At 38.7% G+C, this 71338-nt stretch overlaps 5 protein-coding genes, 1 long non-coding RNA gene and 1 pseudogene across 10 annotated transcripts; 5 read left to right on the top strand and 2 right to left on the bottom strand.

The window, feature by feature from the left end:
* The first annotated feature begins 23461 nt into the window (after positions 1–23461).
* Positions 23462–24765, top strand: LOC148868829 (Adenine nucleotide alpha hydrolases-like superfamily protein). The gene is made up of 4 exons (XM_088972456.1): positions 23462–23713; positions 23872–23981; positions 24111–24229; positions 24383–24765. Exons 1-4 carry the CDS (start codon positions 23539–23541, stop codon positions 24471–24473), a joined length of 495 nt encoding a protein of 164 aa, XP_088828582.1. The 5' UTR covers positions 23462–23538; the 3' UTR covers positions 24474–24765.
* A 3408-nt stretch (positions 24766–28173) lies between these two features.
* Positions 28174–29072, bottom strand: LOC148868828 (uncharacterized). The gene is made up of 3 exons (XR_016106552.1): positions 28837–29072; positions 28659–28726; positions 28174–28533 (listed from the first exon to the last, which is right to left on the bottom strand). It is a non-coding gene; the product is annotated as an uncharacterized LOC148868828 (long non-coding RNA).
* A 7871-nt stretch (positions 29073–36943) lies between these two features.
* LOC148868827 (rop guanine nucleotide exchange factor 7-like) lies at positions 36944–40467 on the top strand. 4 transcript variants are annotated; one of them, XM_088972453.1, is made up of 7 exons: positions 36944–37779; positions 37886–38002; positions 38138–38292; positions 38565–38639; positions 38730–39020; positions 39111–39464; positions 39575–40467. In XM_088972453.1, the coding sequence occupies exons 1-7, from the start codon at positions 37461–37463 to the stop codon at positions 39995–39997; spliced, it is 1734 nt and encodes a 577-aa protein (XP_088828579.1). In that variant the 5' UTR covers positions 36944–37460; the 3' UTR covers positions 39998–40467. The 4 variants fall into 4 exon arrangements, with proteins under 4 accessions (XP_088828579.1, XP_088828581.1, XP_088828580.1 ...); XM_088972455.1 differs by having other exon boundaries at positions 37186–37779; positions 39405–39464; XM_088972454.1 differs by having other exon boundaries at positions 37190–37779; positions 39405–39464; positions 39566–40467.
* A 1179-nt stretch (positions 40468–41646) lies between these two features.
* LOC148868826 (glycosyltransferase BC10-like) lies at positions 41647–43206 on the top strand (annotated as a pseudogene).
* A 6420-nt stretch (positions 43207–49626) lies between these two features.
* Positions 49627–53834, top strand: LOC148868825 (UDP-Glycosyltransferase superfamily protein). The gene is made up of 2 exons (XM_088969574.1): positions 49627–50264; positions 52437–53834. The coding sequence occupies exons 1-2, from the start codon at positions 49779–49781 to the stop codon at positions 53697–53699; spliced, it is 1749 nt and encodes a 582-aa protein (XP_088825700.1). The 5' UTR covers positions 49627–49778; the 3' UTR covers positions 53700–53834.
* A 16-nt stretch (positions 53835–53850) lies between these two features.
* On the top strand, positions 53851–54545 carry LOC148868824 (uncharacterized). The gene is made up of 2 exons (XM_088969573.1): positions 53851–54230; positions 54346–54545. The coding sequence occupies exons 1-2, from the start codon at positions 53891–53893 to the stop codon at positions 54360–54362; spliced, it is 357 nt and encodes a 118-aa protein (XP_088825699.1). The 5' UTR covers positions 53851–53890; the 3' UTR covers positions 54363–54545.
* Positions 54546–56253: 1708 nt separating this feature from the next.
* LOC148868823 (uncharacterized) lies at positions 56254–60148 on the bottom strand. Of its 2 annotated transcripts, none has more exons than XM_088969571.1 (6): positions 59370–60148; positions 58692–58788; positions 57822–57997; positions 57140–57212; positions 56990–57052; positions 56254–56696 (listed from the first exon to the last, which is right to left on the bottom strand). In XM_088969571.1, exons 1-5 carry the CDS (start codon positions 59493–59495, stop codon positions 57036–57038), a joined length of 489 nt encoding a protein of 162 aa, XP_088825697.1. In that variant the 5' UTR covers positions 59496–60148; the 3' UTR covers positions 56254–56696; positions 56990–57035. The 2 variants fall into 2 exon arrangements, with proteins under 2 accessions (XP_088825697.1, XP_088825696.1); XM_088969570.1 differs by having other exon boundaries at positions 59797–60040.
* Positions 60149–71338: the final 11190 nt, after the last annotated feature.

The raw sequence follows: 71338 nt of genomic DNA, 5'->3' as shown, positions 1-71338 counted from the left end.
AACCACTATCAAATGAAAATAAATTAATGATAGAAGATGATTTAATTTAACCCACCTTATCCACACTTAGGGGTATTCATGGTTCAGTTAATCGAACAGTGGGCCTAATTCTCAAACCGAAGCAGTATTATCGATTTTTGGAAAATTGTAAATCGAAACCGAACCAAATCCAATCGGTTACCGGTTGATCAGTTTGGTTTTCCACCGGTTTGGTCCGTTAGTTTTTTTGGTTTTTTGATATATATATATATATATATATATATATATATATATAAACACTAGAAATACATATAATATATTATATTGTAAATAATAAGTAATATATAATGCATATATAATCATTATAATATATAGATAATAGAATATATATATATATATATATATATATATATATATATATATAATTTACATAAATATATACAATATATATCTACCTCTATATATATAGCAAGATTGTACATCACCTTGCTTCTCCTTACTCCATTACCCCAACCCTTCATTCTCCTTTTCTTTCTCTCCTCTCTCCTTCTCACCATTCCCAATCTACCATCTCAACACCCAATCTAGTTTCTTTGAAATCAATAATTATAATTAACAATTATCAAATAATTTAGGGAAATTCTTTAACTAATAATCCATAATTATTATTTTTAAATAAGTGATAAAAAATAAGAAATTAATCTATGAAAAAATTCTCCTAAACTAATTAAATAATAATCTATTATTATTATTATTCAACTAAATAATTATTAAAATGTTAGGATAATTAAATTGGGAAATTAATCTATTAGAAATTGTTTCATAATTATTTAAATAACAATCCAGTATTATTATTTCAACAAATAATTTAAGAAAACTATTAAGTCTATCCACACCGATGTAGACCACTTAGTTGACTTTGATCATACTTAGTTTTACATTAGGTTTTACTGAATGCAGTAACTATTCAGTAAAGTAAGCTGTAGAATTAATAATAACGTTCTACATCAGTCACAAAATACATGGGATCAACGTTCAATCTTTTACTGTGATCCGATCCCCATGTGGTTCATCGCTGGGGCATTATCATTGGTCCCAGTGTTCCACAGCCCGTAATACAGTTAATATGTTACACAGCATCTGAACGAACACCCATGGACTTACATCAGTACTTGGGCTTTTAACATGGGCTGAGCCTACCCAAAGGACACTATCAAATCAACCAGATAAAAAGTAGATGGATATCAGGTTTCACTTTGATCTTTGAAGAACAAGGACAAGACTCAGCCCTATCTTTTAGGGCCCATTAGTAGAATGGATCCAGTTCAATCAAGGCTAATGGATTGAATAGGCCGTGATTTTTGGCTTAGTTTTCTCAAAAAATTAACGCCTCAAATAGTTAAACCCCTCTTCAAAGGACGACTGGACAAGCATTTTTAGGTGCATTGATTGATGGTTTTGACTTTTGATGGATTGGGTGGTCATGTAAAATGTACGAAGTACGCTTGTTGGTTTTCTGATTTCTGGATGATGCATGTGGGAGCTTATTGGTACACTTGGCCTTGGATATGAGGTCTTTGTATTTTAAAATTGGGTAATTTTAGCTTAATTGAGGATATGAGGGTAATTTAATAATTACAGCACCTTTTCATCTATTATCTTTTATCTATAAAGCGGATACATTGCCTTGGTAGAATAATATATATAAAATCTTATTATTATTTGATTTATTTCTGCAAACGACCAGCAGATCTGGAAGATGACCCTTTATTTCTAAATTCAAAGTAACATGCTCTTTCTCCTTTCTGTGTGTGTGTGGTTGTTTATTTCTTTAGTCATATTTGGCAATTATATTGTATTCCACCTTAGAATTCTAAATTCCACTACTAATTTATAACAATTCAAAATTTAAAATTCTTTTACCTATAACACTAGCACCTGTTCATGTATTACCATTAATTCCGAAATGACACCTATTCCAACTGTACCATAAAATTAAGATTTATTGAAGTGAACTGAACAATAAAAACCCTAATAATTTATCAAATCAGGTTGAACAAAACAATATGAGAATTTGGCAGACCCAGGCACAGCCAAGCCCAATTTTCATATCTGGGCCGACTAACAAGGTGTATCAGGTTTGGCCAAGAAATGCACATGAATCCAATGTCTAAGACTTAAGTCACTAGCATAAACTTAAAGTTTAAACCACCAAACCCCATTAATAGTCTTGTTTGACATTCAAATTGTTAATATATGGTACGATTCATGTTGTAGCCATATATTTTAAGAGAGTGGTTAAATACTTTTGTACGTCTAAGTTCTATTAAATAATGGATATTTTCAGAACTTAATAATATTCCTACAAGTATCTTTTATTATTTGGTCATTTACTTAAGACACCTCTTATAGTTTGTGGATTTAAGCATCATATGCTAGCCTAGACTGCTAGTTATATAGTTTGTTGATATAACTAAGCATAAAAAAAATATTGGTCATAAATACTCTTTTACCCCACACTTATATATCGCAACGTTTTTTAACCCCAAAATCTACTTTTAGGTTTTTTACCAAAAACATTACTCAAGTGGAGGGGTGGCCACTTCAAGATTTTATTTAGTCTATTATCAGCAAAACATTGGAGGCTGCCTTGTCCCAAACCTAAAACAATAGACTCTCAACAAAACTCACTCACTGTCAATCCCAAAACAAATAAAAGAAATACATTAACCAATACACAAAATGGAAATATCAAATCTATACAGGTTTGGTTTGTAACTTTGTATTGGTTTCGCTAGCTTTCTCTTCAAATCAAACACAGCCTTACAATCTACATCTAAATTACCTAGGCAGTATGCACACCTGTTACCTTCTCTCAACTAGTGAGAAATGGAACATCTCAAATGGCTAAGAGCACATTTCAAGGATTTTACCTTCTTACAAGTATAAGCACATTTCACGGATATTACGGGCTATTGCAGACGTACATCAGGAACATCTTCCCATGAGTGACAAGAGAGATGTTCCCAACCTGACCAGTGTATATCGTATCTCATCTAAATATGGGAGGTGGGTGTGAATGAGGTGCTCAGCCAACTAGGATGGTCAACTTGGAAGTCCTGTTTTCACTGTTGACACCAACTCCACACCCTATCAACAATATATTGATTTGGATGCCTACTAAATGAGAAAAATAGCTCCGGTTTTGTTTGAGCCAAATTTGGGTTTGCTCCTCACAAGCACTTGAGCTGTGTGTTGGAAATTAGGGGTGTAAAAAAAAATATTGAAAAGAATCGATTGAAACTGAATAAAAAAATTGGTAAATTGAACTAGTCGATTCGGTGTTTTAAAAAACCGAAAATACTGGTTCGGTTTCGATTAACCAATATAAAAAATCAGCAGTTAACCAAACCGACCAGTATACATATATTCCTATATACTCTATATATATTTATGTATATTATTTATTATATATATTTTTATATTTTTTATATATTATAAATTAATAAATATGCATTATATATAAATATATATTTATAATATATGATATATTATTTATTATTTAAAATATAATATTATATATATATATATATATATATTTATTTATTTATAATATATTATAAAAGTTAAAAAACTGAAAAACCGATGGTTAAACGAACCAATCAACCCGTTAACCGATTGGCTTTGGTTCAATTTCAATTACCAGTTTTTCAAAAACCGATAATACCGATTCGGTTAACTGAATCGTGAATCCTATTGAAAATGATAATTTCTTAAATTATCTTTTAGGAAATTGACTAGTTCCACGCCATTGTTTATTCTTAAATTTTATCACAATTGACTAACTATACGCACCTATTAATGTTCCGTCACACATGTGACATAATTTTTTTGAATTATGTCTGAGCACCTCCATTCACACCCATTCACACCCATCTCTCAGTCTACATCGTATTGCTACCTGTAGATATGTTCTTGCTTTTGGATCAGAAAACTAAGCAGACAGCATCTTATTTGATTGAAACGGTGGCCAGATGGTGGAGTTGGGATGGCCGGCTGTAGAACGACGCTGGTGGAAGATTCAACGTCAGAGGCAGACATTCACGGTTGTAGAAATCTGAGAGGTAGATAGGTAGAGGTGGGATTTTCTAAGACGAAGAGCAACCCCAGTTTCGTTTAAAAATTCCTCCCTTGCTGTTAAATTGCCAATATAATCAGGTTTATATTCTCCCTTGTACACTAAAATTCACAACCCCTAGTCTCGTTTCTATAGAAGAAGTAAAACTTAGAGCCAAGAAAATCAGACCGTTCGATGTAGTCTGTACTAACCAAAGACTAGACTAGGACTGGGCCACTTGGGAGGTGGCTGTAGGGGATGAGAGCAGAGATTGAACTAGGATTGTGTGGTGGGTTTTGGAAGGATGAGCCACCACCGTACGAAAATCAAAGATTAAAATATCATATGCTTGATACGGTGTGTATCCATCCATAAGATAAAAGTTAATATCGATGCCTATCGTCTTTGTATGGGCTCATACAGTATATGTCAATACACACTGATACACACATCCATATTTAAAAAAACACGTTTGGTAAGATTCAAACTAACTGCTAATACTTGCGCCACTATGCGATTAAAGTTTTGAGCCACCACGCCATCATGCAATTAGTGATATTAAGTAAAACAAAATAACTGTTATTAGTTTTGAGCCACCACGCCACTATACGAAATTTGATTGGATGCCAACTCATAAGATTTTAACAAGGTTGAATCTTCGGTATGTCTCAATGTCCAAAACTATCATTGGATGGGATTCATTAAGGGAAGACAGATATGCATGCCATGACTGATCACACAAGGATATCTGGATATGTACTACTTAATTTGCAGATCCAAGAACATGGCCGATTTCGGTGTTGGCTAGGACTTTGATGATAGTTGGGTCGGTGGGAAGGTTGTTGGTGACATGCCCATAAGACTGTTAAACGACTGAGAGTCTGCATCCGGGAACCCAGTGCGGTGATGGTTCATAATCAAATGCGCCTGAGAACCCAATACAGTGACGGTGAAGTTTCTATAAACAAATTTCCATAATCAAGCGTAACCGAGAACCCAGTGTGGTGATGGTGAAGTTTCCGTAATTAAGTCTCCATGCCCCAGTAACCTGGTGCGGTGATGTGAGAGAGTGCTGAGTAAATTAGAATTTCCATTAATTGGATTTTATTTTAAAAATTTAAGAGATAAAAAAGGGTAAATTAGATATTTAGTTTTTTCCATTAGTTCTTCACATCGATGTGAATTGTCAGAAAATTTTGGGTGTTTTAAGATAATATATAAATAATAAGGCAAATTTTCCCTAATGGCTCAGATTTGTAGAAGTATAAATATAAATTTATAAAATACAAAATCTTGTATTTTGTATTATTTTGCATGTATTTATATTATATATATATATATATATATATATATATATATATATATATATATATATATATATATTTTATACTCTTTCAAAATTAAGTCAATATAAAAAAATATTTATAAGGTTTGGTATAAAGTGCCCTATGTGTGAAACAAATCCCAACTCATTTGAGCCATGACTCCAACGCAAATCGTTTTCTTTTTTATTTATTTATTTTTTTCAAATGGCCGAAGTTTCTATCCAATGTAGCCCCATAATAATTTTCTACTAAACAATGATTGTACCATAAAAAATAAATTAGTCAAAAGTGAAAACAATTACTAATCACGCGGCCATACTTGGCGCACTGTTAGAAAATATGGGATACATGTGATGTAGGTGTGGAAAGAGCATTCTCGAACTAAGAAATCCGAACTACTACAGAGTGACATGAAATTCATGTGCACTAACATGTCACGTAAGGAATGCCTTATAACTAAAGTTTTTATCATTTCTTTTCAAAAAACTAAACCACGAACAGAATAATATCTTTTTGGGGATGTTTGGTATCATTTACTTTGTTCAGTAAATGTTTATTGCCACCTCAGCATTTTTTCTCTCTTGTTATTTTGCATATATTGAAAATGTAAAAATCGAACTTTGATTTATGTGTATGCCAGTTATTTATAGAAGTTATTTTTTTTATTATTCCACAATCAGCTTATGCTGAAGTGGCACTTAGTGACGTCTATTTGTCATAAACGTTTGCAATTATTATATTTCTCGATTTTACCAACAAATAAAATACAAAAATTTATTCAATAAACATAAATTGTACCAAATACATACTTTGTGTTATATGATTGAAAATAAAATAATTGGTACTGATGGAGGACGATTTGACTCAACCCCATGAACCCAGGACACGTGCGTGTGACCTGGCTTGGTGAACAGTCCAGCCTAGTAGCACGATCCCAACTCGGTACGGAGGAAACGCCAAGTCAAAGACAGTCAACTCATCGAGGGCTAACACCCCAACGAGTCAATCCCCCGCCCAGCTCGGAGAGCTCAGGCTCCCCCCTAAGGGACACCAAGCTTTTTACCTACCTGGGAAGGAGCACCTCGGTGCTTCTCAGCAGGGACCCATCTTCCCTAAAGCACCCCAGTTTGTGGCAGCTCGGCGAGCCGCATGAGGGAAGGCAGGAAGATCTCCTGCCCGACCGCTGTGCCAGACAAATCTGATGGCAGCAACCATGCCCCTCGTCAGGCAGCATCGTGCCTGCCACCTTTAGAAGGTGCCCTACACCTGACAGACACGTACCCAGCGGTGGCGGCCCCGCGCGTGCCACCTCAGCCTACCAATAACGGCTGCGGTAGGTTGGCAATGATGGTTATACCCACCCTGTCAGAGAACGACAGAGAGAGGTAACAGATTTCTGCCATAAGGAGTTTAGCATCAAGGTGGGAGGGGGGTACGCGCGCTATCTCCACTCTTAGTCTTCATCTTCCTCATTGCTTCTCCTACCAAGTACTAACTTAATCATCGGAGTGTTCCCGCTGGGTAACTCCCTCCGGGAATTCTCTTCTTCTCAGGTATCTTCCAAGAGACACGTGAGCGCCAGCTAAGAGTGACCAGATCGCGCTACATCATTTGGCGTCGTCTGTGGGAAACGCTTTGGAAAGCCTTTCTCTAAACTTTCACATCTTTTTACTCTCCAAAAACTCAACGCTCATGGCGTCCTCAAGCAATATCGGACAAAGCACGGAGATGAATAACTCCAGGGAACAGCCCAAGCTTCCTACTGTCTACATCGGACAGTTCACCGTCCCCCTCTCAGCGAACGGGATCCCTAGTTTGAACGTGCCTCTTGCAGGGGCACCCGTCGTTGCTCCACTCCCTACCACAATCGGAACAACCTTCACTGAACCCTCGATTGTGCCCCCAGCGGCCAGCCCGAACCAGCTGGAAGATTTGGTGCAGTGCATGCGAACCATGCAGGCTCAAATGTAGCAGTTTCAACAGTTTCAGATCTATCAACAGCACGTGCTACACCAGGTCTCCCAGTACCAGTATCAACATCAATTCCCTCAGCTGCCCCAACCTCAGCATCAGCAGCCGCAGCTCCCTCCTCGGCACTCGGCCTCGCAGCAAGCCAGGTCTTGCCGCCAGGAGGAGCACCTTTCTCACCAAGGAGAGGCCCCTCAGAACCCTCCTAGGAGCTAGGCCTCCTCCCGCAGCAGACGCAGAAGAACAGCCACTCCGGCCTCACCACGGGCAATCTGGTCGGGAGGACCCCAGCTCGCCAGGTCCATGTCTCCTAATCCCTCGAAGCCTAACACCCCGTTCCTAGAGAACCGGTTTGAGATTCTGGCCACAGGCTCCAAGCAGGATTCCTCAGTCCACAGCCAACACCAGCGGCCTGAGCTACTTCCGACACACACCATTCCTGACAGCACGGAGGTGAGCAGCACCAACGCCGAGCCCACCAAGAAGCAGAGACGCCGCCGCTGAACTCGTCGATTTGCCACCCACGACCTGCCCGAGCTCAGGGGCAAAGAAGAGGTAAGCTCGAGCGAAACCAAGGCATTCGTCCTTTCAGTCCAGTCTCCCCTATCTCCCGAGCTCCTGGTAGTCCCAATGCCTAAAGACTTCAAGCTCCCCCCTCTTGATAAGTACGACGAGTCGTTTGACCCAAATGATCATGTGGACACTTTTTAATCGCAGATGCACCTGGCGAGAGCTAGTGATTCGTGCATTTGCGTGGCCTTCTCCACCACTTTTAGAGGAGCAGTCCACACAAGGTACCGGAACTTGGCACCAGGATCGATAAGAAGTTGGGCGCAGTTCACGCAAGCCTTCGCATCCCACTTCGTTACTAGCAAGCGGTGTCCGCGAACTGAAGAAAGTCTCCTCTGCATAGTACAGAGAGAGGGAGAATCCATCCGAAGTTACATCAAGTAGTTCAACGATAGTTGTATGCAAATACCGCACCTAGACCCTACCGTACGCCTTGCAACAACGAAGAAGGGCGTAACACACAAAGAGTTTAAGCGGCACATGGGCGTCAATCAACCAGCGACCATAACCGAGTTCCTGAAGCTTGCGGACAGGTTCATAGCCACCGAAGAGGAGATCAACCAAAAGGGCAAGGGCGTGCCCGAAAAAAGGAAGAGGGAAGGAGAGCTTTCTAGCCAAGGGAACAACCGAAAGAAAACGGACACAACTCGGGGGCCAAAGCTGGGTCAGTTTTCCCGACCTCCTATAGCAGACCGAGCTGATTACACCCCACCGAACGCGAAGCGGGCTGAAATCTTGATGGTGATCAAGGACGCCCCGTACGTGAAGTGGCCACCCCGTCTAAGGGGGAATCCCAATGAAAGAAATAAGAATCGTATTGCAGTTTCCACAAAGATCACAGTCACAGTACCAAGAGTTGTAAAAACCTCCGTGACGAGATAGAGGAGCTCATCCATCGCGGATATCTAAGAAACATTGTACAGAATAATAATAATAATAGTAATAAAATAGGTCAACAAGAGGAGCACGGTAGGGATGCCCCCGAGTTCAACAGCAGGTCGGTCGAGCAACTGCAGAGGTAGCCTCCGGAGGAGAGGCCAATTCGGGGAACCATCCACATGATAGTGGGAGGTTCGATCGTTGCAGGTTGCACTTCCGCGGCAGCTCGGACTTTGGTTTGTGAGGCCACCCAGGAGGAGCAGAACCCCCCAAAGCGACCGAGAACAGAAGAGCCAATTTTCTTCACAGAAGATGATGCGCAAGGAGTCCACTACCCCCACAATGACGCGGTCGTAATAAAGATAAGAATCAACGGCTTTGAGGTCAGGCGCGTACTCGTCGACTCAGGTAGCTCAGCCAACACCCTCTTCAAAGCTGCCTTTGACTAGCTCCAGTTGTAGAGAGGCGACCTGAAGCCCGTAGACACTCCTTTGGTAAGCTTCAGCGGAGAAGAAGTCCAGCCCCTTGGGAAAATAACAGTACTTGTGGAAGTCGGCACATGACCTTGTGTGGTCAGATTCAAGCACGACTTCCTGGTGGTCGCGACCCCCTCCCCCTACAATGCCATAATAGGTCGACCAATCACCCATGTCCTACGGGCGGTGGTCTCCACTTACCATTTGGCTATGAAGTTTCCAACAGACTTCGATGTGGGGGTAGCGTGGGGTGACCAGCTCGAATCCCGTAAGTGCTACGTCGCCGCCCTGAAGGGAAAAACCAAGGTAGCCGATGACATTGAGTTGGAGCGACCTATGGAGCAAGGCGAAGAACGAGCCGCGCCCATAGAAGAAACAGTCGCAATTCTGACCTCAGCAGCAGACCCAGCTCGGATGCTTCAGATCGGAGCTTCCGTCTAGGAACCTCTACGATCCGAACTGGTAAGCTTCTTACTTCAAAATTTAGATATTTTTGCATGGCCCGCGGTAGAGATGCCCGGTATAGACCCCAAACTCATAACTCACAAGTTGAATACTGACCCTGTAGTTAGGCCCGTTAGACAGAAGAAACGCAACCTAGCCCCGAAGCGATGGAAAGCGGTCGGCGAGGAGGTCGAAAAGCTCCTCGCAGCTGACTTCATAAGTGAAGTCTACTACCCGAGCTAGGTAGCCAACGCCGTCCTAGTAAAGAAGGCCAATGGCAAGTGGCGCATGTGCGTCGACTACACTGACCTGAATCGGGCTTGACCGAAAGACTGCTTCCCACTCCCCAGAATCGACCGCTTGGTGGACGTGACTTCAAGGCACGAGTTGCTAAGTTTCTTGGATGCCTATTCGGGCTATAACCGAATCAAGATGGACCTGGCGGACGAAGAAAGACTGCCTTCATCACGGAATTCGGCCTATACTGTTACAAGGTTATGCCCTTCGAGTTGAAAAACGCAGGGTAAACCTTTCAAAGGCTTGTAAATAAATTGCTTGTGCCGTTAATCGGTAGAAAAGTAGAATGCTATGTAGACATGGTCGTCAAAACTCAATTCCCACATGAATTAATACAAGATTTGCATTATGTTTTTGAAATTTTGCGTAAGTTTAATATGAGACTGAACTCAAGCAAGTGTGTGACCTCGGGCAAGTTCCTAAGATACATCATTAACCAACGCGGCATCGAAGCCAACTCGGATAAGATTAAGGCCATTTTAGATTTGAGACCACCCTGGAAGCTGAAGGAGGTTCAGAGGTTGAATGGGCGCATAGCCGCCCTAAGCTGCTTCATGTCTAAATTGGCGGACCGCTGTCTGTCATTCTTTAGGGCAATTAAGAGCAAAGGGTTCGAATGGACCTAAGACTGCCAACTCGCGTTCGACGAGCTCAAGAAATACCTCGCTAGTGTGCCGACCTTAACCCGGCCCGAGGAGGGCGATGTTTTAGAACTATACCTCTCGGCGAGCGACGAAGTGGTCAATTCGATACAAATAAAAGAAGTAAATCGGGTCCAACGACCCATCTATTATGTTAGTAAAGTATTGCAGGGAGCAGAAATGAGATACACAGAGATGGAAAAGCTAGCATACGCACTAATAATTGCAGCTCGAAAGCTCCGCCCATACTTCCAGGCTCATACCTTACCGACAAACCTCTGAGGCAAGTATTGCTTAAGCTCGAGGTCTCTGGTCAATTGACGAAGTGGGCCGTTGAGCTCAATGAGTATGACCTCCAGTACAAGCCGCGAACTGCCATTAAGGCCCAAGTATTAGCAGATTTTATAGCCGAATGCACATTCAGGTCTGAAGTCCTCAGCCCAGTGAAGCACAAGGCTCCCAGTTCGGGTGAGCCCGAAGCTCCCAGGTCGGTCGAGTCCGAACCCCATGAGATAGCAGCCAGTGTGGCATCTCTCCTAGCTCGGCCAACCGTAAGCTAGGATGAGGAGCCCTGGATCCTTCACATAGATGGCTCCTCGAACCAATAGGGCAGCGGAGTCGGAATAGTTCTACATGGCCCAAGCGGCATGAAACTGGAATACGTGCTACACTTCGAGTTCGTGGCGTCTAACAATGAAGCAGAGTACGAGGCGTTGATAGCTAGACTAGCCTTAGCCAGAGAAGTAAAAGCAAAGCACATTGCTATCTGCAGCGACTCCCAGCTCGTGGTTAACCAGGTCACCGATGAGTATGAAGCTCGCGATCCAACCATGATTGCCTACTTGACAAAAGTTAGAGAGGCCCTGTTCTACTTCCTGTCACACTACATCAGACAGATCCCCAGGTCGGAGAATGCTGAGGCTGACGCCCTGTCCAAGTTAGCCAGCACTAGCGACATCACCATGAGAACCGTGTACATAGAGAACCTCTCTCGGCCTAGCATTCTCAAGGGGGGCAGAGGAGGTCGCTCCCGTCGTTCAAGCAAAGCCGAGCTGGATTGACCCACTCGCAAGCTTCTTGCTACATGGGACCCTCCTTGCAGATCGCAATGCAGCCAGAAGGATGTAGCGCCAGGCAACCAAATACGTCATCATAGACGAACGGCTGTACAAGAGATCCTACACGCTCCCCTATCTGCGTTGCTTGCGGCCTACGGAAGCCAAACTCGTACTCCGCGACACTCATGAGGGGTTGTGCGGCGGGCACTTGGGGGGTAGGGCCCTTGCCCAAAAAGTGCTTCGACAAGGGTATTATTGGCCAACAATGAGGGCAGATGCCATTGAACTCGTTAGAAAATAAAATAAATGCCAGAGACATGCCAATATTCATCAGTCTATGGCCCTTTGCACAGTGGGGCATCAATCTACTCGGGCCATTCCTGCCAGCAATGGGTGGAAGGAAGTTCTTAGTGGTAGCAGTGGACTATTTTACCAAGTGGGTAGAAGCCGAACCCCTCGTAACGATCGCAACCCGAAATGTCCAAAACTTCTTTTGGAAAATCATCATATGCTGCTTTGGATTACCTCGGATATTGATTTCCGACAATGGCAAACAGTTCGAAGACATCAATTTCCAAGACTAGTGCCAAGACATAGGAATCCAACAGAATTTTACTTTAGTCGCACACCCTCAAGCAAACGGTTAGGCAGAATTAACGAACAGAGTCATCCTTCGTGGATTAAAGGCACGGTTGGACCGAGCTAAAGGATTGTGGGAAGATGAACTACCCAGTGTACTATGGGCATACCGGACCATGGAGAAGACCACTATGGGAGAAGCACCCTTCAATCTCACCTACGACACCGAAGCAGTAATCCCTATAGAGATCAAAGTACCTACGCTACGACTAGAAGCATATAGTGATCAAACAAACGAAGATGAGCTACGCACCAACCTCGATCTACTTGACGAAGTAAGGGACCTCGCGTACATCAGGACCGCAGCCTACCAATAGAGAGTAGCTCGGAACTATAACGCCAGGGTTAAGAGGCAGAACCTCCGCGTTGGTGACCCGGTTCTTCGTAAAGTTATGGTACCTGAGCTTGGCGTTGGCAAACTTGGGTCCAACTGGGAAGGTCCCTACCGAGTGAAGCGAGTGCTCGGGGAAGGAATGTACAAGCTTGAGACCCATGTAGGGAAACAAGTACCTCGGACATGGAATATTGTCAACTTAAGACAATACTATCTGTACCAACCAAGTAGGCCACGAGCCGCTCCCAAAGCCCAAGGGCAAAAATGCCGAGCTAACGTGACCTCGACACAATAAGACCCGACCGCCTTTGAGGCACGGGCAAACCTCAAAAATAAACTATAAGTCACCCCCGGAGCCTAAGGGTAAAGAACACCGAGTTGACATGACCTCGGCACAATAGGACCCAGCCGCCTCTATGGCATGGGCAGACTCAAAGAGTGGGCCACGATCCACTCCTCCAGCCTAAGGGCTAGAACGCTGAGATAATGAAAAGACCTTGGCGGCATACAATGTCTAGCTGTCTCATCGGCATATGCTAAATGCTTGCAATACCTAAGGCACATGCACTTTGCCTAGGAACCCTGTGACGGATAGCCCACCTTGGCATGCAACAAGTTAAACCCGTAAGAGACAACCAATGCCAACTTAACTTGAGTCCAGACAGGTCGGGCATGTACCCTACTATGTCACTCACCTCGGTGTACACGAGGCTACCCCTACTAAGTGTCGGAATACAGTTCAGGACCATGATGGTTGAGGAACCCACACTCCGGGTAATCAGCCTTGTAGCCTAATAGTTCAGAGTAAGACAATCACTTTGGCAAGTAAAAGAAAATTGCGCAAGTATTTGGCAAAAAATTTCTTCATTATATAGGCTCCACTACATAAATACATTCAATACAAAAGAGAGGGAAATCGAGCTTGCAGGCCCAGAATACAAGGAGCGCTTGACTACTTGGGAGGCTCATCGGCCTTACTCGGGGTTTCTTTAGGGGTTTCCTCAGAAGAATCAGTCAGATTGGTGGCGCCAGCCTCCCCGTTGCTGCCATCGTCTTCAGAGTCTGGGTCATCCGCGGCCTGGCGTGCCATGTCATCTGTGATATTGAAAGAAGTAAAGGCACTTATATCTAGGTCGGGGTAGGTATGCCTTTTCCACCATCGGCCGAGCTTGAACCCCTTGCGGTAGGCCTTTGACATTACGTTGTCGAACCTCGAGGACTTGACGTAGTCGATGACAGACTGAACCTTGGTCTCTTCAGAGCATTGTGAAAGATTTTCGTCTTCTCCTCAATATCGGTCTTGAGAGACTCTACCTCGCGCTCTAGGGCCTCCTTGGTTCCCTTGAGGGCCTACATCTCGAGTTGCGAAGCCTTCTGGGCCATTTTAAGGCTTTCCACCTTGAGCTTTCACCTCTGCCTTTAGTTTGTCTCGTTCCCGGGCTAGCTCGTCCCTCTCCAGTGCCAAGGTGTCGTTCAGACCTTTCTGGGCGGCGGCAGCACTCTCCAATTGATGGACCTTGTCCTGTGTTGCCTTCAGCTCAGCATGGGCCACATGGGATGACTCCTCAGCAGCCAAAGCGCACCTCAGGTGTTTATCGGATTGGAAAGTTAAGGCGTGCACGACAGTGTTCGCCTAATAGAAGGAAACTAGTCAGCCAAAAAAAAAAAAGAGGAGAAAGCAGAGAAGTAAGATAAAGTGTTTGCTCACAAAAAACGAACTTACCACCATGATGTGGGTTGCAGCGTGACCTCCGAGCTGACCTGGGGAGAGTTCGGCCCAGCTCATGACTTTTGCATTGATGACGCCCCTCTTGCTTCGGTCGAGGCTGACCTCGGTATCCAAGATGGACTCCTTCTCTTTGGTCCCCGATTTGGACGCTACCGTGTTTGCAATATTCTGAGCTGACCCCTCTGTAGCCTCAGCGGCTGCCCCAGTTGAGTTCAGGGCCTCAGCAGTAACCCCGACTGGCTTGTTCTCCAAGCCCCTCGTAGCCTCAGGTCTTTGGGGTGGAAAGTCACCCTCCAGATCTATCATCGGAGGGGCACTGTTGAGCCCAGTCTCAGGGGCAGGAGCCCTGGAATGAACGGGTTCGGGGGAGGGAGCCCTCGGTGACTCCACACGAGCCCTTTTGGCGGCCTTCTTGGCGGTTCGTTTCTTCCTCCTCTTCATTTGGTTAAGGAGCCAGGTAGTCGTGATTCTCTCTTCTTCGCCCATGGGACCTACATCAAAATTGGCGTCAGTAAATCCAAAAACGACAAGCAGATATAAACAAAGCGTCAAAAGACAGAAATAGACCTACCCGAGCTCAAACCGGCCTGAGCGAGCTTCTCTTCAGTGATGTATTCCCGATGATCGAGCTCAGCCTGAGCCCACGAGTGGAAGGCCTCCCATGTCTACTGGTTGAGGGCGATGCTGGTCGCCTGGGTAGCCACCCTCCAGCTGGTAAGGAAGGGCCATCTTGTGCTAGCCCGGACCACAAAGTAGTCCCGCTTCCAAGCCCGAACCTTGCTCGGGAACTTATACTGTAGCTTAAAACCCGAGCGAGGAGATAAATAGTAGACTTGCTCATGCTCAGGGGGAGCGCTAGAAGCGCTCTTTTTTATTAGCAGGATGGAGAAGAGTATGTCCGCGTCCAAAACGAACCGCTTTTCATGGCAGAGGGAAATGGTCCCACCAAATTCCGAATGGAGTTGGGGTGGAGCTGGTCCAGCGTGATATTGAAACGCCTTAACACCTCGGGGATAAGGGAGTGAAGAGGGAGACGAAGCCCACTGACGAGTTGTTCCCTGAAAATCACGACCTCATCCGGACCATGCTCCCAGGGGAAATTACTGGTGGGAAGACTGTAGTTGTACTCAGAAGGAAGGTTGAATTGTTGGATGAGGTCTCGAAGCCTCTCCGGCGTCAAAGTAGAGGGACCGAATTGGTCCGGCATCCGACCTCAATGGGAGGTGGACGCCAACCTACCCGAAGCTGCCCGTGCTTCGCGGGCAGGTCGGGCCGGGGAAGGGTCACCATGACCTGAAGTGCCCACCCCGGGCTCATCCAAGAAGCTACTCTCGCTAGACATGAGGAGGACGGGCTAAGAAAAGAAGAAAGAAAGAAAAGGAAAGGAAAGACTCAGAGACTCACCTGAAATAGGCGAAATCGAATTGAAAAGACCCGAGCTGGAGACTTCAGATGCGAGCTCAAAGCGAAAGCTACTTAGCATCGAAAAGAATGCCGGAACCCCACTATTTATAGATGCGGGGCCCGATGACCAACAGTTAGGATTGGATCAATCCAACGGACCTCAAAGAAACCAGCAACGGGGCTCTCGACGCAAATTTAATTTAGCGCATTTTTTGGCGTCCACTCAGCATGAAATGCCTGACGTTCGCATGTAAGTTGCACGAGACGTGGGTTTTTTCCGTGAAGAACCAAATGCCTAGTCGGTCCAGCCACTGAACCACCTAACACGATAGTGTGAGCAACTAAGCCAAATCCGCCCGGCGAACCATGAACTCCATGCACTGAGGCCCCCCGCCCCCAGCACGAGGAGTGGGGGGCAATTGATGGAGGACGATTTGGCTCAACCCCATGAGCCCAGGACACGTGCGCGTGACTTGGCTTGGTGAACAATCCATCCTAGCAGCACGATCCCGACTCGGTATGGAGGAAACACCAAGTCAAAGACAGTCAACTTGCCGAGGGCTAACACCCTGGCGAGTCAGTCCCCCGCCCAGCTCGAAGAGCCCGAGCTCCCCCCTAAGGGACACCAAGCTTTTACCTACCTGGGAAGGAGCACCTCGGTGCTTCTCAACAGGGACCCATCTGCCCTGAAGCACCCCAGTTTGTGGCAGCTCGGCGAGCCGCATGAGGGAAGGCAGGAAGATCTCCTGCCCGACCGCTGTACCAGACAAATTTGATGGCAGCAACCATCTCCCTCGTCAGGCAGCATCGTGCCTGCCACCTTTAGAAGGTGGCCTACACCTGACAGACACGTACCCAGCAGTGGCGGCCCCGCGCGTGCCACCTCAGCCCTGCCAATAACGGATGCGGCAGGTTGGCAGTGATGGTTATACCCGCCCTGTCAGAAAACGGTGGAGAGAGGTAACAAATTTCTGTTATAAGGAGTTTAGCATCAAGGTGGGTGGGGGATTGATCTGCGGTACGCGCGCTATCTCCACTCTTGGTCTTCATCTTCCTCCTTACTTCTCTTACCAAGTACTAACTTAATCATCGGAGTATTCCCGCCAGATAACTCCCTCTGAGAATTCTCTTATTCTTAGGTATCTTCCAGGAGCCACGTAAGCGCCAGCTAAGAGTGACTGGATCACACTACATTAGATATGTTTTTTATGACCACCTAATTAATCATATTTGGAATCATTAGTGTGTGGAACAAATTCTGAAAATATGATTCGTTTATTAGATTGATTGAATTATATATATATATATATATATATATATATATATATATATATATATATATATATTCCAATTTGATTATATCTTTTCAGAATTTACCATTAAATGTGATCTGAAATTTAGAAATATCTATAATTATATATTTTTCTGTTTGTCATATATAATTTCTGTTTTATATTTGGTTTTTTAGCTAACTGTTGATAATCTGGTTTAATCCAATTTGAATCTATGCTTTGCATGTCTATCAATTATTTAATCAAATTGGAATATGCCTCTAATTAATTTAAATCGATCAGTTTTCAATTATAAAAATTTAAAAGAATGTGATTGACTAATTTTGCAAATGCGATGAAGTGGTTGGTGGTTATCTGACTCGACAGCCCTACCCGGGGCCTAGTTCTGAAATGATGCTGTTCCTTCTTTAATTCGTGAAGTGTGATGGGATTTGTCAATTGGTCCGGTCTAAGTTTCTGTGTACTGGTCCCATCTTGTTTTCATAGCACTGAAAATTATAATTCAAGAAAAGAAAACTTTATTAATGTAAAAGAAGAATAAGGGATAAGTACACTGCAACCACCTCAAATATTTGAAATTACTGCTCTTTTATAAATTGCATTCTGTCCGTGGATTTGGTATTAATCCACTGTTAGGATTCTTCCTACAACAAAGTTAATTTATAAAAGAAATTGAGGAAGTATATCAACATTGACAACCCTTCTTCTTTCCCTGTTGATCTTCAAACTTCGATCGTTTCCTATACATTTTTTATATTTACCATTTTTTTTTCTACTATCATCCACTCTTTACTTGGGTCGTTGTTTTCTTTTAGAATATCTCTTTACAGTTAGTGACTACAACTTTCATATTTAATGTCTGATTGGTTTTGGGGAACTTTGCACTCTAAGTTGTCTTGAATAACTAAAGAGATCTTTTAATCGTTTATTAATTCCAACCTCCATGTCATCCCAATTTCATTGATTTACTATAATAATAAAGAAATTTTGCCTTTCATCACCATTATTCCATATTGGAATTTTGTCGATGCCTTTCATCACCATTTTCAAATTACATATTGGAATTTCGTCGAACATTATTCCCACTATCTTTGTGTGTCATATCTAGATCTTGTACAAACAAGTTCATTGGCAATAGAATGAGTCATCACATGCTCCTTTTCATCTAAATCTACAACTGCTTGTACAAACTCTATAGATTCTTGGGCTTCCTCGTCAACCCTAAGATCAACTAGCTCTTGATGCAAAACAAGAATAAGATTATTGTCCATTTCTGTGGGATATTTTGCAGTTGGACTTCGATTGGAGTCTTCCTGATCACTATTGGGTGTTGCTATTGGCCTCATCAGAGATATCTAGGATTGTCCCACCGATTAGAACCCCGCCCCCATCACAAATCTTTACATCTAGATCAGATGCACTATTATCAACATTAGTAATCTCATCTCGAGTCTTCTCATCATCATTAATGTTAGGCTTAGCAATGGGAACATATTTTTCCACCGTAGGTTTGGTAGAAGGCTTGCCCTTCTTCAAAATTCAAAAAATCATCAATAGGTTTTTTCTCATCAGTTCTACGTCTGGCTTTGCCATGTTTGCATTCCTTAATCGAATGCCCTATCTTATAGCAGTTTATACTTTATGCAATTGGAAGGGAAGTTTTCATAAATAATCTCCTAGCAGAAATCCTTACAACCAGTACCAATCGAAACCCTATAAGGGTGGTGTCTCAAAAAATCAAATTCGACATAGACTCAAGCCGTAGATGTTCTAGAGAGCGTAATTGTAGCATAATCGAACTTGAGAACATGACTAATAGCTTAAGCAATAGATGTAAGCATGTTTTCAACAAAAATATTTACCGAGAGAAGAGGCAAAGATATCCAGATTGGCACCACTGGAGGCTCCCAGCTAGGTTCAAAGTCTAGCATCCATTTGAAGAGATGAAAAGACGAAGGATTTGATTTTGGAAAACTCATGCATTCATAACTTTAAAAGATCAATTTCTTTTGCAAATCTAATTGAGTACATGCTTCGAATTGAAAGCAGTAACCCATACCTCATTTTTCTGGCTAAAGGATTTATATAGAAACTCCTTCATCTTTGAAAGGGGAGGGCGACCATGCAAGCATTTCCCCCCATGACTGCCTAGTTCAATGGAACAACAATGATTGGCTTGCTTTGAGAGATGAGAAAGTAGAGATATGACCATGGTAAAAGATGACTTAAGGAACTGAGGACTACACAATGAGAGAAGGGGTCTAGGGTTTCATGCCCATCTTTTGTTGATAGAACACTCTTGCGCCTAAGGTTTCACCGGTGGCAAGCCTTCTTCATCTAGTTCCGATTGAGAATTATAAAAAAAAATCCTAAAACCAAAACAATTATTTATCATCGGAATAGTCAAATCTCATGCCGTTAGACTCAATTATATTTGGCATATATAATTACTAATGATGATAACAATTTATAGCTTCATTTTGATAATGTAACTTTAATAAAATATTATAACATATGTTTTAACCATAATTATCTTTATATATGTTAAAATTTACCTTTTAAAGCCTAAAATATAAAAAATTATATATAACCTAAAAGCAAAGGCTGTGCATTTTTCGATTGGAATATTTTTTTTGTATAACCTAAATGAAATCTTATATCGTATAATCTTTCCCTTTTCATGCTTTTGACCATTACCATTAGGGGTGTTTACCGTTTGGTAAACCGTATTGTTCAGTTTCTTAGTTTTTCGATTTTTCATGGACATCCCTAATTACTATTACAGATTTAATTAAGGGGTAATAGCATAAAAGGGCAACTTTTTAGGTTTAATATCAATAAAAGTAGTATATTTAAAAAAATAAAAAATGGAGTAACTTTTTAAAAATAATATCAATAAAGGCCAAAAACACTATTCATCTTCTTATTCTTGTCATTTGTTCACCAGAGCCACCATCCGCCCACCTCCGTCTCCCCCTCTGACAACGTTGCCAGAGGTAGCTGGAGGCAGAGGTGGCGGCGGCGGCGCTGGTGGTTTCTTTGTCCAACACCACCACCTTCAACTCCGCCTTCGACAACGTTGCCGAAGATGGGTGGAGACTGAGGTGGCGGTGGCGGCGGGCAGAGGAATGACCACTAGTGCCACCACCGCCACCTTTACCTCCAGCCATCTCTGGCTACATTGCTGGAGGCGGAGGCGGCAGGCAGAGGAATGACCACCAGCGCCACTGCCGCCACCTTTACCTTCAGCCACCTCCGGCTACATTGCCGGAGGCGGAGGCGGCGGCGGGTGGCATTGGATAGAGGTGGCAGTGGCGGTGGGTAGAGGAATGACCACCACCGCCACCACCCCCACCTTTGCCTCCGGCCACCTCTGACTATGTTGTCGGAGGCGGTGGCGGAGGTGGGCGGCAACTCTAGTGAACAAATGGCAAGAAGAAGAAGATGGACAATGTTTTTGCCCTTTATTGATATTATTTTTAAAAAGTTAACCTATTTTGTATTTTTTTAAATATATTACTTTTATTGATATTAAACTCCAAAAGTTGCCCTTATATGGTAGAAACCCTTTAAATAATTGCAATGATGTCATTGAATAAAAGAAAAAACAATCATAACTTCTCCTTTCTCCTTTTCCCCTTTCATATGTAATTATTTACAATGGTGGCACTATTAAATATTTACAATGATGCCACCAAGTTTCTACCTTTTTAATATTTGATAAAAATTGTCTTTATCTCTCATTTTATTTACAACCGGACCGTATTGGGTTGTGCCATGTAGGCCGTACTTCCCTCCCTTGGGATACTTAAGGGGTCTGCCTGGCACAACTCTTGGCCTGAGTTCGTGTAGGTTTGTGTCGTGCTGCGAGCCAAGTCTTAGGCCAGGTCGGGCCATGAATCAAACTAATATATGTTTTTTAAAAGTTTTGAAAAAAATAATGAAAAAGTTAACATGAATTAAAAAATAGATAAAAAATAAAAAGATCTTAATTTTTTATATGAATTTTGATGTATACAATTGTTTATATATGCAATAATAAAAAGAAATAATATAATGAAAATGAAAATAAAGTTATATATTATATAATTAGTGTATATAATATACGTCTCAAGCCCACACGGGCCCATGCCATGCAACGGGCCAAGTCTTAGGCTAGGCCAGGCCACGAGTCGGGCTAAGCCATGTTTTTTAAAAATTTTGAAAAAAATGAAAAAAACTAAAATAAATTAAAATAAATAGAAAAAAATAAAAAATATCTTGAACTTTTATTTTATATGAATTTTGATGTATACAATTGAAAATAAAATTATATATATTATAATTATTACCAGGCCACAAACCAAGCTAAGCCATGTTTTTATAAATTAAAAAATAGATGAAAAAATTAAAAAATATCTTAAAATTTTATTTTATATGAATTTTGATGTGTACAATTATTTATATATGCAATAATAAAATGAAATAATATATATATATATATATATATATATATATTGTATATAATATACGGCCGGAGCCCACATGGGCCCGTGTTGTGCTGGTCCGTGGTCCAAGTCTTAGACCAGGTTGTGCCACAAATCGGGCTAAGCCATGTTTTTTAAAAATTTTAAAGATCTTAAAATTAAAAAAGTAGACAAAAAATTAAAAAGATCTTAAATTTTATTTTAGCTTGAGCCCACATGGGTTCGTGCCGTGCCATAGGCTAGGCTAGTTCGCGGGCAAAGTCTTAGGCTAGGCTGGGCTATGAATCGGGATACGCCTGTTCATGGGCTTAGTAGCCTAATAGTTCAGCTCAACCCATTAACAACTTTAAATTAATTAATTAAATAATTTAAGATAGCCTTTACCAATCTTGTGTTGATAATGTATAAAGTTTTATTTATTTATTTACTTATTTTACCAATCTTGTGTATATATTTACTCTCTCACTTGATTGTCTATTTGTCTCACTTATTTTATAAATTTATTTATTTATTAAGTTAAATTAATTATTACTTAACTATTTACAATTATTCCACTATATAAAATAAAAAGTGGACAAAAATCATGTCTCCCTCTTTCACTCTATTGCCCAATGACCGTGATTATTTATTGTTTTATTTTATTAAATTAAATATATTATTATCCATAAATTTTTATTTATTTTAAATATATTTTTTAATAAACTTTTAATTAACACAAATTTTTTTCCTAAAAAATTAAGTAAAATAAAGCAGATTGAGGTGTAGATACGTTCCTAACAAAAATAATAACCAATTCTACCCAAATTGTTAATCGAAAGAGTTCTCCGGAACTAGAAGCAATATGATCAATTCTATTCTTAAACCTGATCCATTGCCATCCCCAGTATACATTGAAAATATCTACCCGAGATATTTCCACTATACTCCGGATTCCATGCTTTGTGAGTGCGAAAGTGCAATGCTTTTGGTTGCAAAGAATCCCATCTCCCATCCCATGAGAACGACACGGGAAGAATCAAGGAAGCTTTTCCTGCACGCTGATTTTTCTTGTGGGTTGCCAACCCGGGCCACAACCCACAAATGGAATGTAGAGGGGAACGTAGGGCTTGCGGAGCTTGGGCCATCAGCATTTTGGATCCAAGTGGTGTCCTTCAGCAAGGGTAGGGGTATCAATCGACCGCTTTTGGGTTGGAATTTGTCCAAATTAAAACCAATTTAAATGGATTGAACGGATCAATAAGGATCAGTCTAGACTTAATGCATTGGATTGGTGAATCATATTGGATCCATTAATAAAAAACATAAACATACAGGTGTCAATGTTATTAGGTTTGAGTTGGAACGGATCTAAATGACAATCAATTTTTATTAGATCAGACCAAATCAGGTCTAATTGATACCCCTGCCAACAGTGCAACTAGTGAAACAAAGGCGTACTTGCGTCTCTTCAATCTTCATTGTTTCTGGCTTTCCGCAGCAAACTTATCGATAGCTCCTGCACCAACCTCTGTTCCAATTTTCCATGTTTTAACTCCCTTATGCCTCTATTCCCTTATACGTGTCTTCGAAGTCACGTGACAATCAGGTTCTGGTTACACGTGTGTATATGCATGCCGCATGCGTAAAGAGGGATTTGCAGCGAAGCAGCAACTTTACCCTTTCACGCGGAGTTTTTAACCACGGTGCTGGGTTAACACTAACCAAAGAAGCAGAGAATAAGAGAGAAAAAGAGAAAGAGAAAGAGAGTAATAAATGCAGAGACGCATATAGTCAGATACCCTTTTAACAGCCATTCAGACCCACCATCATCAATTACATCGCCTTCTGGTGTCTTCATAGGTATTGTTGGTGCCTGGTGGTGGCGGTAGTGGTTTTCGCGTTAGAGAGAGAGAGAGAGAGCGATCGAGCAAGAGAGAGAATATGCCAGGAGACAGGAGAATAGGGGTGGCGATGGACTTCTCACAGAGCAGCAAGAGGGCTCTGCAGTGGGCCATCGATAACCTGCTAGACAAGGGCGATACCCTCCTTGTCATCCACGTCAAACACCACGGAGCCCATGACGCTGCAAAACTTCTCTCCGCCAATGGCGGTGTCCGTAAGTATTACTTCCTCATCACTACTGACCAATAAGATCGGAGATCGTGCTCACTACCCACAAACCGTGCCTCTATTTCGATTTCTCTCTTTTTCGTGTACATTATTTCTATTGGTTCCTATTTTTATTGGCTGATTCATATGGTGTGGTACCCGCAGCTCTGATTCCGTTGACGGAGTTTCGAGTTCCCGAGCTGATGAAGAAATACGACGTCGAAATCGATCCCGAAGTTTTAGATATACTTGACACCGCTTCCAGACAGAAGGAGGTTTCCTTTTCTTTCCTTTCATCTTCTTACAGAAAATCCACTTATCCCTAACTATTTTTGTTCTTTGTTCATGATGTTTTTATTTTATATTCAAGGATAAGATAAACGTGGGTTGTTGGGTTTGTGCAGGCAACCATCGTTACCAAATTGTATTGGGGTGATGCCAGGGAGAAGTTATGCGAAGCAATCGAAGATCTGAAGCTGGACTCCTTGGTTATGGGCAGCAGAGGACTTGGCACCATCCAAAGGTTTCTATTCATTTAATTTCCTTTTTATTTTCGAATTATAATTATCAAATTTCTTAATTTTTGTAGTGAAAAAAAAAAAGAAAAACTCACCCCTGCTGAATCTGACCCCGATAAAACCCCAATCCCTAAATTGTTAAATTGTTTGGTGTGTAGGATATTATTGGGGAGTGTGACCAACCATGTGATAACTCATGCTAATTGTCCGATAACCGTTGTGAAAGATCCGAGCTTCAACAAACACTGATGGAGGAGGATTCACATCCACCGTCCACCGGAAGTCGCACCCAGAATTTGATTTCTATCATTTCACCCACTCTGCTTTGTTTTCTCGGTTGGTTGGGTCTGTGTTGTTGCTTTGTGAAAATTGTGATGTTTCGTTTCTCAATCTTGATGGACGCATGCGGACAGAAACAGCTATGTGTTTGATGCTTTAGTTTGGTTAGTATTCATGAAGGGAACGATTGTTGTATCAGGTTTAAGCTATTAAAATACCTATCCCCTAGACCAATAATAAAAGTAACTCAAAAATTCGAGTCTCTCTCTTTGTTATTTTAAAGGATTAATGAGTGAATTCGGAAACGTTGTGCGTTTATTGAGATAAGGACAAGTAAATGCTTGATGCCTAAGCATGTGTGATTTTTATTTTATTTTTCAGTTGTAATTTTGTATAGAAGAGGCGGACCCTACGACAATGTATTTAATACACGCACATGCTCTCTCTCTCTCTCTCTCTCTCTCTCTCTTCTTTTCCTTCTCCTTCGCTCTTCCAGATTGAAGAAATAAATGTCGATGTGGGGGGATATCATGATTAATTCATCATGCTATTTGACAATTGGTGTTGTGGTTACGGGGGTTCAGGTAGTGGGGTTCGTATGGCCTCATGGCTTGTTTAAAACTTAGTATGTTAAGCAGGGCGGCATATCTGTTTTCGCTTCGTTTTCGTGGGGGCGAGCCTGGACAACGGGGGTAGTCCGTTCCCCACCATTCAGGTGGGAACTAGGAAGTGCATAGCGGAGCAATATCACTGAGACTAGGAAGTCTAAGATGCAGAAGTTGGGGCCACTTCATTCCGTAGCAGGAGAAGAACTTCAAAAGTAGATGGATTGGAATCGGAATTTATGAATTTAGTCAGATGACTCAGATGGATGGATTGGAATTTGGAAATACATTCCAAGCATGTATCTAACGCAGGTAGGTTGGGGTATTTTAAGGGACAGGTGTAAAGTTCATTGAACGTGAATCGTGATTACGAAATTTTCTACTTATTCATTGACGTTTAGTTTTTTTAGGTATCATATCTTTCGGTATTATAGTTAGATTATTGAAATGTAATCGACAGATTATATGAGGTTGTCTTTGAATTGTAATTGACACACTAAATAAATGTTTTGTTTGATCATTGGACCTTAAAAGGTCCAAAATGTACATTTCAAGTGGAAAAAAACATTCTTATGGTGATGGTCGTTCCACTTTGTGGCTAAGAAAAATAGAGAAAATATCAATACAAAATTAGTGTTTTAAAAATTGATTGATTTTCCCTCTAACTTGAATATAATATATATATATATATATATATATATGTGATAGTTTGAAAATACACAACCTGAATTATGGATCCTCTGGCCCATTAATTCGCTTTTGAAATAGTTTTTTTCTTTTGAAGTTAGGCTAAAATCACGTCGTCGTAAAAGTAGTTTACTACATTTTAGGAAAAAATCGGTTCAAAGAATTCAGCCTTCACCCATCATTCGAGTGGATTTGAAGTTTTTGAGGAATTTGGGGTTTTGTCATTTTTAGTTCCTGTTATGTTATTGAGTTTACATGAGTATATATATTCAACCTTTATGCTATCCCAATGAAGTTTCCGGATGCATGCTGATTTGGGATGCCAAAATGAAAATATTCATGAGAAACGATTAATTCATCCAGTCCAACTAATTGAGAGGGCAGAAAATTTTATCTTTCTCCTCCAGAACCATCTCTGATAGCTAAAGCCCACCCAAGGGCCTCTTCCTTTCAAGCTACTCACATCATGTTTACTGAGGGAGCCTTTGTGGCCTCATCAGGGGAAGCTGCTATTGGATATGTTGTTTTATCAAAAAATCTAATAACTGGAATTCTCGCCGTTTCTCCAGCACAATCTGAATGGTGGACGTTGATGGAGGGATTGAACAAAGCAGTCAGCCTAAGATCAATATCTATACAAGTATTTTGCGACTATATAGGATTGGTGGAAGCTATCAATAGTAATATGGAAGACCACTGGGCGACAAGCTATTTGAAAGATCATCTTATGTCTCTTTTCTAGTAGAATGGCCCGTGAGATGTACGGGGCATTTGAACCAATGGTTGATTAACCACAATAAGCATTGGGGTCCTGATTCAGCCCCAACACCTCAATGTATTAAGTAAGTTGGTAAGGAGGGTGAGTGGACTTCCTGTCAGGAAATCTCTGATTGGTTCGTTTGAAGATTTGTCATTGTCTAATTGATTGTCATCTGGCAAACTCCTGTTAATATCTATATTTGCAACTTAAGAGTTTGTATAGTGGAGACTATTTCTCGTAAACAATTGAACCAGTGTTATTAACTGTGCAAAGTACAATAATAAGCAAAATAATTCAATTTTTTGATAGGTTAAAGGATTACATCCGGCAGAGATCAGTATGTGAATATCTTTTCCAGTTCTCTTAGCAAAAACCTATGCAAGGAAGATTGAGGCTGAAAATAAAATGTAAAATTTTCTTAAGGAATCACTTTGGGTTAAAATGGAAGAGAAGTACTAATAAAATTCCTACAAGGAATCGACAGTTGATTTGACTTAACATTGAGTAGTTTCATATGCGTTTGGGCATATCTAGTTAGCTTCATTTACATACAGCCTAACATATCAACTGCAAGTTTGAAAATGACGATATAATCAGAATGAAATATAAATGAAGGTGCAAATATTTTATACAATATGAATTCATATTGCGCAAATTTCAAAAGAAAAAAAAGAAATAATCAAATCTTGCTGCAATAGATATAAGAAATAATGGAATATAGTAGGAAATTTATGGGGAGATGCAAATGAACACTGCATTACTTGGGGAGTCTAAATTAAGAAAGTTTGTAATCAAAATACAAAGACAACATTAATGTATCATATAAAAAAAATAAAACAATGTTTTTCAGATATATGCTAAATAGGATAGAATATACCTGGCTTTCTACTTGAAATCACTAATCAGAAAGTCTACTTATTCCATACTTTTATTCCTTGTATCAGGGTTTCATTGAATTGAAAACAGAACTGAAGCAAGAAATCCACCTAGAAATGTTTCAGACTATTTGGAATTTCCAAAAAAAAAAAGTTAAAAAAAAAAACTGATGAACTCCTACAAGGAATTGATAGCTAATTGGAACTAAGATTAAGTAGTTTCAGATGGGTTTGGGTATATCTAGTTAGTTTTATTAATTAATAATAAAATAAAGTTATTTTCTAAGCTAGATGATGGGTCAGTGATCTAATCTTTAAAAGAAACCCATCATGTCATAATTGAATAATAAATATTTAAATTTATCCTTAATTATATTATTATTTTTATTAATTTTCATTTTTATCTTAACTATGATATATCTAAAATTTAAATAATTAATATGAAATTTCTCACATACACCATAGTAGTATAATATAATATGTAAAATTGAGCGATGCCAGAAAACTGCATGTACTGTTTAATATAATTTGTTGGTTATTAAAAAAATGAAGTTTCCCTAGGCGTAAGGTCATTCACAATTTGTTTCATTTTAGTATGACTGACGATTCAACGCTAATTGCCTGGACCTCAGACTCTCCATTATTGGTCGGGAGTCTATTTCCCCACCACGGCCTCAGCTTTCTGGTAATTACCAGTACTTATTTGTATTTCTGCTCACTCTCATATTGTCTGAATAATCTGCTGCACTCAAATCTGTCACATTCCCATTAGGTGTGTTACCTTATGTGCATTATTCATTTACACACGTATAACAGAACATGTGTTACAGTGAAAAGTTCGAAAACCATTCTGGAACCAAAACTGGTCTTAAACTGGAAAATTTCTCCCATCAATTTCTTTCATATCACATTTCCTGGCAATGGTTAACATTCAATGAAATATAAAGGGTTTAGTGCTCAGGCCGTATGATCAAGACAACAGGGCAACCTTCAAAACGTCATGAATCCGTTTCACATTTTCCAGTAGCATTTCAAGTTTCCGGTTGAATGGTTTACATCTCAAACCAATCTTGGGCAGAGTTTACCCGAGCTGTTGCTTGCATCTAGAAACAAAACCATTCAGGAAGATGAGATAGCTAGAAACGCTTTCAAAAAAAAAAAAAAAAGAGATAGAAACTAAATTAAAAACAGAGTGACAAAACCATGCTTTCCCGATGCTGTCTTATACCTCCTGTAAGGCTTTAGCCTTAGAGTTTGAGACTATTAGATTGGACAAATGGATACTGTTGGAATATCCTAACGAGAAGAAAAAAAGAAACCAACCATCAGTCCATTGCATATAGTTGAATGTTGAAGATAATAATTATAATAATCAAATCTATATATGGCGTTACTGAAATACCGACCGATGGAGTTGGCAAAATCAAATCAACATCAAATGAGACCACACTGAAAAGGTCCCCTCCTTCCTCCATACTGGGCATTGCATTTCATTTCTAAATAATGTTGAGGCAGCGTGCTAGTTGACCAAATATCACGGGATAATTGTTTCATTGAAGTTTAAGCAACGTGGTGACCATACCTTAAGTCTTATAACAAGAAGCTATCGCAGATAAACTTGAATTCATGGTTAGAGAGATCCACTGAACCTCAAATAACAGACCCATGCCAATTAATTCTTCACAAAGACTGAGCTAAGACGTTTCTTCATAACTAACTTTCAATTCAATAATCCTTCAACTAACAGCCCGTATATTATATAGGCTGACTGTGTTATAAACCAACTTTCAACAAATAACTCATTCTATGTGAGACCTACCTATCATCACCTTCCAGTTCCAACAATTGATCTTCATCCACACTTTTAAACTGAATAAAAAAAGAACATACGTAGCTATTATGCTTATTAGAGAGAAATGTGCAAAATGACTACTGGGCATATAGGTAACATTGGCCACTGAAGGGGAGAAGAGCCAAATACGTTTACGACAAGAATGACTTGGTCATGATTCATCAAATAGACTTATCCTCTAAGTCTGAAATCTATGGATTAAATCTTAATCACCTGGACATCGAAATGCCAATTATATTATTGGTTGATACATTATAAGCAACTTGGTTTTATTTTTCCCTTCAATGGGACCGGATCTAGTAGGCACATCAAAGTAAACATGTTAAATGAGCACTTGATAAATATTTTGATTACCGTCAAATGTGGGTATTAATCTTTTTCAAGGGTGGGGTGAGGGTATTTTAAGGGACAAGTGTCAAAAAATTTTTCAAGTACTCATTAAATGTGATTACAACTTCATGCCTACCTCATCCGAACCCTTGAAAAGGTAGACCAAAACAAACTTATTGGCAAGAAAAACCAATTTTTAAGATTTCTTCAACCAACAGGGAACTGTTTATGAATAGACTTTTGTAGGCTTATGTTCATCATTCTTTCCGAGATACTTCTATTCACAATTTATTTATGTTATTCTAGACTAATAGACATTTCAATGCCATCTAGCTAGTAAGTCTTGAACTGTTTATGAAGAGACTTTGAAATCAGCTCATGATTAGAAAGACTTTTGTTGTCATTTATTTATAAAAGAAGCATTATACCCTAACATGGTTGATTTTATCAGCACATCATAGGATGAAGATAGATATTTGACAATACTAGTGTGGGGGATTTTGATTAATCACTTGGTACAAGATGGAGAATTTTTTAGTTATCAACTCTTATGGAAGAATTTTCTAGAATAAACAATTTCAAAGGAAATTCTAAGGTTTTGCTAAAATGTCACTGAATTTTGGATAAAAAAAATATATTGGACGAAATTATATATATTTGCTTGTAATACAACATAAAATGCAAAATGCTATAGAATATGTACATAGGAGATTTTATGAAGAGACTTTGAAATCAGCTCATGATTAGAAAGACTTTTGTTGTCATTTATTTATAAAAGAAGCATTATACCCTAACATGGTTGATTTTATCAGCACATCATAGGATGAAGATAGATATTTGACAATACTAGTGTGGGGGATTTTGATTAATCACTTGGTACAAGATGGAGAATTTTTTAGTTATCAACTCTTATGGAAGAATTTTCTAGAATAAACAATTTCAAAGGAAATTCTAAGGTTTTGCTAAAATGTCACTGAATTTTGGATAAAAAAAATATATTGGACGAAATTATATATATTTGCTTGTAATACAACATAAAATGCAAAATGCTATAGAATATGTACATAGGAGATTGGTTAGGTATATGCTAAATAATGACTTGAAGTTTCAGTGAAACATCCAAATTTGAAAAACTTTATATTGTTAGGTGCAGTGACAATAGTTTATGAAATTTCCTAGTAATAACCGAGGCCTATAATTAAGTTTCTGAAAAAAGACGATGATATGGGATGTTGCTTACTTGCTTCTAGGGGTAGAACTTTTTTTTTTCTCTGTAATCTACTTAGGTTATGTTTGCTTTGAAGGAAAAGGTAGGGAAAAGAAGGGAAATGTATTTGTACTTCATGCTCAAAGTTTTTTCAAATTATAGCTTGAAGAAATCAGGGTTTTGCATTCTACACATTTGTATTTGTACTCTTTCCAAACTGAGCGTTAATCTGTTTCACAAGGTTACAGCAGCTCTAGAAACTTGGGAATCATATTAAGGCTGGGCTGTTTTGTTCATGACTTGGCCCAACTTCAATGGATAGTGAAGAACTCATCTGTTTCAAAAATAAGAGAAACGTTCTTACTTTATTGGTCCATCTTACCCCCTAAATGCAAATATCCAAACCGATTTAATTAACCCTTAGAGCAAACCTTTTTTTTTTCGGTAGAAAAACTAAAATTCATAGAGAAACCAAAGCATAATTACAATGGGGTGGAAAATCCACTCAATTTGCTCGCATCAGTATAGACACCTGACTCCAATAGCCCTTTTTTTGCAAGATTGTGAGTTATCAAATTACTTTCTCGCTTGGAGAAAGAGAAAGTTTAGTCCAGGTCCTTACATTCATCCAAAATATCTTTACAAATGAGAAAAGCATCTTGGACTCCAAGAAAATTTTGTCACTTTCCATCACAAAAGGACCTACATATTTTCTTCACTAACTTAACTCCTTGAAGACATGCTATAGGTTCAGCTTGAAGAGGTGATGCTACTGTAGACGGACTGAAGCTAACTGCTTCACAGCAACCAAAATGATCTCTAATTAGGGTTCTAAAACCTGCGGCCTTGCCTTCAAAAACAAAACTGCTAACCACATTGATTTTCAATACATTTAACTTAGGGCTATGGTTAAGGGCAATATTCAAGTTGGTATATTTGTCCATATTTTACTTATTTATTGTTTATATATCACAGAAAATAATAAAAAAAAATAAATACAGAATCGAGATCCTACTCACTCAGCCCTTAAATGAGATAAAGGTTAGGAAGAGTTTTGCATTTTTATGTATAAGTGTGGAATCCGAAAATTCAAAGGGCTGGAGTTTTAGAGAGGGGATTGGGAGGTTTTGTGAGATGGGGCATTGCCATACCTACACATGCAAATTTTTAGCATGCCAAAAACTACTGCAAAATTTATATTGTTTTCATCTTATCTTGATTTTATTTCATTTCAAGTGTGGACTATATAATTTTTGCCCATTGTTGGAAGGCTTAAAAATAAAATGGTTGGGCCTCATTATCTTACTTCTAATCTCACTCCTCCCAAACAAACAAAATAAAGTGAGATGTGAAATAAAATAAACAGAAGTTTGCACCCCATCCATTTGCTTTTGGATGCAAAATGGAAAAAATTAAAATTAGCAAGAAATATCCATTTACTATTTTGAAACTCACACCCAACCCATTTGCACTAGTGCAAATAAAACTTGCACTGCAAACAAATAAAGCTCGAAGAATTTTAAGCCGAGTACACTTATTTCGTTATTTGGGCAACGTTAGCAGTACAATCTCTTTGTAGAAAAGTTCATCTTATACCACATATCTAAAACATTGAATGGGGGACCCATCAGATTTTCATATGTTCTAGATTTCAGATTTACCTTAGCACCAGCAGGCCACGTCCAAAAGCTCTCATAATAAGTTAAAAACTATGACGACCACAACCGCATTGATTGGAAATTCCAGAATTAGGTCCTACCCTGTCAGGCTAAAATTCTAAGTCTGCCTCATTAGCTGAATGTCAGGCTGGTCCGCTGCAAGACAAACCAATAAGTTGTTCAGTTCAGTTACTTACGCGGTTAATTACCAAACTCCTAACTGTGTTTAATTTTAACTTCTGCGTTCTCTGCTTGCTAAATTACCAATAACCACAAATCAGGAATGCAGATTTGTCTATTCAAGTAAAAGGGTCAAGTATATGGGCCTGGACTGGGTCATATAGAAAATTTGCCACGTGATCAACCCAGGTACACCCAAGTTGGGCTTACTGCAGTTGAGTTTTTATTGGATTAAAAAAACGGTTCATTTTTTTTGCGGGTCTAAGAGTTTGGAATCAGAATGAGAATGCTTTATTTCAATTCCAATTGTTTGATTGGGTGAAATCCGAATCCTATTCCTATTCCTGGTAGAGTAGTATTTTCTCATGAGAGAATGGCGACTTCTTCCTCCTCCTCCTCCCCCTCCCCTAAGAATAAGAGTTCTGATTCTGATTTCAATTTTAATTCCGATTTAAAATTTTTAAAGGTCCAAGGTTTGTTTATGAAGTCTTTCCGAGCATGGAATAGCTATAAAAAAAATGAAAAGAAGTTTCAAAGAAAAAGATAGCAAACAGTGAAGGACCATTATCATGTTTCAGAAAGCTTAAGGCTGTGAAAGTAGGCCCTGGACTTTTTTGAGAAAGGACCTTACAAATAAATCTTAAATTAATATTATTATATGCCATTTAATAAAATTTTTATTTAGTTATAAAATAACAAATTGGGTCTGCTTAAACGTCATAAAAAAAAATCATATCTCACAAACACAGTATTGGAAAGAAGAATGAAAAGGTTATTGAGAGGGTCTGAGTTCGACTTCCATCAGGGCAATACCCATTCAAACAATCTTGTATTGAGAATATTTCCACACTCATATATTTTATTTCATGGAGAGATATTCCGGATATAAGGTTGCAAGCAAGAGACTGTTGGGGCGGTGTAAGCACAGACTTGTCCTTGTCCTGAACGAAGCGATCTCAGAGGGTTTTCCACCCCAAACCCTCCGATTTGAATAGGCATCTGTGTTGTACGAACTACGAAGTGGTATCAGTAAGAGAATCGGTCCACTGCAATCTGTTAGGAACCTATTTGTAGAACGCCCAGGCCCAACCAATCGATAGGTATGCGTATAGTAGTAATTAGCAAAGCTTCATTTTAATAAAATTGGGCTTAACCCAGTTGTGCTCCGGGCTCAATTATACAAGCATATAACACTAATGGAGTAGTTGGATCTTGGAAGTTGGAAGTTGGAGGTACTCCGCCTATTACTTTTGGGTACCGGTACGGTTGCCGGGTGGTGCAGTCCTTACGCCCCATCCACCAAAAGGGCAAGGCACACCTAGAGGCGACTCGGGATTGGGGAGGAAATTCTAATTAATTAGGCACATTAATATTGAGCAAAAAAAAAAAGAAAAATTAAAGAATTAAAAAAAAATAATAATGTTTAATTGGTATTTTCCTACTTAACCAACGGTAACAATAATTTTAATGCTGTATTTGGTTTAGTAGAAAAAAAAAGAGAAAAGAATTTAAACGAAAGTTGTTAATTTTTTTTTCTTTTTTGAGAAAAGTTTCTCAATTTTGTTTCTCTTTGGCCCTGTTCGCTTTTTGGTAAGTTATTTATCCAACGTGTAAATGTAATTATCTCGATAAGTTTTTCTTGGGAAACACTTACCTAATAAGTGCATTTACCCATGTTCTTATATTTCTCAAGTAAATAAGATAATGACCATTTTAATCATAAAAGTCCATCATTAAAAGGGGCATTTTTGTCCCATTCAAGTGTTGGTAATTTTTTCCTATGTGAAAAAGTTATTTATACACGTAAAAGATGAATATCATTTACCCAGGAACCAAGGATTTTTTTATCAATAGGAACTAAAATCCCATTAACCAACTTACCCCCCTCTCCCAACCTAAAAAAGAATGCCCCCTTATTCTCTGTCAAACCAAATAACCTAAAACACTTTATCTGAGTAGTGATCTATTAACATCTTTTATGATTGATTTACTCCATTGAGATATATATCTGATCCAACATAGTCTTAGAGGATAAATAAAAGAAGATTACAAAATGGTTTTAGGGGATGCGACATGAGTATGTTTTGACAGCCTCAACAATCCCCGAATCCCACCATAATTTCCGCACATATTTTTGTCTTCCCGCTTGCTGCTTGCTAAAAGTAGATGCTTGATACAAACTCAATTCCACTTTTTTGTTCTGAGTTCTGAAGCACTAGGGGTGATCTTTACTGACACAGTCACAGGCCACTATAATATTATTCTTTTTCTATTTTTTATTAAATTAATTAAATTTTTATACGTATAAGTGGAAATAAATAAAAAAAAAAGGAAGAGGGAGAAGAATGGGGGAATCCACTGTGCATTGAAATTATCTCTATGGATAAGAGATGTTACTAATGAATGGTACGATGTACGTGTGAATGCCCTATGTGAAGAGCAGTTCGGATATCCAAGAATGGATAGAGAGATTAGAAAAATGAGGAGAGAACAAAATAGTTAAAAGGTTTTTATTACAAATACAAGGTTCTAGCCAGGCGGGCGGCTTATACCGCCAATTACAAACATCATTAAAAGTTTTAGCTTACTGTGCCCAAGACATGCACAGCTTTAATCAACAATCAAGATTTTGTATACAAATTTTACAAAGTGAAAGATTTAACTACAGAAAAAAATCCTATCTATATTTCTAAAAAAAATACAGGGTAATAAAGTTTCACTACAGAATTGCATCTTGGGCCTTTGCAAAAGAAATAGCCTAAAAAATTGCTCCCGAACACAACTCAAATTCCCCCTGCAGCCAAAGGAAAATTACATGAATCATTATAGGTACAGAAGCAGAAGCCATAAGTGCCTTTCCTATCAGCAGTAAAATTGTAATAAAAACTTTTGTTGGAGACTGGAGAGTGACAAGGCATTTGAAGCTTTCGTTGAAGTATATAATTCAGTTTATCATGCGTGTTTGGTGGGTGACATTGTGGCCATTTCCCTCCTTTAGATCTGGAATGCCTACATCCTCTGATTTCTTTTTGGTCCCTGTAATTAAGTTGAAGGCATGTCATGGGGTCAGGTTTTGCTTGGATTTGCTTCAAATACTGACTCTACAGTACCCGCTACCAAATTCATCTAAACGCAACTTAACAATAGAAAATTATTGAATAGTCCCAACTCTGTTCCGAGCCAAGCATAATGCGGGTTAAACACTTATCCCTGTACCTGATTAAGGTGGTGTTTTCGACCAATGCATTTTGATTTTTGTAGATATAATTACCAATACCTCACATTCGGTAACGTTGATTCATCGTTCATGGAGAGGCTGAAGGTTTAGCGCTAGCAAGAAATCTTACGTGTTACGTTGGATGAGTGCTTTTTTTTTTTTTTGGTGCTGAAAGATATTTTTGAAGCCTCTCATTCTCACTCTCAGGGCAGGGGGAAGTATGCTGTGCTGCGAACTTCATGAAACCATGAAGCTGCACATAGGGGATTCATCGTTTTTGTTTAGACCCCCAACTTCGCTAAATGTCATCTTACAAAAAGATAATTTTATCTCTTTGTTTGCATCTGTTTCTTTGGTCGTTCTAACTGGTTCTGTTTTTTTTTTCCTTTTTTTATCTCATTTAATTATAAAAAAAATAAAAATAAAAACCCTCATTTTCCTCACATTCCTTCCAGGTTTCGAGATAGCGTTACGAACAACAGGACACCTTAAGGGCCGGACTAACAAACAAGCCTAAGTGCCTAACCCCCCTACACCTATATATAACGCCAAATAGGTCGCGTTTCACTCTAAAGTCCAAACCCAGATGTCCTTTTGTAAATCCAATCAAATAAAAGGGGTCAATCGGTAATTCGCATGGTGATAGATGATAAGATGAATACTTTGGATGAATTTTTTGGTATTATTTTATTATTTTACACACAAACTTGGAAAATTTTTTTTTGGTACTAAGGTTCTCATAGTTTTATATTTTTATTGTGATTTGAAACGCCAAAGAGTTAGGTGGTTGTGTTTTCTGTTTACAAGCTCATGGTTATTTCTTGTAGCGTCGAACCTTGTTAAAGCAAATTAGCAGAAGAAAAATCGAGTTGAGTTACAGCAATGAGATACCACTGGCAGTGGCAGATACCGTTTAGCCTGAAATTAATTAGGAGCAATAATAATGGACGGATTAGGTTAAAATCAAACTGAAAAGCGAGGTTCGCCTCACATGTTACCAGCAAGCTCATGTAATAATCATGCCCAACTTCACTCCTCGTATAAATACACAAACTTCCTTCTCTCACATGCCTAGAAAGATTTTTTTTCATATATAAATGCTTATGCTTTCTTTCTTTGGCTTCACGTTCAGACCTGTGAAAAATGTAAATCCATTAATTTTTCTTCCTTCCTCTGTTCCCCATAATCTCTCACCGCATTCTCTCTCTCTCTCTCTCTCTCATTGCACGTGGAGAACGAAGTGAGTACACCGCTATTTTCCTCTGTACTACCCCTAGTAAATATTTGAAAAACCCTATGGACAGAGCTTTTACCCAACAAGAAGACGAACGAGAAGCAACGGTGCACGACCAAATAATTGTCCGTCACTGACCAAAGCTTTGAACCTCTGTTAATGTTAACCCATTTCCTATTTTGGGCTCTTGGGTATCGAAATCTCTACGCAGTTTGTCTTTCAGAGCTCGATTTTCAAATGGGATCGTTTAGACAAGGCTTCTTTGTTCGGGTTTAGTTGTGAAGGGTTCTTTTTTTTTTTTTTTTCTTTTTTATGTGGTTCTTCTGGTTGTATTGAAGCAATATAGGTGGGAATGGAGTGTTTACTTGAGAAGTCTGGGGGAATCAATGAGAGGAAAAATGGCTTCCATGGGAACGAAACTGAGTCATTTACGGATTCCGTTGAAGAGTCTCAGGATAGCAGTTCCTGCAGTTCAAGCTCTGATATCTTGACTTCTGTTGGGACTACGAATGAAGAACGGAACCATAGTAGTTCAGAAGAGGCGTCCTCACCGTCTTCACCAGGCTGGCCGATTCCGAAGTCGGAGTTAAAAAATTATTCGATTTCTGATGCTGACAAAATGCCCCATTTGGATAATAAGAAATTAGACAAACAAGGATCAAAGATTTCGGGTATGTTCTGTTCTCTACTTTTTTTCCTTTTTCTTTCATTTTGTTGATAACAATTATCTGGTTAGCTCATTTTAACTGATTTATTCTGATTTTGGAATTTCTATAGAGGTTGATATGATGAAAGAGAAGTTTTCAAAATTGTTACTTGGTGAAGACATGTCCGGATGTGGAAAAGGAGTTTGCACAGCATTGACCATTTCGAATGCCATTACCAATCTTTTTGGTGTGATTTTCTTATTTATTTATGTATTTATTTATTCCTTTGTTAGCGTTGCTGCTTATGTCGTTGGTAGACTGCTATTTCATCCCCAACTGGCATCTCTTGATGGCTGTTTTTCTTTTTTCCATTGCATCTCAGCTACCCTTTTTGGGCAGCTTTGGAGATTAGAACCCCTACCTCCAGAGAAGAAAGCGATGTGGCAAAGAGAGATGGAATGGCTTCTTTGTGTTAGTGATCACATTGTCGAATTGGCATCCTCTTGGCAAACATTTCCTGATGGAAGAAAGATTGAGGTAATACCTATGCTTGACCTTTTCTTTTAGTCTTGGTGGCATCCAATTTTAGCCGTTGGTTGAATGGTTAAATCACTCCTTAGTGGTGTTGAATGTCTAACTCAATTTACCGCGTCTCTTTTAAAACTTTATTAATTCCTATTCTTGTTTCCAGTAATAAAATATATGTAAAACTTATGGTTAAAATCGAGAAGATAATCATTCAAAAATTGGAAAATGAGTAATTCATTTGTAGAACTTGTTTTGATGAATTTCTCTTTTTCACAATTCAGGTTATGACTTCTAGACCCAGATCAGATCTTTTTATCAATCTTCCAGCATTGCGTAAACTAGACAATATGCTTATTGTAAGATTCCTACTGCTTCTCTCAGCGTCCTGTATTTGCAACATGGAAGAGCCAAAGTTTCTGATTATTTTTCTTAAACAACTTGAGCAGGAAATATTAGATGGCTTTAGCAACACAGAATTCTGGTACGTCGACCAAGGAATTATAACCCCAGATGCTGATGGGCCAGCCTCTTTTCGCAGACCCCTTCAGCGCCAAGAGGACAAGTGGTGGCTTCCTGTGCCCCGTGTACCTCCTGGTGGTCTCCATGAAAATTCAAGAAGAGAGTTGCAGCATAAACGTGAATGCACTAATCAAATCCTTAAAGCTGCAATGGCTATCAACAGCATTGCTTTAGCTGAAATGGAAGTCCCTGAGTCATATTTGGAATCTCTACCAAAGGTACACAATTCCTACATGATGAGATTATTCTGAATCCTGTCTGATATGAAAAGGAGCTAATATTGAAAGTCTTTTTGGATGTGGTCTCAGAATGGAAGAGCCTGTCTAGGTGATATGATTTACCGGTATATTACATCAGATCAGTTCTTCCCCGAATGCCTCCTTGATTGCCTTGACCTTTCCTCTGAACATCAGGCCCTAGAAATTGCCAACCGTGTTGAGGCATCAATATACCTTTGGCGCCCGAGAATAGATTCAAAACCCATAAGCAAAAATCGCTCGACTGCTAAGTCATCCTGGGAAATGGTCAAGGAATTGATCATTGATGGAGATAGAATGAAATTGCTTGCGGATAGAGCTGAAAACTTATTTCTTTGCTTGCAGCAGCGGTTCCCTGGTCTTCCACAGACAACCTTGGATATGAGCAAGATACAATACAATAAGGTCCAGATATTCTGTTATATCTAGTTCACATTTATACTTTGTTTTACTGCCTTATCCTGCAAGCTCTACGCCTCGTGGAATTGACATTTTTTTTTTTTTAGTTTTTTCAGGATGTTGGGAAATCCATTTTAGAGAGCTACTCAAGAGTCTTGGAGAGCCTGGCGTTTAATATTGTTGCCCGCATTGATGATCTGCTCTATGTTGATGACTTGACTAAGCATTCAGATCAACATTCATCAGTCCCCACAGTTAGTGTGATTGGGATTGCCCACAAGAAGGCATCAGTTCTGTATTCAGTGCCTGTCTCAAGCACTCCGTATACTACTGCTTTTACCACTCCAAGCTTGTCACCTGCACCTCTGGTTAGCCCTCCAAGAGGAGAGAGGTCCCCTTTCTTCAACGACAACAACAACAACAAGCTGCAACACCGTGGGTTTGGAGTAAAGAAAGCCCTGACAGATTATCTTGGTCGTGATACAAAAAGAAACAGTTCCTGCAATCAAGTTGAGGGGTCAGGTACAGTCTCATGCTGAATTATTGCTGAAGCAGATGTAACCTCTTCCCAGCATTGAAACTTGAAGGTCATGAGAGCAAGAAAGATGTCCTCGGCCCGCCCCCCAGTTTGGGATTAAGTTGTAGCAAGAGACCACTGAATTTTCATAGCAGAGACCAGTTGTGTCTCACAAGGCATTTCAGCTTTAAGACTGTCATTATAAATTGGCAAGTGGAATCAAGGGTTAGGAAAATCAACCATCAAATTGTTTGTTTTCTAATTTTGCTGTAACGAGTTCCATGTTTATTGAAATTAGCCTGACAGTTTGATGGGTTCATGGATATCACTTAATCAAGTGAACCGTGTCTGACTGTCTGTAAAATATCTAGGTATTGTCATTAGAATGTGGCTGTGTTTGGATGACAGAGACTTGAAGGTGTGATTTTGGAGTCCAATGAAGAGTATGTACTAAAAATAAAAAAGTGAATTGCCTCTGTAGATAACTACTCACTTCAGTGTTGTCATTAAAGTTTTGTGAATTTTCGAGAATATTTCAACGTAAGTATGATTGAAACACGCCAGCATTGAAACTTGAAGGTCATGAGAGCAAGAAAGATGTCCTCGGCCCGCCCCCCAGTTTGGGATTAAGTTGTAGCAAGAGACCACTGAATTTTCATAGCAGAGACCAGTTGTGTCTCACAAGGCATTTCAGCTTTAAGACTGTCATTATAACTTGGCAAGTGGAATCAAGGGTTAGGAAAATCAACCATCAAATTGTTTGTTTTCTAATTTTGCTGTAACGAGTTCCATGTTTATTGAAATTAGCCTGACAGTTTGATGGGTTCATGGATATCACTTAATCAAGTGAACCGTGTCTGACTGTCTGTAAAATATCTAGGTATTGTCATTAGAATGTGTCTGTGTTTGGATGACAGAGACTTGAAGGTGTGATTTTGGAGTCCAATGAAGAGTATGTACTAAAAATAAAAAAGTGAATTGCCTCTGTAGATAACTACTCACTTCAGTGTTGTCATTAAAGTTTTGTGAATTTTCGAGAATATTTCTACGTAAGTATGATTGAAACACGCCACATGAGGGGACCACAAAAGATTAGAAAAGGCTTACACAAGTAGGGGGCATTCCGAGAATTGAACTCGAGACCTCTCGCACCCTAAGCGAGAATTATACCACTAGACCAAATGCTTAGATGACGGCATTTTTTATTGTTTATTATATGGATATTAATACACATATACTCGCAAAATTTACACTTGCTCAATCATCAAATGTAAAAAATTAACCATGTATATATTGGTCCCTTCTATAAAGCTCAGGTGACTTGTAATAGAAAGAGGGAATTGACATAAAGCCGATATGTATCTTATCAAAACCTTTTCGATACTGTAGGGAGTGTTTCGGGTTGATAAGTTGTTCAAAAGGTAGACCGACCCCTCTGAATCATTTAAAAAAAAAAAACATAAAAAAATAATATCAATACAGGCCGATATATATTTTGAACCTTGGATAGAAGGGGCTAGTAACTAGAGTTGAACTTCCAACCACTTATAGGAAAAAAGGATCAAAAAATAGAAGGGGCTAGTAACAAGGAATTATTTTAATTATAAGAAAATGATAAAAAATTCAAAGGCCTCCCCCACTCTAATCTTTGCCGTCCAAAGATTTTTTACTATGGCCTTGATGGAGGGTGATTTGGCACAACCTAGCAGGAAGGGGACATGTAAGTGCAATCTGATCGAAGGATGACAACTTAGCAGGCAAGCCTAGTTCTAATATTTGTAGCTCAGGTATTCAGCCACCTCAGTCCAAAATCCGCCTCGGTGTAAAAGCACCGAAGTTCCAGTTCGGAGCTAACAAGCTGAAGCGTCGCATAACCAACTCCAAAGGCTTCCCCAACAGATTCCAAATATCTTGAGGTCGCAATGAGCAATAGATCCCGAATCTCCCGAGATCCTGATAAGAACCCATCTTGGTTTCGCTTGAATCGGAGGTAGATGATAAGCCTCATCCACGCATTGCTCTCTTTCAAAAGGCCCACGACTAATCTAGTATATAAAGACTCGAAATCTCAAGGCAAATTTACACGTGATTACTCTACTCACTAGCACTCAAGTTCTCAAACGTTCAGCTCGAATTCATAGTATAATTGCAGACATAAGAATCGGAGTAACCTCGCCAAGTGAGTTATTCCGGGTTCTCTTATACACTATTTTATATATCGATCCAGCTCGTCGTCCATCTAAAGTTCGAATCACCCTTCAGCTAGGAATAGTCACATGGCGCATCATCACAGCCCTTCTCGACGATCCCACCAATTCCTTCTTCGCTCTCGTCTCCTAGCGCATCCCACATCACTCCTTTCAATTCGTTTACCATTCCCTCTTTGCTTCCGCTCCCGTCAGCTCGCCCTACGCCGACCCAGACGCCCCTTCGACTTGGTACGGGCAAGTTAGGTATCGAAGCTTCATCGAGATACTGTCAAAAGAGCCCGGTCTATGGGAGAGATACACGGCGAGGGGGGAAGACGTGATGATGCCGGAGATACCCTTTGAGCGATTCCGAGTTGGGTCGCAGTTCTTCGTGCTCACGAGGCGGCACGCATTGTTAGTGATTAGAGATCGCAAGCTGTGGCGGAAGTTCAGACTACCGAGTCGTGTTATCCAGAGGAGCATTACTTTCCAACTCTTCTCTCAATAGAGGATCCAAAGGGTTGTAGTCACTTCACGCTCAGTCGAGTCAACTGGACTGGAAGCACCGGCGGACACCCACACACCTATCGACCGGCCGAAGTGTCACCTGAGCTTATCTACATGCTCCGAGTTTCGAACTCGACTTACTCGTATTTGTTTGCTAGGAAATCTCCTCGTATTTGTCTGAACCCATTATTGGAGATTGCCGATACCGTCATTTTCCAGGACTAATGTAAGCGCTGGTAATCTCTCTCTCTCTCTGTGTTCTCATTGTGCCAAGTTCGAGGTTCAGACGCACACTGATGGTTTTACACCGTTTTGCCAAATGCACAGGTGTGTATAACATGCATTCAGCCGGTTTGTTTTTTACCCTGATAAATTTGAGCGTTCTTTATTTCCACGGATGAAGTTTTGTATTTACATTTCTTCCAAACGCAGCCTATAGGAATACCGAATTAAAAAAAAAAAAAAAAAGGGTTAGGGCCGCTTTAAGAATCAAGAATATGGACAATTGGATCGTGAATTCGTGATGGATCCCGCAGCAGTTAGTGCACGCTCCAACGGCTTAAAGTTAATGCCCAGGCAGGAGCCAGCTGATGTATGAATGCATTGCAATTTACCTGTTAAATTAAAACCGTCCAATTTGACTTGAAGCATCCAAAATACAAACTAGAAACATGTGCTCAGTGCTCTCTGGTCTCTGGTAGCTGCTAGCACCTTAGCAGGAATTAATGTGACATGTGGGGAAGAACGTTACCGAATTGGAGCCATGATTTAAGTCTTAGGATGTATAAATGGAAATCCAATTTTTATGCTGCTGTGGAGGCAGCTGGTTTTATCATTTCTGAAGCAACCGGGAAAATCAACTTGGTTGGCATGCATGATGAACAGAACGCCACCACCTCACAAGACAGTACCTTTATTAATAAGTGCAAGCAGAGGATGTTGGATGATGTGGGTAGACTTGGAAATGGAAAGTAGACCCTCTCGTACAGGGGGAGGCCTCCCATCCATCAATTCAAATTTGAAGAAAGGTCACACCGTCACAAATCACAATCACAACGTCGAGCACTAGAGCTGGTGGCACTGCTACCGCTTTAATAAAGTAAAATATACTCAACACTACTACTATCACTTTAGCTTGCTTTTTACATCCAATATCTTCAGGAACCTTTTTCATGGGCAACGCTTAAGTCGTTGTTTCTTGCTGTTGCCAGCATTCTTGTTCGGCAATGCTAACAGAATCAGTTTTTTTTTTTCGACATACAATTAAAGAAAATTAAAAATCAAGCACAGCTTTATTTGATTTTGTCCAACCATCATACATATATATGGCAGTGGCAGACACAGCAAAACAATTTTAATAGTTCCAAGGAAAGAAATGGTACGATATGATCTACAGTAAACGAAAAAAATATTGTATTTTAATTTGTCTTGTGAGGTACGGTTAGCCTTCATTTTTCATAACAATTACAATAACAATAGTAATTGTTAGTGACCGTTTTAAACTTTTCAATGATCAAGTCATGATCATCATTTAGCCTCTCCTTGCTGTCCTTACTTGAATTTGAGCAAATTTCATTGTAAGAATCTGGCTGAATTTGCACCTACATTAAAATTCGTAACTAGGTTCCAACTTGCATTCGCAACTAATGAAATCAAAGTATGCCCCCATTGCAAATTTGCAATGTATACAGACGTGTGTATGCATTCTGTTGTAGCGTTTCTCTATACTCTCCTCTCCAAACCTTCAATATAGAGTTGAGATTGACCACTAGGCTGATCCAGTCCCATCTCTCTCTCTCTTTATGTTTGTATTTTGGGTTTTGGCAATACATGGGCCTTAAGTAAGCCAATTGGGCCTCAACATTAAATTTAAAAGCATGTATTTAATCAGGGCTATAAATGGATCGCATCTACCTAAATCTGCAACCAATATGATTATTTAACTCTTGGATCTGAACCCCAATATATTGGACTAAGATTTAATCTGCATCCATTTTATTGTGATTATTAATAAGATACATGTTTCAACATCTTAAATCCGAGATAATTGATAATTGGATCTAGAGTCAAAATAGGCATTGAACTTTTGGAATATATATATATCATAATCAAACCCCAGTCTGATAATTTAATCTAATAGTTGAACAAATAAGAAGACACTTGGCCCAAGCGAAAGCCCAACCTCACCCTATGGAGTATCTAAAACCATGAAACCCGGTCCGGATCTCCTACAGGCTACAGTCTTACCCATTAAGAACCTTACCCCCACCCACAATGGCATTATAACCGAACATAGGGTCCTAGTATAGGCGATTCAAACGCTTGGAAACCAAAACTGTATGGATTGCCCAAAATTCCAGATGGAAACATATTTAATTTATACTTCATCATAAATATTTTGGAGGGTTAAATATTTAAACTACCATTATGTTTAGTAAATGGATAAGAATATAGATGTCAATGGGTCGGGTTTGGGTTGAAACCAATCTAAATTAAAACAGTTCTGAACCAGATTAAACAGTTCAAACATTAAATTGGACCGATAAAAAATAATCTAAAATATGCATTGGTTTGAATTAGACCTGACCCATTTGTAATGGATTTACAATGAACTGGATCGGATTGGAACAAATCCAATACTCCAATTGACACCCTTAATGGTGCGGTCTTCCCAATCCCAAAACAGGTGCTAGTGCAATAGATGGACTTGGAGCCATGTCATCATAGATCAGGAGCGCGGGGGGGTGAACTAACAGGGGAAGGTGGCACCGGTTTCTTCAATCCATGGGTCCTAGGATCGACCCTTAGTACTCCCTCAAGTAACAAGGCCGAGATGTAGTGAAGGCTCTGACGACAATTGAAGTCTTCTTGTACGGATAGTGGAACCAACAACCATTCAATCCCATGGATCACATTGTCGGGGCAGAGCAGGTCATACCGTTCAACCCACCTAAAGGACTTCATCCAGACTCTCTTGCTTAGTGGATCTCCGGTGACCTAGTAACCACTGAAGAGAAAAACACACTGAAGTTGTTGAAGGAGAAGGTAATCGCTGAAGAGAAAAACATTTCCGGTCACCTTCTCCTTTCTTTCCTTCTTTTGCTCCTCTCCACTGGAAATCTCGTCGGGATCACTTCCTCAACAACATCTCCGTTCGACCCTAGTAACCTAGTTAACCTAAAGGACACTGTTACCTCTTTAGTCTTTACTTAACTGAAGGGCAATGATCATTTTATCTTTTCTCTAAATATTTTAATGGTTTTGTCCATTGTTAGAAATTAGGGGTGAGCATGGGTCGTTACGGTTTGGTTCCATGGCAGAACCTGAAACCTACCTTGTAGTGGGTCAGTTTCAAGTTTTTGGAACTGGAACCTACCCTATGAAGATCGGTTCCAAGGTCAGTTCTGGTCCTTGGATCGGTTCTAGGGTCTATTTGTGGAACATGTTCTTTGTTTACGCTATTTCTTAAAAAGATGAAACATGTCCTTTGTTGATTTTCAATAATGATAATAAATAATTTAAAACTTATATTATGTTTATTGATTAAATTAAATATCTTAATATCTAGATTATTATAATATATTAACATATGATTCAAATCTTATCATATTATAATTTAACTTTTTATAAATAGTATATTTTACAGTATTTATTATACATATTCAAATATTAAAATGAAAACAAATGATCAAATTACTTAAGTAATTCAGTGGTCAAGTAAGACAATGGCTTTTGTAACAATGAGTGCTTGGGTTCAAATCTTTACATTCTTAAAAATATTTTAAAGTTTATTTCAAGGCAAATTCGGTTCCAAGGCTGTTTCCACCAAGGCCAATCAAAACTGATTCATTGGGTTGGTTTGGGTAGGATAAACCCCTAAATCATGGAATCAACCTATGTTGGAGTTGGTTCTAAGAATTTAGAACTAGACCCTATCCTACCCTATAACAAATTGGGTAGGGTCGGCTTGAGGACGATTCCATTTGATTTTAAGTAGAACCTGCACATTTTCTCACCCCTATCAAGAACTATAGGGACACTTTAACTGACCATGCAAACAATAGGGTCAGAGTTATTGTGTATTTACTAAACTATAGGAGTAGTTTAAGTATGTAACCCTAGACGAGTTGAAATTCACTTGGCCAATGAACAGTAAAATTCTTATACTTGTGTAGGTTTAGGGTTTAAGATGCATTGGATTTGATTCATTTGGGTTACAAGGTGATTCGGGAGAGTTCGTAATTAGCGCTAATACAAATGTGCAAATATGGCTAAACAATCAATCATGAGTGCACGTGTGAGCCCAATGTGCCAGATCGATCATGTATGAGAGGTACAATGTCGATGATGTGTTCGTAGGGTGTTAGATCCAACAGAATTGATTTATACTTTTATGCTTTTTTTTGGTATTAATCCCAACAGAGTTTTTATTCGTAGGAGATCCGGACTCGGCCTTAAATGTTACATTGTTATTTTCAAATATTTTAAATTTGCCACATGGAAAATTCCAAGAGGAAGATCTTAATTATAGCACCCTATGAACGCTTCTTCGTGAGAATCATTGTTTTTAAAACCAGATTGGACCGGAAAAATTAGGAATTGGTCACTTGATTGGTTTTGTTTTTTTCAAAAACCGCTTTTTTCTCCCAAAACCATTAATTTTGGTTAGTAAACCGCTAAACCTGCTGGTTAACCATTCGAATCATTCAAATGGTTTTGACCATTTTCCAGTTTTTTAATTTTTTGTTAATATAGGCTGACTATTCAAATTAAACGGTCAAACCATTCGAACCGATAACCGGACCCATGACCGATTCGTTTTTAAAAACCATGGTGAGAAACCATCAACTTTATCTGTTCGTCTTTGCTGCAGAACGAAATGGGCCTTATATGCTAAGGTGAAATTTCCAAAATTTTTAAATATGCCACGTGGAAAATTCCAAGAAGAAGATCTCGTTATAGAAACTGACAAACCCGCTGGCATATGAACTCGAATTTGAATTTGGTTCTCACTGAACCGTCCTCACAACATCTTAATTGTTTTTATTCGGAGTTCAAATCAGTCCCCACCAGATTGCCCCTACAACGTCTCACAACCCATCCCAACCGTGTATTATCGGGAATTCTCTAATATACGACGGAAATGTACTGTGGAACTTGTGGGGAACTGATTTGCTCTCTTTTATTCGTAGAAAGATTTTCACAATTAAGGTTGTGAGGACAAATGGACGATTTTGCAAGGATCAAATCCAATTGCCTCGCAAGTGTGAAATTATGGGATGTGGCTGCTAATGTATGCCATGTGCGGTGTGAGATTATGCTAGTTGATGTTTGGAACAATGTTTTAAAAGCCAATTCAGAGGCTGAACCATTTATGTCCTGAGTTGCGGGTTACTTGTTCAACCAGCTGGGTCGAACGGTTCAGACAGTTTCATGTCATATATTTGTGTGTGTAGGTGTGTCAATTGGATTGGATTTGGTCCAACCCGATCCAATCCAATGCGAGTCCATTACAAATGGACCAAGTCCAATCCAATCCAATAAATATTTTGGACCAGTCCAATTCAATATCCGGACCATTCAATTTGTTCAAATTTGTTTTAATTTAGATAGGTTTCAACACAAGTCCGGTCCATTGACACTTATATTCTTATCTTAGATCAGTGGACTAGATATTGGCTTAATCCAACTGAATCTAATATAAATTTATTATGGACAGATCAGGTCCAGTCCAATCTAATAAATATTTTGGATCGGATTGGTCCAATCCAATATATCTTGTTGGTCCATCCAATCCATCCAAATTGATTTTGGATTGGACGAGTCTGGTCTAAAACTAGTCCATTGACACCCTTATATGTGTATAAATATATATTTTATCAATAAAAAATGTATGAATATGTATTAGATATGTTATATGTATTTGTATATTTATTTTATATTTTTTAACTCAGTTTTTATTTTTTTATTTATAAAAAATATTAAAAATTATAAATTGAGGCAAAAAAGTTTTTTTTGCAAAAATAGCGGGGCAAAGCACCTACGGCTCCTTGAGATGCATAGATTTTAAAAAGTTATCCAAAATAAAATAAAAAAATTCACCCCAATCAGACATCAGAGTGCAAAATTATGACCGCAACCCAATAATCGGGTCGAATAGGTAAATGGTTGAACCAACAGGATCAAATGGTTGTTAGCCAAATCAATGAATTTTGACCATCTAACGGGTCTTGACTGAATCGAACTTAGAATCTTTGGCCAAGTAACGATTTGATTGCCCGGGTTGAAAACATTGGTTTGGAATGTGTTTTGTCGACAGGTGATATTCAGAGTCGCCCCTAAGGTCAATGTAAGGAATGAGTTCACATGAGCATCCCTTGTGGGGACACCCCACAAATGCCCACAGAACATCTCGACCCTATTATGGCTTTCAAAAGTTTTATATGCATTAAATGTACAATCTGTGACTCGGTCATGAGGTTAAATGAATCAATGGTTCAATCGATCGGATCAAATGCTTATTGACCAAATCAACGGTTTTTAACCATTTAACAGGTTTGATTGAACCGAATCTAGAATATTTACGGAGTGACGATTCGAGCGATTCGACCGGCGGGGTCATCAACGGATTGAAAACATTGATCGGGAACATCTCGTGATGACAAGTAGGAAAACATCATCGGAAGGTGTTTCCAATAGATGGTCGAGATGTGCTGTGGGTCAGTGTGGGGCGCTGTTGTGAAATCGGGAGGAGCGCTTTGTGAGGAGTAGGAGTGATCCCAATTCGAAATTGTGAATTGTCGGGCCCGGCAACAGGCATCAAATCAGCTCCGGCTGTTCTTCATACAAGGAACACCAAAGCAAAATACTACGCTACCCATTTCATCTTTTATCTTTATCCGGCCATCATTAACTTCAAAATTGGAGTCACCGTGTGTCCATGTGTGCCTACCTGTTCCCCACCGTTAAATCTGTTCCGTGTTCCGCCTTCCGCGGTTTCCACAGTTCCACCTTTCTTTCTCCAACTTTTCTTGCTTTGAAAGGAAGTTAAAAACTCAACCTATATTTTTGTTTACTCCGGTCGGATCTATTACCCGCCGGCGGAAAATGAACGGTCAGCATTCTCGGAAATTTGGCACGAATATTCACATAACTGCCCTTGATGGCATCGTTAACGTTAACTCCCTCTTCACCTTAGGAGTCTTCGTTGGCCTCGCCTGGAATCCCACCGACCAAAACAACAGCCTCACCGATGACCCCAATTGCATTCCCGGCAGTAGCGTCGCCGAGGACCTCATCGCCTTCCACGTCTACTCCTTCAGCTCGTTTCTCTTCTCCAGCCTCATTGCTCTGGGTCTCAAACAGGCCATCAGAATTGCAAAGAGCTCCGATGCCCACGATGGCCACGAAAGTATGTTTGCGCGTGTTAACAAGACGGCGCTGCGAGTCGGAATCATGGTTTCTGCGGTCGGGTCGGTGTGCGGATGTGGGTTTTTGTTGATGGCGTTGGTGAACGTGGTTCAGATCAAGCTCGGGACTTTGGCTTGCGGGAGCTTCTACAGCTACGGAGCCATTGTCCCTCTTCTCATCTTTGTCCCCATTGCGCTTCTCATTTATGTTTGCCTCGTCTTATACGCTTTTACTCGCTAAATTTCCATATTTCTTTTTTGGCTCTCGTCTTTGCGTTATTGATGGATTTGAGGGTCCAAGCACACTTCCCTGTATACTCTATGCACATCACGTTTATGAGAAAGGGAATTTTTTTTTTCATTTTTTTGAGCAGAAAGGGAGAATTTTTGTTCAATATGAAAAGAATTTGAAAGAAAACTGAACATATATACTTGTATTAAAAAGTTCTGTGGCGGATGTATGGATGGATTTGCAATGAGTTCAACTTTGTTGTTCATACATCTTTATAAGCTTGAATCCCAATAAATTTATTGCTAAGGTTCCGGCATTTCTGAAGGAAAGGAATTCATTTTTATATTTGCTTTCGCCCCTATTCTGCCTTTTTAGTTTGGTGAAAATTGGAAATAGGTTTTGCTTGATAACACTTTGGTCAGCTTCAGGTGGAGATGGTATTGATTATGCGATATTTATTTTGTTTGTTTTAGTCTATTGTGTGTTCCACTTAGACTATTTCTTTTTATAGAAGGAACTGAAGAGAGGAATCCGTTAATCTGTTCTCAGGGTCAAGGAGAAGCATATTGTTGCCGCTTCTATCTTATTGATCTTAGAGCATTCTTTTTTCTTATCTTTTTCCTTGGCATATAAGAACATGTCTGATGGTTTCTTCCTTTCTAATTTTCCTTCTTTCAGTTTTGAAGGCAGAACTTCCAAGTTAGTGATTGGTTGATGCAGGAGCTGAAGAGTCAAAATTGGAAATTTATGAAATTTTATGTATTTCTGTATTTTTAACATTAGGGGTATTTTTTTCATTTTACAATTTTCTGTGGGATCCATTATTGAGTCTTCTTTTAATTTCAGAGTCATTGCATAACTAGGATTAGAGTTATTGAGTCTTCTTTGAATTGAAATAGGATATAACAACTTAGTTTACGTCCCATTAGGATTATTGAGTCTAACGGTTTGACTCCTAAGACTATTATGAGTCTAACAGTTTGACTCTTTGGATTATTATGAGTTTAGGGTCTATAAATATAAATATGAATGGACGTTTTACACAAAGGCAATGAAGTTTATTGAGTTTTCTTCAGCTTATTCTAGTTATGGACTGTGGTGAGTGATTCCCATGCCCTAGAGTGATTCTAGGCACCCCGTAAGTGATTCGCATGCCCTAGAGTGATTCTAGGCACCCCAGGTATTTTTTTCTCTTCTTTCTCGTCCTATTTTCTTTCTTATTCCTTCAAGAAGCCCTTACAGCCATCACAATATTTTAACCCTTTATATGTGATATGTCCCATTAACAATTTAATATGATTTGCAGCTTAGATGAATGCGTTGGTGGGTTTTCCTATTATTTAACATTAATGTTAATTTGTGTGAAGTGGTTGATTTTGTTTAGTTATTTACTCTCCGATATTTTTTGAATGATTTTTTTCTTTGGTATTTTGGTATTTGTCTATTTATTTTGGGAAAGTGAGGGGCTTGATGGTATTGACTTTCAAGGAGTTGTACAATTTAAGGAGGATATCAAATCTCGTGATGTAAACAGACCTGGAGATGGGGAGGTTGCTAAAGTGCCGTTGAAGCAAAGTTCTTTTATTTATTTATTTTTTCTGTTAAAGAAGCAAAGTTCATGAAGCCAATAAGTAAATGATCTAGATGAAAACAACCTGATATTCAGGGATTTGCCTCCTCCAAATTGGTACACCCATGTGCATAGCTCTCTTGGAACCAAGAGAGAGTTAAAAACACTAAAAATTTCTTGCATTCCTATGTTTAAACTGAAATAAAAACACCCAACATTGTTCACCAAATTTGTTCACGAACTCCTTCCTGAGCTTTCCCAGTTGAGACCCGAAGTGCTTTCCCTTCTTCATTAGCAAAAGTTTTTAATCTCTCTTTTGATCACCTGTTCTATGTCAACATATGGCAAGGGATCAGTTAATAGCTTTCAATATCCGTTGTTTCTGCCTCATTTTGCTTCTCCTCTCCTCACTATATTACATTTCATTTGTCTTCTGGTCTCACTGCTCAAGGCCCTGTAATTCCCCAAACCACATCATGCTGCCAAAGCAAAGCCTTCCCATTCATCTTTTTTATTTCTCTTCAGCATGGAACCACCTCTCTTTCTCCTCAAAGCCACCTCAGGAACTCCTCAAAATTGCCCTGTTTGTCAAGAAATGGCCACATGGGAATCTTGCTGGAGGACTTGAACGCCATGCCTTAACCCTCCACCTTGACCTTGCCAAGAGAGGCCATGAACTTCATATATTTACTACCAACTCTGCAAATTCCTCCTTCCCTAGATACCCACATGTCAACATGAATTTTCACCTATCTAAACCTACAGCTGCAGGTTACCTTGATCAAGCTGTAGTGTGGAAGCAATTTCAAAGCCAAAATTCAACCGGAAGACCATTTGATGTGGTTCACACCGAAAGTGTTGGCCTATTGCACACTCGAGCACAACATCTCACAAATCTTGCTGTTTCTTGGCATGGGATTGCATATGAGACCATACATTCTGACATCATTCAGGAACTTGTGCGCTCTCCTGAAGAACCCCAGGCATATGCACTCACTGAAAGATCTATCAAGGTTGTTGAAGAGGTGAAGTTTTTTCCTAGGTATGCCCACCATGTTGCTACCAGTGATAACGCTGGGGATATTCTGAAGAGAATTTACATGATCCCTGATGAACGTGTTCACATCATCCTTAATGGTGTAAATGAGGAAATCTTTAAGCCAGACTTCGGAAGTGGAAAAGAGTTCAGGCGGAAGATTGGCATTCCTGAATCTGGAGTTTTGGTTTTGGGGATGGCTGGGAGATTAGTGAAGGATAAAGGGCATCCAATAATGTTTGAAGCTCTGAAGCAAATTTTTATGGAAGAAAGGACCTTTCAGAGAAGAGTTTTTATTTTGGTTGCAGGGGATGGGCCTTGGGGTAGTAGATATAAAGACCTTTGGCCCAATGTTCTAGTCTTGGGACCATTGGAGCAGGCACAACTGGCAAGGTTTTACAATGCACTTGATATCTTTGTTAACCCAACTCTTCGAGCTCAGGGGTTGGATCACACATTGCTAGAAGCAATGCTTTCTGGCAAGCCAGTGATGGCTACAAGGTTTGCTAGCATAACAGGGTCTGTGATTGTTGGCTCTGAGGTGGGTTACACATTTTCACCAACTGTGGTTTCACTGAGGAATGCCCTTTATAGGGTATGGGGAGATAGAAGTGGAACACTGGAGAAGAAGGGGCAGGTGGCTAGAGAGAGAGGTTTGACACTGTTCACTGCTTCTAAAATGGCTGCTGCCTATGAAAGGCTCTTCCTTTGCATAAGTAGCGATAGAGAAATAGGAGCTAGAAGGGAAGATTATTGCAGGTATCCACTTCCATCAGACTAGGGCTGGCCAGTTTATCTTTAATCCATTATTTCAGGAGTTGGTGTTGGCATTAAACAAATGGTGTTTGCCATGGTGCCACCTCCACTAGAATAAGTGGGATTTTAGGTGGAAGCACTTTTTGAGAGCTGGTTGCGGTATAAAACCCGGGGGGATGGGGGAAGATTTGTTCATCACAGTTTCAGACTAAAGAGATGGAGGCACATACGAAGTGCATTATGCTTGTGGCGTTTCTTGTACTTGTAGTCATTTCCGGGCTTGAAAAAGTTGATGGGGCTGGCGAGTGTGGGAGATCTTCTCCTGAAACGGAGGCCTTCAAACTAGCTCCCTGTGCATCAGCAGCACAAGATGAGCATGCTCAAGTATCTGACAAGTGCTGCCTTCAGGTGAAGCAAATGGGCCAGAGGCCAAGTTGCCTCTGTGCTGTAATGCTTTCTCAGACGGCCAAGAATTCTGGAGTCAAACCAGAAGTTGCTGTGACCATTCCCAAGCGCTGCAACCTTGCTGATCGTCCTGTTGGTTACAAGTGTGGAGGTAAGGGGTGTCTCTTCTGTGATTTCCTTTTTTCTGGCTCTTGGTATTCCTATTCGGTTCAATTTATTTGTTACTTATTTCCTATATATCCTTCCTCCTGTTACTGGTTTTGCAGCTTATACACTGCCTTGAAGAGTTAAAATAAGATGTGAAGAATAATAAATGGTCTGGGTATGGATGCCGAGGTACTTGTTTTTAGTAGTTACTGGTGTCGTGGAAGCTATGTTGCTAGCCAACAATAAATAGAAGTGGTTTGTATATGTTTTATGTAAACATCTGAATGAAGTCTATGCTTGCTGGTGTTTGTTGAGTTCAGTTGATTAGAATCCTCCTGTGCGTTGCTTAGATTTAGATGCCCACCACAAGTAGTACTACCATAGTGAAAACTAGATCGGATCAGCAAAATTTCATGCACGTATAAAATATTACCATCGGTTCTCTTACGTGAATTATATTGCAATGGCCTTCCCATTAGCCAATATAATGTGGTCAAAGCACTCCATTTTCCATGGAGTCGAAAGAAAATGAAATGACCAAACCAAGGGAAATGGTTTCATTTCTAGTATCCATTTCTAGTGTTGGAGACTGGAGTTGGATGATGATGGATCATGGCATATCCACATCTAAAGTCTAAACAAAATGAACGCTTGGAACTAGACACTACACAGACTTAAAACGAGAATGGGCCATGCGAAGTAGTGCAACTGCAAAGATTCTGCACCTACCTATTTTAATGACCTTGGTTGGCTTTTAGTGACGTACGTGGATTGTCACTACAACTTTTCTTTTCTTTTTGCCATTGTCACTAGAATTTGGTTGAAAGGTTGATAACGGCAGCTCTCTCAATAGTCGGTGAAACCATTTTTCTTTTTCTTCTCACACGGTATTCCTAAGCCTGATGTGGTGATAATGATCATCCGTAGTAACTAGTACCCTGTTTCTCTGTTGGCAAAGAAAGCTAGAGTGTAGAGACAAGTTAGATACAGGGTATACTTGGTTTTTATTTTGCTCAAGTCAGCTATTTTACGACTTCTGATATCCACTACTGTTGTTGGGTCTAGAAAATTGAGTCCAAGCCCGAAGGATTGAAAACACTCGTTCCACCACAACTTGCACTTTTGGGGATCAAATCAAATTACTGGACTCAGCCTATTACTGGGGAAATTTTGTCATTTTGATGCACTTTGCATTTTAATACAACACAAGTCTTTAACCAAAAAACTAAGTACAATGAGGACACTCTGAACTCAATAAACCCCCATCTCGTGCAACCGAGATTGAAGCAGCTTTCGAGAGGCTCCTCCTCCTTGTCGGTGAGAGGATAATAGATAATATTTTCAACCAACTGACGTGCGACGTCAGATTGATACTAGAAAATTTGTGCTGAAGATCCATATTTCTGTTCTCTACGCTTAAATTTCAACGTTTGGATAAAAGCTTCAAGATGTGTGCTTTTCTAGATCAAAAGCATAAAAGCCCCAATTTCAGGCTTTGTGCTTTAGGACTTAAAAAGTGTTTTGGCTTCGAAGTTCACCTAATGTTTTCAAAAACAACTCTTACCAAACAATGAAGGCATTTTTTTTTGCTCCAATTTTGTTTTACACAGACCAAAGCTTATCCAAACAGCAGAGTACAAATGCCCTATTACAGTTGTCATTTATATTTCTTCTTTTGCGATTATTTGTCTCCACTCCACTAAATGTTGTTTGCGTTGATGTAAAAGTGAACCGGCTGAGAAAACAAAAACCAAACATGGAGCTGAAAGGGAAATGATTTGGAAAGCATATCCCAGCAAAACTGTAACAGTAAACAGTAAAACTGTCATCCGGTCGGATTCAAGTCAATGCATGTGGGGGGTGGGGAGAAGAGGAGGCTTAGCGTCAGGATACTTTCCCATCTGACAGGCGACAGCACATCCCCTCCTGCTTTCCAGATCAATTTTCCTTCCAGAATCAATTATTTTCTCTTGAAATGCCCCATTTCTACATATGATCAAATAATACAATAATACACACAGAAATGGAAACAAGAGTTAGATATGTATCTATCAGAATATCTTTTAAATTTTTTTTTCACACAAGCTGTAAAGGAAAAGAGGCCCACAACATATATACTTTTCATAGCTACACATCTTGTTGGAATTGAAAAGCCAGGTAACATAGACCAGCTATCATATACAGAAGGAAGATTAGGCTAGCCAACTTCCACTTCCAGATGTGGTCAGAAAACACTGGGAGATAGACGTTACATAGCATCCCTAACCTAACCATCTCTCCCAAGTAAGCTACTAGTATAAAAACAAAATCAAACTAGACAAAGGTTTTCTCCTATACTATCCGACTGGGAAAAGCAAAAAACAAACCCATTGGAAATTCTGTCCACACCAGACTAACTATATATCTATACCATATTTCTTCCATATACAAATGGCAGATCCCAAACCACTGCCAAACCATTTTTTAGTTCCTGCAAAGAACGCAACAGAAATACATGAGTAAAAATTATCAGTTGGACACTACTCTAAGAAACAGGTTTTTGTCGTCACCCCACATCAAAGATGACAAACCAAGGCTCATGTACTCATAATTTTTTCTGTAAAGCCCCTCAAGATTTAAAAATATGCCTCATCATGACGAGAGGGAGAAAAATTTCATTTGTTGTAGAAACAAATGAAATTAAGAAAGATGTTAGAAAAGGGCGAGATAACTCCTTTGTTGTAGAAACTAAATTAAACAAAACTACTTAAGAGTTGAGCAGACCTTAGTATGTAGATGCAGAAAAAAACATTCTCTGGAAGACAAGGCTTTAGTAATAGAGTGATCCTGAGAAAAAGTCAAGTCAGAGATGCGAAGTTAGCAACTTAGCATGGCTCACATAGCATCTTTTGTTTTCATCTATGACAATCATACCTTGCCACCAATTCCCTCTTGAAGCACTGTTTAAATTGTTTCCATTTGGATCATCCTCCCCATCTTTCTTGAACTGATATAACACAAAGTTGTAAACACTAGTATATTAGATCCTGACTTGAGCCAATAAAAGGCAAATTTGTAACACTAACTGTGATAACTGGATGACATTACTTGTACAAATCCTAGCTAGCGTAGTGGAAAAAGGGTAACTCTATTCAAGAGACAGGAGACTCACTACTACTAAGCTTATTATACCTTAATATTTCCATTGGTGAAAGATTTCAGCATCTGTAGCTTACAGACTTTTTTTTTTTGAATCAAAGGTAACTAAAGAAGATACAAACAGAAGTACTGGACGGGGAAAAGACAATGTTCCTATACATCTCAGGCCATCCATATTTGACTACTCTCCTCAGTGGGGCACACTTCAAGTATTTGACCAACTAGAGGGATCTCTAGGAGCCTGATTTGTGAACTTCTCCAAATGCAAAAAAAGATAAAATTCTATCGTTTACTCGATATTGACGAGATGCATGGTTTGGATACCGCTTATCTCGGGTTACTGCCCCATCAATGATGGTCCAAAGTGATGACTGGTGAGTCACTTGCTCAAAGTGACTCTATCAATCATGGCTAAAGTTTTGCAAAAATAATTGGAGGGATTTAAAGATATACTCACAATAGGTTTTGATTCGGAGACTCGGCTGCTTGAAGATTGGGTATAAACTTCCTGGCCACCATAATAAAGAGACGAGCTGAGACAACATGGTTCTACTGTCTCACCCTGGTAAATAGAATTCCTGTCCTTGTTCAGAATGCCATGGCCGTGGCCTTCCCTGTTGTCGGCATATTTTCCTGACAAGAGAGTACATGTACGTTCAGGAAATGTTGCCCAGAGGTTAATGATTTCTGAAGGTCAGAGGATATAAAAGTATGCATACTCAGAAAGGAAATGGGAAAAGGAAAAACATATTATCATCCGGGGTTAGTTTAAGTAGCGAAGAGCAACAATGTTTTAAACAAAAGGGCTCATTAAGAAACACATAGTTGCAGTTCAAATGAAAAAAATTACTTGTTGAAGTTCCAAGTTTTTTAGAGTCAAAGAATGAAGCTAGAAAGTTGCGGCATAAATGAACCCAAGAGATAATTTATGTCTAAATCTACAGGAACCGAATGAGCGCTTGATTGGATAACTTGGGCGATGTTTTAAGGTAACCAACTCTCACTTACAATGGGGGAAAAGTACATGAAACTTCCGAAGAGGTGACTCATAAAATGAAATAAATTTTGAACATTGCAAAAGCATTTAAAAAGGTCCCGAAACCACGTAAACCTCTTAAAAACAGAGTATGGATGAAATTTATGGAACTTGTACTAGATTTGAACCATGTAGCCCGTTTCAAAAATGCATGAAAACAAAGTTACACAATTCCGAACAAACAAGCATCTTTAATGGTAGGGACTAGGGAAGCCAATCCAAAAGAATCTCTTCGGAAAAGTTTCATATATAGAGGAGCATGCAAGAGCAATTGAAGCGTAGGTTTCATACCTGGGACTCCCTGTTTGGTGTTCCAGAACTGACTTGCAGATTCCTGTTTCCTCGACGAACCAATCAATTCAGAGTTTGAAGACTCCTTGCCCACCACCTGAAATCAGAAAAGCATAAATAGAGAAATTTAGCCCGCAAAATAGAAAAAAAAAAAAAAGAAGAAGAAAAAAGGGGGGAAGTTCTTAATATAGTCTATACTCTATACCAAAGAAAAGCAGCACTTGTGAGAGCAACATGTGGAAATAAAACTGAAATACCCACAATGACAAAGAAGAGTAACACATTGGAAGGATCATCAATTACATTACAAAGTAACATGGGACAGCACAATAAACAAGCGCGGAAAGAATCCGTCCGTTCTAAATGGGCTGCTTAATCAACCCAAATACACTCTCCTTACCCCTTTTCTTTGCTAACAGATCGAAATCATTCAATAGAAAGTAACCATATCCCTTTCCTTCCCACCCTCCAGAGATTTCATCTGGAGATCACGAGGTTCAAGACACCCAGAGAACAAAATGGCTACGACATGCAAACTATAAGGGAACAGAATGAGTAAATGCAAATCAAACTCTTGCTTTTCTAAAATCGTCCACAATGGGTCGAATGATCGCAGACAAATCGGATAAGCCCAAACAAAAAAGTAATGGAAGAAAAACGATAAGAACAACACAATACCGTGGATGACGCTGAAAAAACAGACCCAAAGATTCCCGACGATGAAGAGGAAGAGGAGTTATTGGCACCGAAAAGGTCTGAAGGAAACGAAGAAGAAGAAGAAGTTACTTGCTTCCTACCATCCATGTCTCTTTATTGTTCTCTGTATTACTTTCTTTCTCAACCAACAAACAAAACTAACCCCAGAAAACTTAATTGATATCTCCAACTAACCGCCGGTCCCAGAAAAGCCAAATCAAGGAAACAAGATAAGATTTGTGGAGAAACAAAAAGAAAGCAGAGAAGCAGAGCAGAGAAAGAAAGCACGTGAGTGAGGATGCAGACAAGTGGAGAGTGACGAGAAGCCGAGACCGTCTCTCAAGAATTTATAACCCAAAAAAGACGGCCCCGGCGTGCCGCCCATGTGCCGTCATTTAAAGAACCTTACTATTTTCTTTGGTTTCGAGGATTTTCGCTCGCCGACGATTTCTATATCTATCGGATTCCCTCTCCTCTCTCTTCTCTCTAAAATCTTCTCTTCCTCATTATAATCATTAATCAACATCTCTCTCTCTCTCCCCCCTTCAACGGAATCCCAACCGAACGGATGAGCGAGACGTGGGTCCACCATTCCCGCCAAGTGGACCTCCCGCTCAACTTCCAACACTTTACAGCCACGTTTATGCCAATGGATAATAGCACCCCCTTCTTCCCTGATCTGATTTGATTAGTCATCCGTCCTTCTGTTCTACAGTCAACTGTAGTTGGTGATGGTGAATGCGAAGTGAGAGAGAAGGAACAAGTGGGGAAACGACCTTATCTATTTTATCTTAATTGTCGGGTCAAACGAAATGGGCCTTCTTTAATCTTCACCCCTTTCTATCTAAAGACGAGAGAATTTAGATTCCGGATACTATACACATTGGAGTTAAATAAAGTAAGCAATATATTTGGAGGAAGAAAAGAAAGATAACCTTCTTTTTCGGATTAGAATAGATAGATGTTGTGCGCTCTCTCTCTCTTTCTATACCTATACCCAACACCCTCTCCCTCTCTCTCAATCCGACAATTTGAAAAAGCAGAAGAATCTCATTGCTACTGACTTCCACAGTTACAAATTGGAAGTTGGAAGGAGATTAATTCTGTGGGTCAAACCAAATTGAACCGGACGAGGCTCACAATTACTAGTGACAATCCAAGAGGGGAAATGGTTAAGTGAATCGGGTCAAGCGTGTAATAAAATTCAAGTTGAATTGTAATTTGTTGATAATTATGATATTATATAGTGAAGCAAATATAGAGTTAGATAGTAAAGACAAGACAGTAAAGAAGAAATATAGAAGGGGCCGGGAAGAAGAGAATTGGCATGTATCGCTACTGAGGGTCGCCGCATGCTGCAGTGGTGCCTAACTCTCAGCCACGTATCACAACCTTCTTCCCCAGGAATTGTAGCTTGCATTAATATCTTAAGCTGGGCTCCACAACACAACAATAGCCACTCCAACCATGTTTAGTGGTAACAACTTAACAAGTTAAAAGCAAACTAACAAACAGCTAGTTAACAAGTACAAATGTAGAGCAACTTTTCTTCTCCCTTTTATCATCTTTGTTTTATTTAAATTATTACTCGGATTTGGATAAACATGGATGTATGTAGTTGATGAAAGGAAGGAACAACTTGGATGTACGCATATAGATATAGATATTCTTTCAGAACCTTAATGATTAAAGGGTGCTTTAGTCAAAATAATATATATATATATATTACTAGTGTAACCCTAACCCGAGAGAGAGAGAGAAGAGAGAGATTATAGATGCCATATTTGCTTTAAATTTCGATTTAGTTTTATGAGTAATAGGCACCATTCCAACTTCCCAATTCTAAATTCTAACCAAAACAAGCCATGACATATGATCTTTATGAAGTATGAACGCGCTTACCATGTTGGTCAACAAACCGTAAAAGATTTGGTGAGATTGCTCAACTGTATAGATTCCCTTGCTATTTTAGCCACAAGGACAGCTGGGGATGGGAACTGGTCAATCCATCTCATACCTGTCAATCTTTCTCTGTAGCCCCATCAATATAAAACGCATCCTGCCCGGTGGGGTTAAGATTTATAAGGGTGGACTGAACTATAAAACCCCAAAAAATTAGGGGAAAAGGGGTTTTCTCTCATCTTTCAAAGGCCAATGGGCAATTTCATTTCATGTTTGGATTACTGGTATAAATCCATACAAGTTGGGGCCGCTATTGGGAATTGAAGATATGTGATGATCCCCTGACCCAAAAAAGAAGAATTACTGTAATTAAATGCATTTACTCTTTTTTTTTTTTTGAAACAATGGCGTTTCCTGCTGGTGTTTACATAGAAAAAGGCGCTGAAAAAGCATGTTGTTTTTTTTTAAAGACACTTTCTTAGATATTTTTATTTGATACCATTGCTAATGTTGTTATAGACGTTTTTCAATGTCATGTCAGAAGGGTTTTTTACTGTTCAGTCTTCCACCAAAAATCCTAACTCCACCACACAATTCACGGGCAGGTAGGTGTTACAGTGGAGGTATTTATAATTTTCAATTATTGTAAATCTGCAGTTTAATTTAAAATTCTGAGATAGACTGCAGTATACTTATCCCTAGTAAAAAAATGGGAAAAAAATGCTAAAACAGATGTTGTCTCAAATTACATCTTTTCCAATTTCTGAGACATAGTCTATGAAATTTTTTTCAAAAAAAATGATTAATCAAACATTATACGTTTTCCCAAACACCTACTTACAAAACTCAAAAATAATTGGATTAGGGTGGGGTAGAGACTTTGTGCCTTTTAATCAAACTGATGCCATATTTTCATTACCAGACCTGATAAGTCTATTTATTTATTTACATTCATATTGCCTTCTTATTTTAGTATTATCAAAGTATGGTTCAAGTTTGATGACGATGATGATGATTACAATTGGTGAAACCAAATATTAGAAAAAAAAAATGGATTTGATGATGATGACTACTAAAACCTACCAAACTCCGACAATATAAAAATAAAAAGTAACAGGTCTGACAATTACATTAGCCTTATGGATGCATATTTTCATCAATTGGATTCATATAATATTATTAAATTATTTATCAGTATCTATATAAAAAAGTATCAATACGTAAATATAATTAAAAATACAAAAAATATCTTAAAAGGGTGAAAGCGAATCGATTAGTTTTTTCACAATCTTTTAATTTATTAATCTTTCCTTTCACACGGAAATACGGAATGACATATATACAGTAAACAATTACTGCGCTACCTTCTTTTCAATAATAATTTTTTTTTATTTATTGGTTGCTATAAATTGATAATATATTGAATACGTTGGTATGGTCAGTAGCATATAATGTGTGCATACCTTAATTAATCCGAGGAATTTAATTTAATTGCAGATATTATCTTTTTGTAACAATGTTTTCGAACTGTTGTTGATCCCAACAGTTAGATCGTTTAGACCGAAAACTGTTTAGATGATTGATTCCATTTTACTTAAATTTGGTATTTGATCAAAAATCATTAAATTAATCAATGATCCGAGAGTTTGACAGCTGATGTAATTGATATAAAGTTCTTTTATTGCTGCACTAACTTTTTAATACATGCAGAACTATATATTTCTTTCTCTTTCATTTCATTTTATTAAGGACAATGGTGCAATTTGTAATCATATTAGTTAAGTTTCAACCATTTTTACTTTTTGCTCACTATATATCATCATCATCATCGTCTGATTTTTCTCCACCGTATTATACACTCATTTGCCTTTCTGTTATAGTGACATGGGTTTCTATATATTTCTTTTAAGGGTCATTTAATAGATTTTTAACACCTATCTTATATTTTGTTTTTTTACTAAAACACTTCTTATAGTATTTGTTTAATTGATCTTTCAGTAAGAAGTATTTGTTTGGCCATCTGAAAATAGTAATATGACTATCTAAACAAAATATAAAATGTTCAAAGGGCATAGACCTATGGTTGTTTATTCCAAAAGTACCATTAAACTGAGTAGAAAATGTTCAAAGTTGTTTATTACAAAAAGTACCCAACACTTTTTTTGTATAGAAAACAAAATTGACAAAATAGAGAAAGATAGAGTAGGTGTCTGTGTTTTACTAGGAGCAAAAATGGCATTTTTTTTAGTTTCTTTTGATTAAATTTATTTGAATTAATGGATGTTAGAGTTAAAACTGTCATTTTTTATTTTAATCTATTGGAAGGTTGATTAGAATGGAAGAATGACGATTCAGCCCAGGGTCAGAATTTGTAGGTCCAAAGTACTGTTGGGGTAGTGCCAGCTCGGAATTGATGCCAATTACGGGCGGGAGTTGATGCATAGAGTGTGGGTTGTTGACATTTTGAATGTTTATAGCTCTAGAGTGAAAATCATAAATTTGCATTGGGCCTGTCTGTACTTTTCCGTTAAGTAAATTGATTGTGAACTATAGGGGATGTTTTAATAAAACACAAACTATAAGATAAATTTATGAAACGATAAGAGGTGTTTTAATAAATGACCATTTCTTTTATTAGGAAATGTTTGGACAACGATAACTATGTTCTTTTATGTCTGTTCTTATAATTGTAGGATTAAAAAAGTTCTCATTTGAAACATTTCATAAGAAAGATGTAAAAAGGAGTACTGGAACGAGGGTCCCATTGTGATAAAGAACAAATCTTATAGGCAATGTTTTAGAACCATTCTAGCCACTGGTTTCTGGGTCGACGGTCTGACCAACGGATGGCCTGTTCTAATAAATAAATCTATAATATATATAAATAATTAAAAATAAAAAGCGGTAAAAAATCGTTGAACAGATCAACGAATTGATAATTCGACTGCCCAAATCAACAGATTATTGATTTTTTCAACAGTTTTAACTAAAACCAAATTTGGGGTAAAACGAACCAGTTGCCTGGACAGTTCCCGAGTGGAACGGTCCAACCGTCCAGGTCAACGGCGGTTTGAAAACCTTGGCGTGTAGGGGTGTATTAATGCGTTTTAACTGCTAATTACACAACTGGCCACTTAATTTTTCTTGTCGCAAAATATAGTCGAAATTTTACAAATCGAAAAACTTGAATTAGGACAGAAATAAATTAATGTTTTTATTATTATGTACGAAAAGGTGCCCAAAAAAAAGAGTAAATTAGACTTTTTTGAGGGGAGGGGTGGGATGAGTATGTTACTCAACTCCGGCCCCACCCAAACTACAGTCTACAGGGGTCACATACAGTAAGTTAATAGGTAAAATGAGGGAGGTGAGGTCATACTCTTTACAGACTTACTATTTGAGAAGGGTATAAATGAAAAAACAAGGAAACAGTACATGTACAGAAAGCAACATAGGAAAATGGAAGGGGACATGAGTAGTGTTGGTTCCTTCAAAAAAGCCGTCTCTCGAACAAAAATCTCTCCCTGTAGTTCTTTAATAATTTGTTTCCTTTGCTTCAAATATTTTCCCTTAAACTTCACCGAATTATCCATGTGCGAAGTGCGCTTGCCAAGTGGATAGTTCGTTTTCCGAGTTTGGATACTAGGTCTGTCAACTTTTAACTGATTCTTCTTCTTTTGCCATTGCCTAATTATAATGCATGCCTATCCCCATTACTTCCCCCTGCTTTCTGGGTGCTATTCATTGTATGTTCTTCATTCTAGAGTCGTTAGCTCTGAGAAAATGCATTAAGCTTCTTAACAATATGCTTTTCACCACCTGATGCTTTCACGACCTCCCTCGAATCCTCTACTGAATTATATTGAATGGAGGGCAGAAGAAATGAAACAAGAGAAACATACATACGTGTATATATATATATATATATATATATATAGTAATGAGCTTGTACGCTGACCATTGGTTAATTTTGAATTGAGAAAAGAGAACATATATATCCACATACACTTTACAGAGAAACTGTCCCCAAGATTCCGATTCCGATGGATAGAGAAGAACCTTTTAGGATGCATGTTGGAGATGCTTGTAGATTGTGGTAAAGCTAATTAACATTACTAGCTACTGATGAGCATCTAGATCGTGATCTCCTTCTCTCTCATTGGGGTTGGGGTTGAGATTGGGACTGGGATTGGGATTGGGGGACTCCTTATCGGACTGTGGGAGTACTCCTTACCCTGCATGTGATTGTGATTCATGAATGAATGGTCTATATCTTCTACAATTGACAGAAGGATATGTCGTTCAAAAGAGACCTAGCTAGCTAGATTATTCTTTCATATATGACTGGATCAAATATTATTCCTCTCTGTGCAGTTTTTCAAGTTTGAAGGAATCTTCAAGTCCTTAGTCAGCATATAATCTTTGGTTAATTATTGGATATCCCACGTTGACGTTGGAGATTATTATTGAGAGCTAAAGATTCATCGCTTTGAACAATATGGACTTCTTATCTTCCTTTTTTGGTGGATGTTTCTTTAATATATATATATAGAGAGAGAGAGAGAGAGAGAGAATTATTGTTACCATCCACCCAAATATATCAAAGATAAATTTGTATAATATAATATTAGCAGGATATATATTTGCTTCGTTCTGTCTTTGTGCAGTAATGGTTATTGTTGTCCTATCTCTCATCAATCCCTGAAAGAATACGCATACCTCTATCCTGAAAAACTCTCAAGGCTAGGGTTATCACTTGGACCCACCCTTTCCCTCTTCTCTAAGTTGTGCAGTTGTGCTTGGGGACAGTTAACAAGTCAATTGAATTGAATTGATAGCCATACAAAGAAATATAGAGAGAGAGAGAGAGAATGGTTGTGGCATTTTGATTGAACAAGGGAGAGTGCACGTGAGGTGTCTCTTTCTAATGTCCAAATTTGGATTCTATTCACAACTTTATCCGACGTTGTATGTGGTATGTGCATGGATTTCTCTAACACAGGCAGTATTCTTGTCTAGAACCAGTGGCTCCTTCTGAGAGACACTGACACACCACCACGCAAATGTGGATGTGGGATGGGATTCGCTTTAGATACCGTCTACAGCTAGCTAGTAGCTGCTGGTAGACTTAATTTTGAAGACAATTGGGTGAAAAGAGGATAATTAAGAATCATCATCAGAAATATTAATACACCAAACACGAGTCTGCAGGTAAGTGGTGTAACTGGTAGTACAGTACTACTGCCATCGGATAAATTTGCTCCATCGAGATGCTTTGTTACTAAAACAACACGTATCGATCGATGAGTACGTAATACATCCCATAAAATAAAAGTTCCTTCTTTCTTACGAAAAATCCTCCTCATTGCATTGATTCTTTCTAGTCGTCTCTGGAGTGTCTCTGTGTGTAGAGGTTCCTGGTGGGTAATTTGGGAGGAGAGCAAAGTGGTTGAGGGAAAAATTACATACATAATTAATATTTCAAATACATTAATATCTATTACCTGCTAGAACAAAAATTAATTAATGTAATCTCATTAATGAACCCTTACTTTTTTGCTGATGCTCTTTCAGTCTTTCTTGGAAAGTGGCTTAGATTCTGTAATCAGAAAAAGAGAAACAAATGTACACAGCATCATAAAACGCCAAGACAAACGCATATAATCATATATACTGCTTTAATTTCTCATAATCTATTTAAGTCAGATAGAAATTGAAATAAAAATTGGAATAAACTGAAATGGAATTTCAATCCAAATCCAAAGGAGAGGGAAGAAATGGTCTTTCCCTGATCAAATGGGAAAATACCATTCCGCCAGATATGGGAATTCTGATTTTACACGACCAAACAATTAAAATCGAAATGGGCCATTATATTCCTATTCCGATTCTGTTCCTTTAATTGTTCTGAAAAGATGAGAATTCAAGAACAAGTAATTACAGACCACAACTTATATATCCAAGAAATAGAAAATATGAATACTCAGCTAATACAATCAGCTAGCCTCACATTATTATCTCAGCCAGATGGGCAAAAATGTAAAAGAACAAGGAGAGAAGCTGCGCGAAATCGTCCTCCAATCACCAGATGGTTCTAATACACTGAATAAATAATATCTATCATATTCGTAGAGGAATTAGGAAATCAGGAAGACATATTGCTTTCACCGGCGACCGGCCAGCATGCTACACGCCTACACGTTGCTTTTCGTCTGGCTCTTATTTTTGGATGGCATGGCCCCGCACCCAATCTATCTATGAAAGCGAAAATCAATCCGGAGATTGGCTACAATCAGCCAGGCATGAGGCACCTAATTACCAAGTGAACCAGTTGGAAACATTAATTTTCAAACACACGGTGTGTAATGCAACGTTCAACATTGACGCCTTTATTGGAACCGTGCAGCCTTGGCCTTGAAGAAGAAACAATATGTGGTTTATTTGACAAACACATCTCCGACTCGCCGTCGATCGATCCATCAACCCCCCGCCCGTCGGTCTCAGAAGAATAGGTGAAATTTGTTGTTCCACTCCGACTTCGACACACACAAATACACCCCCATAATGTGAGCTCTGATTCTGAAGCCAGTGCGGTCCATCAAGTCGGTTGCGTGTTGAATGAAAGCTTGGCCTCTTACTACTTTCTATTTTGATGTTGTTATCAAACTATTCATACAACAGAAATTGTGCCTTGAGCGGTAGGTGAATAAGGTCGGCTGCATGATTTAGCCAACTGATTGGACCGTCTTGGTCAAATGGATAAATTGTCTATTGACGTTTGATTATATTCACAATCACCACGTCACACACACACACACTCATATTTTACATCAATCCTTAATATCCATATACCCATTACTCAGAAATCCACTTAGTCGTCCCTCCTTTGGACTTGGGAGTGCTAACAACACTTATTAGAGGTCGGCACACCAATCAGCATTTATGTGTTTTGCTAAAAAGAAAAGCTTAATATGCACCCTTTGCAAGATAATAAGCCCATTTTGAGGTAACCGAAAACCGAAAATTTGGGCTTTTTATAAGTGTTTATTGAAAATATGCTTATTACGTTTCTGGCTCGTCTTGTATTGTTATTCCATTATAAAATACTTATACTACTCCAAACCGATACCAGTGTTTTTAATTAGACTTGTCACCTAATTTTGATTTTAGGTTTGGTTCTGTTGTTGAAACTTTTTTTTTTTTTGATAAAATCTAAATGGTTCAACCATTGACCCATTCAACCCTTACTAGGTTACGTTTGCACACTTGATTTTGGGTAACCTTTCAAGATCTATGTGTTCCAAGGTGTAATGGGTGTCTTGCCTCACTATTTTTATGAAAACCCCGTTTTTGGCCTTGAATCACAATTTTTAATATTTTTTACAATTAAAAATTGAATTAAAAAATATAAACTAAATATAAAATAATACATATATTATATGTAAGATATAATTATATACTATTTATTAATAATATATGTATTTGCACACATATACACATATAGAATGATCTAGCCCGCGACCCGGAGACAAAAGTAGTCAAGTATATATAACATGTATCTTTATTAGAAGTAGGGAGGTGGAGACTAGTTAAGAGTCTAACAAAAAAACTTAGTTATTAGCAATATTTTAGGAATTAGGAAAGAGTTTATTAAGTAATTTTGAAAAGTTAAGTTTAAAAGGAGGAAAGAGAATAAGAGTGAGAGCAATAAATTAGGAATTTTGAGAGGTTTAGGGAGAGGAGAGGTAGACAACCATAAGAACCTGATTGACAAAAATTCTAATGCAATAGTTAAGGAGAGGTTTTAGGAGTGGAAGATATTTTAGGATGACTTTTAGCCAAAGAAAGAAGAAAAATAGGAAATAATAACATTTTTTTTTTCATAATAAAAAAAAAAAAAAACTTAAGGGAAGTAGAGAGATAGAAAATAGGGGTATTGATAGGGCATTCAGGAGAAGATTGAAAAGGGGTAAGAGAGAAAAGAGAGATGTTTAAAGAGAGAAGAGAGAAGGAAGAATGGGAGAAAGAGAGGACGGCTGATGTAGGACCTAATCACTTTATAATATAGTATAAATAAGCACTATCGATCAAACACCGCTTTAAACCTATAAAAAGCTATTTTATAGGATCTAATTACCAGCATCATTGATCAGTCTAACTAGTTAGTTTTTTTTTTTTTTTTTTGGTGTTATCGTTAAAGATGACCTTGTACCATCATTATCTACATGATGCAAGCCTTATCCAACCATGGGGTGGGTTGCATGAACCCTGTCTCGCCATTTGGTTCTGTTTAATGCCATATATATTGTTATAACCACTATCCTATTGTTGGTCTTCTAAAATAAGCCATTTGAAAAAAGATTCAATTGCCTTTTCTGTGGCGATGTAGAGGATTCACATCATATTTTTATTAAGTGCCAATCAGCCCAACAAGTGTGGATCCTCATCAATGACCAGATTCCAGCAGAGTCACATATTTTTTATTTATCCTCACTCAGTGGTAGTTAGCAGGATTTGAATCCGCACATCTGATGGAACAAACCAGCTAACATACTGAGCCATCCCTCATTTGGCTTAGGATTGGAAATATACAGAGGATAAAATGGATTTCTCCCTATAAATAATGTAATAAAAATAAATTAAAATGCACAAAAAATTGATAATACATATGTGCTTTTAGATGCATTGCTAGAAACTCTAGTGGTGAGTTGATAAAAAGGTAGCTTGGAAGTCAGTTGGATAAACTTCAATAGCGGTAGCAAAAATGAGAATATTGTGTATGCTCCCACAAATTGGTGGTTAGATCGTTAGAGACTTGACATTTTAACATAGAAGGAGATTCAAAGAGTACAAAGTCTACAATTAATGCGCTTCAGGGAACTGTCAAAAGTTTCCTACAGATGTATTTTGTTATATATCTGATCGAATTTGTGCATATATAGTTCATTTCTCCTATGTTTTCCATTACATCAAATATAAAAGAAATTACTTAAATCATTATTTTCTTGCTACTTACGCCCATATAATTCTTAATCTGTTTCCAATCCAAACAAAAAGTATATGCTGATTTCTATTTTTATTTTTTAATGTTAACCCTACCCCAACTTTCTGCGTAGCATGACTTTTAGGATTATCTTTTGTGTAAGGATCACTTTTGGGATTGGCTTCGATCTAACCCAGCTCATGAGAAAAACAGAAGAATTTAAATGCAGCTTGACTTTTCGAATTGGGTTCAAAACTCACTTAGCCCAAATAGGGGTGGATTCAAGCTTGGCTTGCTAAAACTATCATAATAGAGTTTGATTTAAATTAGAGATTTGAGCTTGAGTTCAGCTTGACTTAAAAAGTTATACATTTGAGTTCAGCTCATCTTGAGTTCTATTGTGAGTCTCAACCATTTATAAAAAATAAAAAAATTGTACATATAATTTTTTTATTATTATACATATAAAAAATAACACACACACACACATCATACCCCTTCCTGATTTTCTGTTTTTTTTTTTGAATTTTTTATTTTTTAATTCCACATAATTATCCATTAAACCAATAAGGAAATAAGATATGTTTAACTATTTCTAATAACCATAAAGAAAGAGAGATTTGCTTTTATAAGATAGGTTTAATTCCACATAATTATCCACTTTCCCCCACTTTCTCCTAAATTGTCTCTAATTCCTATTTATCTCTTAAATTATCTCTAACCCCTACTTATCTCTTAAATTATCTCTAATTTAGTAGAAAGATTCTCTCCTAAACTATCTCTAATTCCTGTTTATCCTTTCCCCCACTTTTTATCTACATCTATCTAACAAAATGTGTCAATTAAAGATTTTCAGAATTATTTAAATATTATAACAAAATTATATACTAACTTTAAAATATTTATTCAAAACACAAAATTAATTATAATAAGATTTAATAATATTCATATTATTAATAATACTATATTTTTATAAAATTCATCATGGAATTACGTAGTAACAATAAAAAATATAATTTTATGAATTATTCAATTTAAATGTTCTTAAAATAATTAAAAATTAATA

The sequence above is a fragment of the Nelumbo lutea genome, chromosome 2 (genome assembly GCF_056320005.1).
Source record: "Nelumbo lutea isolate HS-2025 chromosome 2, American lotus-T2T, whole genome shotgun sequence".
NCBI lineage: Eukaryota > Viridiplantae > Streptophyta > Magnoliopsida > Proteales > Nelumbonaceae > Nelumbo > Nelumbo lutea.
This window is presented reverse-complemented; position numbering and strand designations above follow the sequence as displayed.

What these genes read in the sequence shown, in the direction of transcription:
- LOC148868829 (XM_088972456.1), top strand. Translation starts at nt 23,539, where the DNA reads ATGCCAGGAGACAGGAGAATAGGGGTGGCGATGGACTTCTCACAGAGC. An exon ending in CCGCTTCCAGACAGAAGGAG is followed by an intron (nt 23,982 to 24,110) that starts GTTTCCTTTTCT and finishes GGGTTTGTGCAG; the next exon opens with GCAACCATCGTTACCAAATT. An exon ending in GGACTTGGCACCATCCAAAG is followed by an intron (nt 24,230 to 24,382) that starts GTTTCTATTCAT and finishes TTTGGTGTGTAG; the next exon opens with GATATTATTGGGGAGTGTGA.
- LOC148868827 (XM_088972452.1), top strand. Translation starts at nt 37,461, where the DNA reads ATGGAGTGTTTACTTGAGAAGTCTGGGGGAATCAATGAGAGGAAAAAT. An exon ending in ACAAGGATCAAAGATTTCGG is followed by an intron (nt 37,780 to 37,885) that starts GTATGTTCTGTT and finishes GAATTTCTATAG; the next exon opens with AGGTTGATATGATGAAAGAG. An exon ending in AACTAGACAATATGCTTATT is followed by an intron (nt 38,640 to 38,729) that starts GTAAGATTCCTA and finishes CAACTTGAGCAG; the next exon opens with GAAATATTAGATGGCTTTAG.
- LOC148868825 (XM_088969574.1), top strand. Translation starts at nt 49,779, where the DNA reads ATGAACGGTCAGCATTCTCGGAAATTTGGCACGAATATTCACATAACT. An exon ending in TTGTCCCTCTTCTCATCTTT is followed by an intron (nt 50,265 to 52,436) that starts GTCCCCATTGCG and finishes TTCTCCTCAAAG; the next exon opens with CCACCTCAGGAACTCCTCAA.
- LOC148868824 (XM_088969573.1), top strand. Translation starts at nt 53,891, where the DNA reads ATGGAGGCACATACGAAGTGCATTATGCTTGTGGCGTTTCTTGTACTT.
- LOC148868823 (XM_088969570.1), bottom strand. Translation starts at nt 59,979, where the DNA reads ATGGTGGACCCACGTCTCGCTCATCCGTTCGGTTGGGATTCCGTTGAA. An exon ending in CCTCGAAACCAAAGAAAATA is followed by an intron (nt 58,789 to 59,796) that starts GTAAGGTTCTTT and finishes TTCTGATTTCAG; the next exon opens with GTGGTGGGCAAGGAGTCTTC. An exon ending in TCTCCGAATCAAAACCTATT is followed by an intron (nt 57,213 to 57,821) that starts GTGAGTATATCT and finishes GTGTTATATCAG; the next exon opens with TTCAAGAAAGATGGGGAGGA.